General features: G+C 41.1%; 1 protein-coding gene across 2 annotated transcripts; it reads left to right on the top strand.

Moving 5' to 3' along the window:
* Positions 1 to 10,660: 10,660 nt before the first annotated feature.
* TSNAX (translin associated factor X) lies at positions 10,661 to 36,815 on the top strand. 2 transcript variants are annotated; one of them, XM_066383192.1, is made up of 6 exons: positions 10,661 to 10,814; positions 11,264 to 11,368; positions 14,698 to 14,812; positions 15,956 to 16,086; positions 32,526 to 32,653; positions 35,171 to 36,815. In XM_066383192.1, exons 1-6 carry the CDS (start codon positions 10,799 to 10,801, stop codon positions 35,546 to 35,548), a joined length of 873 nt encoding a protein of 290 aa, XP_066239289.1. In that variant the 5' UTR covers positions 10,661 to 10,798; the 3' UTR covers positions 35,549 to 36,815. The 2 variants fall into 2 exon arrangements, with proteins under 2 accessions (XP_066239289.1, XP_066239296.1); XM_066383199.1 differs by lacking the exon at positions 11,264 to 11,368 and having other exon boundaries at positions 10,670 to 10,814.
* The last annotated feature ends 35,274 nt before the right edge of the window (positions 36,816 to 72,089 follow it).

The raw sequence follows: 72,089 nt of genomic DNA on the forward strand, positions 1-72,089 counted from the left end.
ATGATTGCCAATGCAAACAAATGTTCACCTTCCCCATGACATGCTCAATTTGCGTTCAGCCTTAAATTGTTTCAAAAGCAGATGATTGCCAATGCAAACAAATGTTCACCTTCCCCCTGACCCGCTCAATTTGCGTTCAGCCATGGCAACTTCACCCCATTGGCTAGTACAGTTATGCAAGCAACCAATAAGCTATCAGCGACAAACAGACACTTAAGCCGCATATAATAAAGAAGCAGAACTAACTATTCTTACTAAGTTTATATTCCTTCCACAAAAAATGTTGAATAGCCTGACATTATATAAATCAACCTTTAGAAAAATTCATCATAAATATCCTCAATCTTTGATAATCCACTATATAGATAACATATTAATAGCTTATAAGAATAATACTGAACTTTCAGTCATCCTTAAAGATACTTCTGAAACCTTGAATCAATATAGTTTAATCATAGCTGAAGACAAAATTTAAACATCTTGTCCTTTTAAGTATTTAGGGCATATTATTGAAAATCAAAGAATTATTCCTCAAAAAGTCAATTTACAATTTGTTAAAAAACCTTAAATGACTTTCAAAAATTATTAGGTGATATTAATTGGTTAAGACCCTCCTTAGGAATCCCTATTTATGCACTAACAAATTTATTTAATATCCTTCAAGGAGATTCTGATTTAAACAGTCCTAGACAGTTAACAAAAATAGCAGAACAAGAGCTATCACTTATCAAAAAAATTATGCATACTGCTTATTTAGATCAAATTAATACACATTAACCTATTCAACTAATTACTTTTCCCTCAGAACATTCTCCTTTTGGCATCATATGGTAAGAAAACAAGATATTAGAATGGTAATTTCTGCTACATAAGACTCAAAAGAAATTATGTACCTACTGTAAGGTATTTTTCCCCGCCGAGGAAGAAGGAAGGGGCATAGCCACGAAGTGTGGATAAGCAAAAGCTTTATTGAGTACAGAGCACTTCCCAGATGATGTTCCCTGGTCCAGGGACACAGGCCAGGGAAATTGCATGGGGTGATCCATGTGGGAGATATTTAAAGTGTCTGTAGGGTGGTTGAGCTAATATGACGTGGTGAAATCTCACTGGCTGGCAGACAGTCGCTCTTTTCCAAAGGATTCCTGGGAAGTTTCTTTTGGCGCACATGAGTGTGGGTGGTTCTAGCCAAAGTTCCTGGGTCTGGTTTCTCACGTGACCTTCCCTCATTGCCCACCACCTTACATTCTGATCTTTTGTGTTAAATAGGGGCATGTTATTCGTCTGACTACTTCCTGCTGGTTAGGGGTGTCATGGGGAGGGGAGATCGGAAGGTGGTGGTTTTGAGGGGAGTGCGAGGAACATCTGTTCCAACTGCCAGCGGTCCTGCATGGGGGCAAGCTTGAGGTGAGAGATATGGTTAGAAATGAAGGTAGCATTGATTATGGGGGAGCCCTTGGTAGTAAGGAAGATGTTGTCAGTTGGATAATGGCTTCGAGATTTTGTAGTGTTTCAGTGTAGGAGGGGTACAGGGTATGATGGCATAACTAAGAAGGAGTGCAAAAAGGGGATTCCGTCCAAACTGCATGTCAGAGGTGGTGTGTGAAGGGAAAAAAAAAGGGTCCCACTTAGTCCCATAACAGAGACCCGTGAGGGAACTAGAAGTCCAGAGTGTGATGGCAAAACAGAGAAGGCAGCTCCCATGTCCACAAGAAATGAGATGGACTTACTCGCTACATGCAGCATTACCTGTGGTTTGGTGAGGGTGATGTGGGTCTCCGAGTCTGGGCCACTTCAGTCATCCGTTCATGAGGTCTAGGAGTTCAAGCAGTGGGCCCATGTGGCTGGCTTGGCTTCCAATTTGGGTGGCTTGTCCCCCATGTAGAGGCACTGAGGATGAGCCTGTTGCCCAAAGGGGGCAACTGCTCTGCCAGTGACCAGGCTGCTTGCAGCTAGGGCAGGGCTCAGTGGGAAGCCACGGGCAGGGGCCCTGCTGGGATCAGTGACCCTGCTTGCCACACTTAAGGAAGTTCCTGGTGGGCATTTTCTTTGAGGCCTGGACTTGGGTCAGGCACTTCCTGTGCCTTGCCCCTGTTGCTCTGCCAGCCTCAGGGCTGCCACAAGAGCCTGGGTTTGGAGAGTTACCTTCTGCTGCATGTGAGGCTGGCAAACAGCCTTGGCCTTTTTCTACTAGTTGTGACTATTAAAAACTTTAAATGCCATGTTCACAGGTCCCGGATAGGAGTTTAGGGGTTGAGAATAAGAGTAGGGCAGCTCCTGGGGAGCCCAGCACCCAGATCCAGCTGGAAACGCTGGAGCCAGAGGCAGGACAAGGCAAGGCATTCCTGCAAGAAGATCAGGGTAGGGCCATGGGGTCAGGATCCCTGCAAACCTGCATGAGAGCCAATGTCCCAGCGGAGAATGACCTGGCGGAGGAGGGGCTTAAGAACACAGTGGAGAAGGGAGGGACTCCTGGCCAGCAGGGGAGGAGAAAGAGAGACTGGTATTTGCAGGTGAATGAGAAACAGGATCCTGCGAAGGGAGAGCAGGGGGCTCCTGAAGGGAAAAGACCCGAGTGAAAGAAGTCCGCAGCTGGACCAGAGAGGGGGTCCGGAGAGAGGGGTACCCCCGGGGGTCAGGCAGGAGAGGGAGAGAGTTGGGGGTTGGGCAAAGGAGGAAAGATCAGGAGCAGAGGGTTTAGGTGAGGTTTCTCTGGCCAAAAAGGGTCTGGGCCCTAGAGCAGGCGGAACAGAGATTAGGACGGGAGTGCAAATACTAGAAGCCCTGGATATAAGGGATCTCCAACCAGTTCACAGTTCTTTTGGCAATAAATTGGTGAGGGTATTAAAACCAAAAATCCCTTCAGGAGGTCTCCTGGTTCGATTATCCAGTGGGTTCTGTGGCCTGACCACAACAGAGAAGAACAGTTTCTTCTTCTTTAGGGAGGTAGAGATTTCGGATAAGGCACTCCAGGAGTGTTTTTGGATTAGGTTTAGACTCCTGTGACCCCACGGCCACACTCAGTCCTCAGAGTGGTCAGAGATGAGCATTGGCGACCTGCAACTCAGGCTCTGGCCACCAGATGGATACGTAAAGTGGGAGTGACTGGGACATCTCCACAGGCACACACGCACTCAGAATGGAATGGAAAAGAGGTCCCTGATGCAGCTGCGGGGTTTCGGACATGGAGTCTCAGCAGAAAGAACTGAGGGGAGGCTGGAGGCAGGGGACTTACCATATCGTGTGCCCAAGTGGGTGGAAAGTCGGTAATTCTGGTTCTTTCTCAGAGGGGAAGGGGAGAGAAGCAGCCCCAGTGGGCTTCTTACTCCTCTCGGGTTTCGGCATCAAATGTAAGGTATTTTTTCCTCGTGGAGGAAGAAGTAGGGGGCATAGCCATGAAGTGTGGATAAGCAAAAGCTTTATTGAGTACAGAGCGCTTCCCGGACGATGTTCCCTGGTCCAGGGACACAGGCCAGGGAAGTCGCATGGGGTGATCCGTGTGGGAGATATTTAAAGGATCTGTAGGGTGGTCGAGCTAATATGACGTGGTGAAATCTCACTGGCTGGCAGACAGTTGCTCTTTTCCAAAGGATTCCTGGGAAGTTTCTTTTGGCGCACATGAGTGTGGGTGGTTCTAGCCAAAGTTCCTGGGTCTTGTTTCTCACATGACCTTTGCTCGCAACCTTACACCTACTTAGAGAAAATCTGTACTGTAATTACTAAGAGTAGACTTAGGATAAGACAACTGACTAGAAATGATCCGAATAAAATTACTGTACACTTAACATGTAACTACATTTCAGATAACTGGAAATTAAATACTGATTGGCAAATTGCGTTAGCTGATTATTTTGGTACCGTAAACAATCAGTATCCTACAGATAAAAGAATTCAATTTTTTAAAAAAGAACACAATGGATTTTGCTGACTAAAGTATTGGCTCAGCCAATTAAAAAGGCTTCTATTTTTTTTTAAAAGGCTTCTATTTTTTAAACTGATGCAAATAAATTAAGTATAGCTAGGTATACTAGACCAGTGACAAAAATAATAAAAACTCCATATACATCAGTTCAAAAAGCAGAGTTATCTGCTGTATTATTACTTTTTAATAATTTTCCTTGTCCTATTAACATTGTTACTGATTGTGTGTATTCACAATATGTAGAACACACAGTTAAACTTATAGAAACTGTTTACATTTCAAATGACAGTTCCGAATTACACAAATTATCTCAAGAGTTACAAATTTTATTGTAGGAATGAAATTCACCTATCTATATAACTCACATTTGTTCTCATACAGCTTTACCAGGTCCTATGTCTAATACAAATAATAAAATTGATCAATTACTTATTAGATCTGTAGAAACAGCCATTAAATTTCATGCAGAGACTCAAAATATTGTTAGAAAATGTCCTCAGTGCAGTATTATAAATGCTCCTCCATTACCAGGAGGAACAAATCCTAGAGGACAGCACAGTAATGACCTGTGGCAAATGGATGTAACTCATATTTCTTCTTTTAGAAAACTATCTTATGTACACTGTTCTATTGTTACCTATTCTTCCTTTTGATGGGCCATACCGTTGCCTGGATAAAGGGATAATTCTGTCACTCAACATCTTATAGAAGCTTTTAATGCTATGGGCATTCCTAAAGCAATTAAAACTAACAATGGTCCTGCCTATACCTCTGCTAAATTTCAAAAATTCTTAGCATTTTGGAATATTAAATATACTACCGGAATTCCATATAATCCACAAGGACAGGTGTAAAGCCAGTAGTCAGGGCTGCCACTATCACAGCAGCCTGGCTCATGCAGGTTCGCATTGGATTCGGACAGTCGGTAAAGAAACAACAGAGCCAAAAACTGGTGGGCCATAGTCTTTAATCCTAGCTTGCACCCAGTGGGCAAGTAAAAAACACACACTGGGCTCCAAAACCCACTCACATTCAGTGCTCACAAAGCTACTGATTTATCCAAGTTTCCTAGAATCAAAGGTTTCTAGCTCACCAGACTTATTCACCTCTGTTCCCCATCTCCTTCCTTCTCCCTGCCCAAACTCTGCCCAAACTGGCTTCTCTCTCAGCACTCCGCCATCTTGGCTGCTTCTCCTGGCCTCCTCCACATGGCCTTTCTCTGCTCTGCTCTCTAATGCTAATCCCAGGAACCAAGAGAGAGCAAGCTCCCATTCTGCCCCCATTTTATAGTGTAGAAATCCAAACCTTTAATCCAATATACAAAATAGGGAAGTCTCTAATACAAAGTCACTTATCTGGGGCATGATGGGATTGTACCACCCCACATCAAAAAGGGTGGGAAAGGCTTAATCCCAAAACCAAGCACCAGGCTACAAGGATTCTGCCTGCCTTTAGCCCACCCCCAACACACATTAATATCACGTGGGCAACGGCCTCCTCGTGGGCAGTGCCATCTTTAAGAAAGTGAGCATAATATATTTTATCTGCCCAACAACAGGCAATTATTGAATGCAGTAATCTCACTCTGAAAAATATGTTACTTAAACAAAAGGGGGGAGAAGGAAGGGGATTATCTCCTAGAATTGTGTTACATAAAGCTTTATTTACTTTAACTTTCTTAAATACAGGAGAGGATAATTTGCTGCAGACAGACATTGGACAAAAAATAATAGTTATAACATTAATCAACCTGTGCATTATAAAAATAAACTGGATCAATGGGTACCTGGTGTAGTGCAACATTGGGGAAGAGGGTTTGCTTGTGTCATTTCAGAATCCGGTAAAGTCCTTTGGATCCCTGTCTGCAGAATTAAACTAACAACATGAGTAAGAGAAATATTCAATATATTCTTTCCATATCTGCCCATTGCTGAGATAGAAGCATTGAACTTCAGAAGAAGTACCTTAAAGGTGCTGATGCTTAGTACTAAAAAGGCTAAAATACCAAGTTAGGGTTAACTTAAAAAGCTGACCTTCGAGGGTGTTGGTCAAATAAGTTTGTAAATATGATATATAGGTTTGCTTGCTTATAGTTTGCATTGGGTGTGGGGGACAGGCTATAAGCAGGCAGGGTTGTTATACCCTAAGGCTTAGTTTTAAGACTAAGACTTTCCCACCCTAAATGACTTTGTATCAGAGACTTCTTTGTTTGTATATTGGATTAAAGGTTTTGATTTCTACACTATAAAATGGGGCAGACCGGGAGCTTGCTCTCTCTCAGTTCCTGAGATTAGCATTAGAGGGGAAAGCAGAGAGAGGCCACGTGGAGGAGCCCAGGAGAGGCAGCCAAGATGGTGGAGTGCTGAAGGAGAAGCCAGTTAGTGCAGAGTTTGTGCAGGGAGGAGGAGATGGGGAATAAGACTGGTGAGGTAGAAACTTTTGATTCTAGGAAACTCAGATAAGTCAGTGGCTTTGGGAGCCCTGAATGGAAAGGGAAGTGTTTTCCTACTGCGTGTATTTCTTGCCCGCTGAGTGCAAGCTAGGATTAAAGATAATGGCCCACCAGTTCTTGGCTCCATTGTTTCATTACCATCTGTGTGAATCAAATGTGAACCTGCACGGGCCAGATGGTTGTGATGGTGGCTGCGGCTACTGGCTTTACAGAGGGTAAAAAGATGCTACAAGCTACTAGAAAAGAACAAAATGCTACTGATCTGTTCTTAGCAATGATTGCCTTGGTAAATGTAAAGCCAGTAGCCACAGCCACCATCACAGCCACCTGGCCCATGCAGGTTCACATTTGATTCGGACAGATGGTAATGAAACAACGGAGCCAAGAACTGGTGGGCCATTAGCTTTAATCCTAGCTTGCACCCAGCAGGCAAGTAAAAACACACACTGGGCTCCAAAACCCACTCATTCAGTGCTCACAAAGCTACTCACTTACCCGAGTTTCCTAGAATCAAAGGTTTCTAGCTCACTAGCCTTATTCATCTCTGTTCCCCATACCCTTCTCTCTGCACAAACTGGCTTCTCCTTCAGCACTCTGCCATCTTGGCTGCTTCTCCTCTCCTCCACGTGGCCTTTATCTGCTCTCCTCTAGCTTGGGCTTCTCCTAGAACTTAATCACTCTTCTTCCGGAACAATGTGATCTCTCTTCCGTTTAAAACCTTTTGGCGCCTGACCTGTGGTGGCGCAGTGGATAAAGCGTCGACCTGGAACGCTGAGGTGCCGGTTCAAAACCCTGAGCTTGCCTGGTCAAGGCACATATGGGAGTTGATGCTTCCTACTCCTTCCCCCTTCTCTCTCTTCTCTCTCTCTAAAAATGAATAAATAAAAAAAATAAATAAAACCTTTTGGCGTGAAAGCCCTCCCCCAACACATATTAACATAATCACGCCCATCCCAAGCAAGAAGGGCAACTAATATTATCACCTGGGCGACGGGCTTCAACGTGGGCAGTGCCATCTTTAACAAAGTGAGCATAATATATTTTATCTGTCCAACAGTAACAATTTTGTCAAAGTCTATACATTTTAAGAGCAGAACAGGAGTATGAATTCCAGTACAAATGTATCAGATATGGCAAAATTCTCCTATGACACTGTTATATCTTTTTTACTTTTATTTTTTATTTTTTTTACAGAGACACAGAGAGAGTCAGACAGGAACAGAGAGATGAGAAGCATCAATCATTAGTTTTTCATCGCGCATTGCCACACTTTAATTGTTCATTGATTGCCTTCTCATACGTGCCTTGACTGTGGGCCTTCAGCAGACCGAGTAACCCCTTGCTTGAGCCAGCGACCTTGGGCTCAAGCTGGTGAGTTTTTGCTCAAACCAGATGAGCCCTCGCTCAAGCTGGCAACCTCGGGGTCTCGAACCTGGGTCTTCCGCATCCCAGTCCGACGCTCTATCCACTGAGCCACCACCCAGTCAGGCTGTTATATCTTATTAAATCTTTGAAGCGAGCCTGACCAGGCGGTGGCGCGGTGGATAGAGCGTCGGACTGGGACGTGGAGGACCCAGGTTCGAGACCCCACGGTCACCAGCTTGAGCGTGGACTTATCTGGTTTGAGCAAAGCTCACCAGCTTGGACACAAGGTCGATGGCTCGAGCAAGGGGTTACTCGGTCTGCTGAAGGCCCACTGTCAAGGCACGTATGAGAAAGCAATCAATGAACAACTAAGGTGTCGCAACAAAAAAACTGATGATTGATGCTTCTCATCTCTCTCCGTTCCTGTCTGTCCCTATCTATCCCTCTCTCTGACTCTCTGTCTCTGTAAAAAAATAAAATAAAATAAAAATTGGCAGCTTGCTGAGAAAGCAGGGAACTCATGTTCAAAAGAACTGCCTTAACATTCTTGTGGTGCTGGCTGCTAAAAAAAACCAAACTTTGAAGCAAACCAAGAGACTAGTTGGATTGATCATCGCCATCCTTATAGGACTAATAGCTGTAACCACCATGGCTGCTGTATCTGGAGTTGCATTACATCACAGTATACAGACTGTGGACTTTGTACAAATAAGGCATGAAGATTCTGAACAACTGTAGACTTCTCGACGACGTATAGATAGCAAAATTAGTGCTAAGGTTAATGATTTAGACTGTGATTATGTTAGGAGATCAAATTGCTATCTCTTATGCTACATAAAGTGCAAGCTAAAAAAAAAAAAAAAGGAATATGAAGGGAAAGACCCTGCACAAATACAAACAGTAGTTAACTTTAGAGCAGGGGTTACTTGGAGATGGAAGATCTCAGAGTGTGTTAACCATAACAGTAGACTTGAATACAAGTACGTAGGATTCTTGAAGGAATGCTCTCAAGAACCAGATTTCCTTTATGATTGATAAGCTCTAAGACTCTTGACTCTTTTCGTGTCTTTGATCATGAAGGGAACAGTAGACATGCAGGATTGGGGATGGTACAGTTGGGAAAAAAGGCTTTTGTAGCTTTCTAGTTTTAACTGCTGAGCTGTGGCTTTTGGAACTCAATAAATATGCAGTGGTGCAGTTTCTCAGGGCTGATTCCGCCTTATGAGTTTCAGTCGTCTGCTTATACTACTTTCACCTGACGTGTCTTATTCCTTGCGAGTCCGAACCATAAAAGAAATCATAACACTATGACACTTGTGTCAGGGGCTTGAAATTACTGCCAAAGTCTAGCCAAACTGTTTCATTTATGGATCCTTTGTTCTTAAAATAATGAGGAATATTAGGAGTATATAATAGGTGCCTACAATATGGAAGTTATTTAGACAAAGGGTGATGAAATATACTTGTGTTTTCCCTACTTAGCCCAGGTCACCCCTTACACATTAGCCTGAACTTGTATTGAGAGGATGCTGGACTGCCACTTAGGACCCATCTTAATGATGGGAATGTCATTCAATGACCACTTATGGAGGCTTACAAGGGTGCTGTGCTCAGACAGTACTGGGGTGGGGTGGACACGAAGTCTAGTAAGTCTGATAAGACATGGCAGTACCTGCCCATAATAAAAAAAACTCACACTTTAGTGGTGCACACCTATTACTATTACTCACCCTTCTGGGTTTTATTTTTTAAAGAAAGTTATCAAGGATAGTATTTAATTGAGCATTTACTATGTGAAAGACACTCTTCTATGGGCCTTAGTAGTAACTCCTTTAGTCTTCAAATAACCTCCGAGGCTGGTACTATTCTATCTCTATTTTCCAGATAAAGAAACTGAGGTTCGGTGATTATTTCTTCAAGGTGGAACATCCACTGGGTGTCGGGAACGAATCTGAACGCAGGCAGTGTGGCTCCAGAGAAACAGGAAAAAGCAGTAAAACGAGAGGGCCGAGGGGGGAGCAAGTGCAAGAAGGGCATAGGGCTGAGAAGGAGGGGAACAGAAGAGCGGCTTTTACCTTCTCAGAGAAAATGCTAGTTATGCCACCCACTTACTGATTTGCCTATTTCCATCACTTTGGCTTTTGGACTAACTCGGTAAGGTTCTGCCTGCATTCTAAGAAGATGTCCCCATAGGTACACAGGGGAACCCTGACAGAGACAGGGAGAGAAAGACACAGAGAGGGACAGATAGGGACAGACAGATAAGACGGGAGAGAGTTGAGAAGCATCAATTCTTCATTGCAGCTCCTTAGCTGTTCATTGATTGTTTTCTCATATGTGCCATGACGGGGTAGGGGGGCTACAGCAGACCTAGTGACCCTTTGCTCAAGCTAGCGAACTTAGACTCAAGCTTGGGCGCCTTGCTAAACCAGATGAGCCCGCGATCAGGCTGGTGACCTCGGGGTCTCCGCATCCGGTCACACACTCCAACCTCTGCGCCACCACCTTGTAAGGCAGGACGAACCTGTCCTTTAACCCCAGCCTGGCTCGAGCCTGGAGGACGGGCTGCGTGGGCGAACTACAATCCCCACTATGCACCGCGTGGGAGGAGGGGTCCACATTGAAGGAAGGTGAGGGTAATCCAAAGGCGCCTTAAGCAAAAGATCACGTATATTTTCCGCCGCCTTCCCACCTTCACACAGATCTCACCTCCAGGAGGACAGGTGGTCTTATATATTAGCAGCGCATGCCGTGAAACGCGAGGAAGCTCTTCTGTCGTCAAGCACACAAACGGCAGGCATGAGGACGACACGCAGGCGAGAGGTCCCTCAGGCCACGCGCGGGGGCGGAGCCAGTGGTGGCTAGTCTGGGACGCAGAACGGAAGTGTGCGGGGGCGAAAGCAGAGGCTTGAGTGGCTGCGGCCGCGCGCTTCCGGCCCGTGCGTCGACGACGTCGGCCGGATGTAGAGAGCTCCTGGACAGCCTCTCCCGCCGCCTCTTGACGCACTCCGCCGGTGTGAAGGCCCTCGGTCTGTGCGCATCTCACCGTGGGCCGTGGCGACATGAGCAACAAAGAAGGTGGAGTCCTCAACAGCACCGGGCGTTATTTACCCAAAGGGGGAGGATCTCCAGGCTTTCTGTCGGACTTTCCCCTTCTCTCCCGACGGGTGCCCTCGCTTCCTGCACGCTGGGGGGCGGCGGCCCTGGTGACTTGCCCGGCCACACTGGCCTTCTGACCTCTCATTTTCTTAAATGCAAGAGCTGTTTTTAAAATCTTAGTTGGGTAATGACTCCACCTTGTGTTATATTGAGGAACCTATTGGTGGTGGCCTGGCTGATGAGCTTAAGGTTTGGGGGAGAGAGCCAAGGCTGCTTCGCCGCCAGAACGCTAGGAAAAGCCCGTGAGGCGAGGGGCCTGTGGGCATCTGGTCTTAGAGGAAGGAAGGGGTTTGCCTGCCCACGTTATGTTTTGTCACCTCTTGGTGATGGAAGAGCCTGTCCAACCTTTTTTTCCTTTTCTACGTAAGGATCAGGAGGGTTCAGGAAAAGGAAGTATGACAATTTTCCACATAACCAGAGAAGAGAAGGGAAGGATGTTAATTCATCTTCACCCGTGATGTTGGCCTTCAAATGTAAGTTCTCTGTAACGTAGGTTGGCGAAGGAAGAGAACTAAAGAGGTTGTAACAAGGCTTGTTTAGCCACGTGCCCAAGAAAACAGCTTCTAAGAACTGAAGATGTGCACATGTGTCTGTTTTACTTTTCCTGGAGTTTTTGGATGGTGCGAGTTCTGGCATGAGAGTCAGGATTACAAAAGTCTTGCCCCCCCCCCCCCCCATTACCCTTCTACAGGTAAACATTGGTCAGCTGACATGAGACATGCCATATAACCAAAAATTACTCTGTGTTTAAAATGTAAATATATCAGATATACACACACATTAACCTGTGCTGCATGATGAATAATGACCAGGAGAAATCCATCCCCAAGTGCCTGGTGGTACTGCCTCCAGGGGTCTCCAAACTTTTTACACAGGGGGCCAGTTCACTGTCCTTCAGACCATTGGAGGGCTGCCAAATACAGTGGTCCTCTCACTGACCACCAATGAAAGAGGTGCCCCTTCCAGAAGTGCTGTGGGGGCTGGATAAATGGCTTCAGGGGGCCGCATTGCGGCCCGTGGGCCGTAGTTTGGGGACGCCTGGGCCCTATACCGTTATTGTATGTGTTTTACTTTTGTAGGACTAACAGCACAGTAGCTGTGTTGACACCAACATCACAAACACTGAGTAATGTGTTGCATTACAAAGTTACAATGGCTGTGACCTCAGTGGTAGGAAGTTTCTTCTCTTAGTACAGTCTTATGGGACCACACTTGAGGTCCGTAGTTGACCAGAATGTCATTATGTGGCACTGTGTATGAGGTGTGGTGTGTGTGTGTACCAGGTATATATGTGTATATATACATAGATTTAATTCCTTTTTTAAATGTGTTTTGTTTCCTCAACTAGATGCTTGAATGTGGACTGTACTTTTGCTTTGACTGTAGCACTGAGCAGAGTGGGAACTCCTATCTATTTCTAAATCTTGGATGGATGCATAGATAGATAGATATGTATTCAGTTTCCCTTTTTTCAGTATATTAACTTGGTCAAGTCATTTCAAAACAGAACAAAATTCACCTTGTGTTCTAGCCAGTGTCCTGTATCTTAATTTCTGTTTTTCAGGAAACTGAGAGGGACTTAGCCATTGATTGTAACTTGCAGTCATCTGAAGGCTTGATTGGGATTGGAGGGTCCACAGCTATAGACCAGTTAGGACTCCTCTTGGAGCCTTTCTTGGTAGACCCCTACATGTTGCTGCTTGAGTATCCTCATGTTGTGGCAGCTGGCTTACTCCAGGCAGACAGCAAGGAGGAAACCACAACTCCCTTATTTTCCAATTTTAAACATCTTACACTGGCTCTTTTGCTACAATTTTCTTTGTTTGAGATGAGGCAGTTAAAAATCTGCCTTATATTTAAGGGACAGGGGATTAGGTTCCACTTTTTGAAGGGAGGAGTCACATCATTTATGGCTGTGTTTTGAAAGGACCATTCTACAGTTATCTTCAGAGATCTAAGTTGTAATTGAGTGAAGAGCATGTTAATCACAGCTGCTTTCTCTGGAAAACTTCAGTGTGCCAAAGATTCCCCACCCTCATACTCTGACACACCCTCTACAGAGCTGTTTGTGTTCATGCATATTTTGCTGTTTTATGTTTTTGCCTGCCTTTCATCCATAGTTTTTTTTAATTGAACTTATTGGATTGACACTGGTTAATAAAATTGTGTAGGTTTCAAGGGTACAATTCTATGATACATCTTCTGTATTTTGTGTGCTCACCACCCCAAGTCAAGTGTTCTTTCATCACCATTTCTCCTCTCTTTGCTTACATGTGGAATCTAATAAAATAAACTAACATAGTAACAGACTCATAGATAGACAACAGACTGGACAGCTGTCAGAGGGGAGAGGGTGGGGGGACAGGGTGAAGAAGTGAAGGGATTAAGCAAAACAAAAAAGACAACAGTATCACACGTGTTTTAAATTTGGAATTGCTTCTAATGTGCATTCATTCATCAGTGAGCTATATGGTTTTGTTCAATACCTAGCTTAAATAGCTTCTTCCCTTTGAAACCTTTCTGATTTTTCTCTCAAGCAAAGTTGGTAACAGATATTACGTTCATTCATTCGCCGTCCATCCATTCAGTCATGAAGTATTTACTGAATTTTACTATGGTGTAGCATGTGTTAGTGCTTTACTGAACATTTTACATATACTCTAGGGTGATCACACTTTATTTGACTTTATTTCATATTGTGCTAATAAGGTAATAAGCTCCTGAGGATAGGAAGTTTTCTTTAACTTTGTATTCACTGTATCTAGTTCACAGTGGCTATTAATGTACTCATAATAAATAAAAATACATTTGAATGTCTTGAAATATTAGAGAAAATCCTAGCCTAATTATTATCTCAATAGTAAAAGACCAGATGTTTTTAGGTCCTTGCCAACTATGAATTTGGTTGATAGTTCAGTCATGTTCTGGATTTTTTTAATTCATGCAAAATATACTCTTTGGGAGCTCCTTATGAGGTAGGCATTTGACTAGGTCCTTGGAGTGACAGAGCTTCTGAAATAAAGTAGTTATGAAGAGTTAGGTGGTTACAGGTATTTCAATGGTGAGGGCTTAAAAATTCAGTAAGTTGATGTTATTAAAAGTTAGAAACTTAAAAAATTCCAATTTCTTTTTTTTTTCTATTCTTGAGTCAGTTTTGGTAGTTTGTGTACTATGATCTATTTCTATATATAACACCTTTTTTTTTTTTTTAACAGGGACAGAGAGAGAGTCAGAGAAAGGGATAGATAGGGACAGACAGGCAGGAATGGAGAGAGATGAGAAGCATCAATCATCAGATTTTTGTTGCGACACCTTAGTTGTTCATTGACTGCTTTCTCATATGTGCCTTGACCGTGGGGCTACAGCAGACCGAGGAACCCCTTGCTCGAGCCAGTGACCTTGGGTCCAAGCTGGTGAGCTTTTTGCTCAAACCAGATGAGCCCACGCTCAAGCTGGAGACCTTGGAGTCTTGAACCTGGGTCCTCCACATCCCAGTCCAATGCTCTATCCACTGCGCCACCGCCTGGTCAGGCCGATAATCTCACTTTTACTAGACCAGATATTTTTTACAATATAAACATCTCATTATAAGGCTCTGAATGGTGAAATCCAGTTACGGTATACATCTACTTAAAGAAGGAGTATTACTAGCAGAGCTTTGATTTCCAAGAACTTTAAAGATAAATAAGACGATTTTGCCCTCTGTAGAGTAAATAATAGTAACTTTATCATTCATAATAACAATATCGTTTGATAGGCTTTAGTTAGAGAATATGCATGCTTATGGTCATAATATTCTTAGCATTTCAGCAGGAACTTGATGCAAGACATGACAAGTATGAGCGACTTGTAAAACTTAGTCGGGATATAACCGTAGAAAGTAAAAGGACAATTTTTCTGCTCCATAGGATTACAAGGTGAGTAAATATCTAAATTTTATTACAATTGGATACAGTTTGATATTACATGTATTTTAATACTTTAAACCTCACTGGAATGGAACTAGCTGTTAGAATATTCTGTGACTTATTTTGTCAAGTTGGGATCAGGATGTTAGCAGGCAGATTTTAAGAATAAACATTTTCTTTAATAGATAATAGGTAGATTTTTTTCTTCATCAGTGAGCTTTGGTAGTTGGTATATTTTAAGGAATTTTTACATCTCATAATATTTTATTCTTTTATTTCCATAGGATCTGTAGTGACATCTCCTCTCTCATTCCTCATGTTGGTAATTTGTGTTCTCTCTTTTTCTTGATCTTTTTGACTCAATTTTATTGATCTATCTTATTAAAGGACCAATGCTGGTTTTATTGATATTGTCTATTTTCCTATTTTATGTTACATTAATGTGCTTTTTCCATTTGTATGCTTGCTTTGGGTTTATTTGCTTCTCTTTTTCTAGTTTCTTAAAAGGGAAGTTGAGATCAAAGAAGAAACTTCTTTTTAATATAGACATTTAGCGCTATCAGTTTCTCTTTTAAGTCTCTTAAGTCTGCTTTAGATGCATCCACGAATTTTGATAATGTTGTTTCTTTCATTTTCATTCAGTTTAAAATATTTTCTCAGGGAGACTCATAGGCTCCGTGTAGGTTCCTCATTCCTGCACTGTCACTTGGAAAATTTCCAGGCAATAAGATGGGATAGTCCGTCCTTTTTTCCCCACCTGTCTCTCAGGGATTACTGTTGCTGCCTATTGTTCAATGTCTGTAAACCATAGTTGTGTGTGTCCTTTTTCTTTTTAGTTTTTTGTGGTGGGAGGATAATCTCTGTCCACATTACTCTGTCCTGACTTAAAGCAGATATCTCTAGAGGTCATGTTTTTATGAGCATTTTTCTTATAGTTATGATTATAATATACATGCAACTTTGTATACTTTTTTCACTTGGTAGTGTGTTATAGTATTTTCCATAGTTTTAATGAAATCAGTTGTGGGTTTGAGTTAGTATCAGTGTACAAACAAAGTTTATTTAGAACTATATTAATTGATAGATTATTTCATTATTTCACTGGAAAGCCTCTGACTGATGTTTGAAAAGTTCCCAATATCTTGATTATAGTGCTCCTGATACAGAAGAAATATTGATGGAATCAGAAATTAAGTTGGATGGTGTCAGACAGAAGATCCTGCAGATGGCCCAGGAGCTGTCAGGAGAAGACATGCATCAGTTCCATAGAGCCATTACTGCAGGTAAGTTAGATATAGATTCTCTTCAGTGCTAACATTTTAGAAATAGTATGTTACATGGTTATGTGTGAGTTGCATGAATTTTGATTGATACTTGGGGAAATATTGGCTTTAAAAAATCGGAACTGCTGAACAGTGATGTAGCGGTGATCCAAAAACATTTAATTGGCTGTATTTTTCTAACTGTGCAGTCATTGATAAGTTTTAATAAAGTCTGTTTCCTAGTGACTGTTTTCTCAATTACTTTATTCTTGAGTGTGTAGGGTGAATTCAGACAAGGTACCTCTCATTTTCCAACATGGGTATATCTCACTGGTGGCTCTAAGTTTCAGCTTTTGTGGATAGATTGATACCACCTAGCCAGAGGGACCCAAACATCTCATAGTGTGACTCCATACTGGGAATTTTAGGATAGCACTGAGTGTTGGATCGTGGTGATTAATATCATTTATAAATTATAGTTGATCTTTTTAAAAATTTATTTTTATTGATTTTAGAGGGATGGAAGAAGGGGAAGGGAGAAACATTGATTTGTTGTTGCACTTATACATTCATTGGTTGACTCTTGTGTTTGCAATTGGGGATTGAACCCACTACCTTGGTATATCAGGATGATGCTCTAAGCAGCTGAGCTAACCAGCCAGGGTCCATAGTTGATCCTTGAACAACATAGAAGTGAGGAGCTCCAGCCAACACCACCAGCCCTGGCAGTCAGAAACCCAAATATAACTTTCCCAAAACCTAACTACTCACTGCCCACTGTCCAGCGGAAGCTTTTCTGGTGACAGTTGATGAACACGTTTTTTTTTTGTTTGTTTGTTTTTTGTATTTTTCTGAAGCTAGAGACGGGGAGAGACAGTCAGACAGACTCCCGCATGCGCCCCACCGGGATCCACCTGGCACGCCCACCAGGGGCGACGCTCTGCTCTGCCCACCAGGGGGCGATGCTCTGCCCCTCCCAGGCGTCGCTCTGCCGCGACCAGAGCCACTCTAGCGCCTGGGGCAGAGGCCAAGGAGCCATCCCCTGCGCCTGGGCCATCTTTGCTCCAATGGAGCCTTGGCTGCGGGAGGGGAAGAGAGAGACAGAGAGGAAGGAGGGGGGGGGGGGGAGAAGCAGATGGGCGCTTCTCCTATGTGCCCTGGCCGGGAATCGAACCTGGGTCCCCCGCACGCCAGGCCGACGCTCTACCGCTGAGCCAACCAGCCAGGGCTGATGAACACGTTTTTATATTCTATGTATTATATACTATATTTCTACAATAAGGTAAGCTAGAAGACTGTTAATAAGAAAATCATAAAGAAAAGAAATAACATTTACAGTACTGTACATATTTACTGAAAAAAAATTCACATACAAGTGGGCCTACAGAGTTCAGACTTGTGTCATTCAAGGGTCAACTGCAGTTGCATAAATGTTTGAAATGCTTGATTCTTTCCTCTTTTTTTCTTCAGAGACAGAGAGAGTCAGAGAGAGGGATAGATAGGGACAGACAGACAGGAATGGAGAGAGATGAGAAGCATCAATCATCAGTTTTTCGTTGCAACACCTTAGTTGTTTATTGATTGCTTTCTCATATGTGTCTTGACTGTGGGTCTTCAGCAGACCGAGTAACCCCTTGCTTGAGCCAGCGATCTTGGGTCCAAGCTGGTGAGCTTTTTGCTCAAACCAGATGAGCCCATGCTCAAGCTGGAGACCTCAGGGTCTCAAACCTGGTTCTTTTACATCCCAGTCCGATGCTCTACCCACTGCGCCACCGCCTGGTCAGGCCTCTTCATTTTTTTTTTTTTAATTTTTTTTTGTATTTTTCTGAAGCTGGAAACGGGGAGAGACAGTCAGACAGACTCCCGCATGCACCCGACCGGGATCCACCCGGCACGCCCACCAGGGGGCGACGCTCTACCCACAAGGGAGCGATGCTGTGCCCCTCCGGGGCGTTGCTCTGTTGCGACCAGAGCCACTCTAGCGCCTGGGGCAGAGGCCAAGGAGCCATCCCCAATGCCCAGGCCATCTTTGCTCCAGTGGAACCTCGCTGCAGGAGGGGAAGAGAGAGACAGAGAGGAAGGAGAGGGGCAGGGGTGGAGAAGCAGATGGGCGCTTCTCCTGTGTGCCCTGGCCGGGAATCGAACCCGGGACTTCTGCACACCAGGCCGACACTCTACCACTGAGCCAACCGGCCAGGGTGATCTTCATTTTTTTTAATGTGAGTTCATTAAGAGAGGTACTATGGTAAGACATACTCCAAAATTTACAAAGTCAAAGGTCAAGTGATATTTACAGAAGTGTGTGGAAGTTCTGTTTCTATCAAATGCTGATTCCACTGAGCTCAGGTCAGTTTCCACTGAAGACAGGTGGGAAATAACTTCATTTCATATTTGCTCGGTGTGTGTCCAATTTTAGTCTAGACGTTTATAACTTCAGCACTTCTTTTTCTTAAATGTCGACTTGTACGTTAAAATTAAAATGTCTTTTACTGTCTTTCAGTAGTTATATATTTTTTATTGAGGTAATACAACATTGTATTAGTTCCAGGTGTATAATGTAATGATTTGATATTTGTATATATTGTGAAATAATCCCCACCATAAGTCTAGTTAACATCCATTCCCATACATAGTGATGGAATTTCTTTTTCTTGTGATGAACTTTTAAGATCTACTCTCTTAGTAACATTCCAATATACAATACAGTATCATTACCTATAGTGCTGTGCTTTACATTACATCCTCATGAAGTAATTTATAACTGGGAGCTTATACCTTTTAAATCCCTTAACCCGTTTTGACCACTTCCTGCCATCTGCCTCTGGCAACCACTTGAGATGTCTTTTAGTATCAGTAAGGGAGTACCTGTATGCTTCATTTAAAGCTGTGGGGCTCTGGGTGCTATTAGAAACTGAAGTGATAGCTCAGTGCTGTGAGGTGACAGTGTAATATATTCCCAAAGGAGATACAGTTTCGTCGTCATAATTTATAATTTACTAATGGGTTTATTTAAGTATTTTATTTATTGATTTTGGAAAGAGGAGAGAGAGAAAGGGGGGTTAGAGTGGGATGCATCAACTCGTAGTTGCTTGTTGTATGTGCCTTGACCAACAACCTCAGCATTCCAGGTCAATGCTTTCTCCATGGCACCACCACAGGTCAGGCTTTATTTGGTTTTTAAAGTAATAGTACATATAATAAGAGAAATTGAATGTATTCAGTTTGTGTTGGCAGATGGTGCCACCTTGAATGTGACACATTTGGCAGGATTGGGAGAGGAGATCAGAGGCATTGGTGGGAAGATAGGTAAAGTGAAAGCTCCGGTAAGCCTCTATAAGAAAATACGCTGTCTTCATGACCTTCTGATAGGAAAGATTTTTTTTAAATGACACAAATAAGCATTAACTACTAAAAGAAATATGATCAGTTGAGTTTCATTAAAATTAAGAAATGCTCTTTATTGAAAGAGATCATCAAGAAAGTGAAGAGCAACGTGAAGTTTGAGAGAAGATATTTAAATATATATACATACATAGGATAAAGGACTCATGTACAAATATGTGAAGAATTCCTACAAATCAAAAAGAGTATAATTTAAAAATGGACAAAAATTTGAATAGAGGCCTCAAAAAAGTAAATATTCAGATGGCTAGTCAGCATATGAAAAGGTTCTCAGCATATAAAAAGGTTCCAGAGTAATTCACAGTGAAGTACCCTTCATTCACCAGTAGGACTAAATTATAAATACCACTTCAAAAAACTTTGGCAGTATCTAGTTACAAATATGTGCCTACTTTCTGGGTACTGTACCCGAGAGATATGAAGCTATGTTACCAAAAGATGTGCAAGAAAGCTCATAACAGCTATAGTTGCAATATTGTAAATCTGAAACAGGAGCCAGATGCCAATCAAAAGGAGAATGGATAAATTGTATAGTTGCCCAAGGTAATAGTGTACAGCAATAAAATGACAAATGTATGCAGCAGTGAATATGAATCTCACCTTTTGTTGGGTCAAGTTAGTAGACATAAAAGAGTATCTGCTGTACAATTTCATTTCTCTTAAGTTCAAAAAGAGGCAAAGTTAATCTAGGAAGATAAAAGGCCAGGACAGTGGTTACCTTGGGGTGGAGGTTGGAGAAGGTGTTTCTTGTTTTTTGGGGTTTTTTTGCTTTTGCACTGACTAGAGGAGACTGCTTTTATTGGCTACTTGATCATTATGAGCAGGAGGAGTGGGCAGCCTCCATGCCAGGCTGGCCTGCTTCACCAGCTTGTAGGTGATGGTGAATTCGCTCAGGTGGTGGCCAGTCATCTCATGCTTGATTTCCGCCTGGTTGAAGGTCATGCGTTCTACACGCTCACCATGCTGCCCACCATCTCCCACAGGATGATGAACTGCAGGTGTGTCTTTAGCATCTAGGGCTTCTCCATGGACGGCGCTTCCTTCTTGGCCTTGCACAGGCTTCCGTAGTGAGTGCTGCTTCCTCTGCAGGCCCTGGTTCAGGTGCTGGTCAGCGCTGTACTGCTGCGTCAGCTGCTTGGTCCAGATGAGCACTCTGTGGGGGAACTTGGGAAAGGTCTGCTGCTTCTTTTGCTCCATTTCTTCCATCTTGTGGTTCTTGGGAAAGGACCCAGGTGTTATTGATTAGAGACATGAGGGAACTTTCTAGAGTGATAGAAATGTTTTATATATTTATCTGGGTGGAGTTACATAGGTGTACACAAATGAAATAATTCATTGAGTTAGATCAGGGGTAGTCAACCTTTTTATACCTACCGCCCACCGGTATCTCTGTTAGTAGTAAAATTTTCTAACCACCCACCGGTTCCACAGTAATGGTGATTTATAAAGTAGGGAAGTAACTTTACTTTATAAAATTTATAAAGCAGAGTTACAGCAAGTTAAAGCGTATAATAGTAATTACTTACCAAGTACTTTATGTCGGATTTTCGCTAAGTTTGGCAGAATAAATCTTTATAAAACAACTTACTATAGTTAAATATCTTTTTATTTATACTTTGGTTGCTCCACTACCGCCCACCATGAAAGCTGGAACGCCCACTAGTGGGTGGTAGGGATCAGGTTGACTACCACTTAGTTAGATATTGAATATTTATACACTTTATGTTTGTAATTTTTAACTCATTTTTTTAAAACAAAAGTCACTACAGTATTGACTGAGTTCTTAGCTCCTTTTCCAGAGCAGTTCTTCTATCGGGAAAGTCCATCAATAATAATTCTCGTGATGGCAGTCTTATATCAGGAAGGAGGAGCTGCACTCTTGGGGAGAGTTTCCATAGGTCATTAATAAGAGGGGAGCAATTGCCTGGCCTGTGGTGGCGCAGTGGATAAAGCGTCGACCTGGAACGCTGAGGTCGCCGGTTCAAAACCCTGGGCTTGCCTGCTCAAGGCACATATGGGAGTTAATGCTTCCTGCTCCTCCCTACCCCTTCTCTCTCTCCCACTCTCTCTCCTCTCTAAAAAAAAAAAAAAAAAAAAAGAGGGGAGCAATCTTCAGATTTTCCCACTTTACTGTACCATTGAAGTAACCATATTCTGTTTTAAACCTTTGTGATTTGTAAATTTTCTTTGAAGATTACCTACTCATGGTTTAAAAATGTAAAGATTCCATATATCTCACTTTTCCATAAGAAATCTTTAAAATAAAACAAGGTTCTTTAAATGGAAGCAATACGGATGTTTTTTCCTTAATGTTAAGGAATAAATCAATCAAATGAAGAGGTATCTGGGACTTAAAAACTGGCCAACAGATATTTTATTTGATAAAATATAGTTATTTATAATTAGAGTAGCATTAACAATATGATGCTTATGAATAGCTTGATGTTTGTAATTGTTACGTGCTTGTTTTGGTGTTACTCCAAATAGCTGTTCTTTTGACTTGAAGATAAAACAATTCTGGCACTGAACTAAAGGAGTTCTGTGCTTTTCCTCATTAAGAATAGTGCTAATGGCACGCAGAGCATTTCCCCCAGGGATACTTTTGTGCACTCAAACATTGAGTATCCTACTAATTATTGAACAACAACAAAAAATTAGGTTTGTTTTCTACCCATTTCTTATCAGAGTAGATTATAGATTGTCCCAAGGGATGGTTAAACAAATGAAGGAATCATTAGTTGCTTGAAATAAGTCACTCAGAAAGTATTTGTGCCCTCTCATGTTTTTGTTTTGTTTTTCTCTCATTGAAAAATTAACAAGTTGGGGAGAAATGTCCTCCATGTCAAAAAAAAATGAAAAAAATATGTATATATATTGCTTGTGAGAATGATAAAAATTGTTAATTTTGAGACATTTTGGTGTACAAAACTTAAGTTCAGACCCTAACTGAATTTTATTTATTTATTTTTTATATTGATTTAAATTTATTGTGTTTACATAGATTCAAGTGTCTCACTGAATACATAGCACCCACCTCCGTGTTCCCCTCAACATCCTCCTTGCCCTCCTCTCCCCAATGCCCTCCCCTCTTCTCTCCAGGATTTGCTTTTCTGCTCTCTATAACGGTGTGTTATATATATAGTATAATTTCACCAATCTCTTTCTTTCCCTTCTCTGATATCCTCCTCTCATTCCTTTTCCCTCTGTCTGCTTTCCCTCTGGTCCCTTTGATCCCGCCTCTGCTCCATTCCTCAGTTCACATTGTTCATTGTATTCCTCAAATGAGTGAGGTCATATGATATTTTTCTTTCTCTTCCTGGCTTATTTCACTTGACATAATAGTTTCCAGGTCCATCCATGTTGCAGAAGGTAAGATTTCCTTCTTTTTCATGGGCCCATAGTATTTCATGGCCCCATGTGTATATGTACCACAGATTTTTAATCCACTCATCCACTAATGGACACTTGGGCTGTTTCCAGATCTTGGCTATTGTAAATAATGCTGCCATAAACATAGGGGTGCATTTCTCCTTTTGGAACAGTGCTATGGTGTTCTTAGGATATATTCCTAAAAGTGGTATAACTGGGTCAAAAGGCAGTTTGATTTTTAATTTTTTGAGGAATCTCCATACTGGTTTCCACAGAGGCTGCACCAGTCTGCATTCCCACCAGCAGTGCAGGAGGATTCCCTTTTCTCCACACCCTCGCCAACACTTACTGTGTATTGTTTTGTTAATGAGCGCCATTCTGACTGGTGTGAGGTGATATCTCATTGTGGTTTTAATTTGCATTTCTCTGATGGTTAGTAATGTTGAGCATTTTTTCATCTGCCTTTTGGCCATCTGTATGTCCTCTTTGGAGAAGTCAGACCCTAACTGATATTTTAATTATCTTACCCACGAATGTGACTGATGAGTTTCGTGAGTGTTTTGGGCCAGTTAGAGATACTTTTAAGCCATCATTCTTTATATTCATGACCTTCATAATATTCCTAAGACGTAGATATTATTTTTACCACTTTATAAGTGGGGGAGGTGAGGCTTATAGGAGTAAAATAACTTGTCCAAGGTCATAAGCTAATAAGTGGTACCAATGATTTTTTTTACCACATGGATTTTATTTACCTGTTGACTTTAGATTCTAACCCCTAATAAAGGCTGGATTTTGCTTAAACACTCCTTCCCTACATACTAAGGTTTTCCTTATAAGCCCAGCCCACATCATGGCTCTTATGTTACTCTGTTTTTTCATGGTACTTAACATTTGACATATTATGTAATTATTTTTTTTTAAGAGAGAGACAGACAGGAAGGGAGAGAGATAGAGAGAAGCATCAGCTTGTAGTTGCATCAACTTTGTTGATTGCTTCTCATACATGCCTTGACTGTGCGGGGGGGGTGGGGTGGGGGGGGGATGGCTCAAGTTGAGCCAGCAACCCTTGGGTCATGTTGATAATCCCATGCTCAAGCCGATGACCCTGTGCTAAAGCTGACGAACCTGCCTCAAGCTGAATGAGCCCTTGCTCATTCCAGGGACCTCGGTTTTTGGAACCTGGGACCTCAGTGTTCCAGGTCAATACTCTGTCCAATGTGCCACCACTGGTCAGGCCATACTATAGAATTTTATGCAGTATAATTCTTTATTGCCTCTCTCTCCTACTAGAAGTCTCTACTAAAGGGTTTTTTGGGTTTTTTTGTATGTTTTTTTAAGGGAGGGGGAGGGAGAGGGACAGACATGACAGGAGAGAGATGTGAAGCATCAACTCATAGCTGTAACACCTTAGTTGTTCATTGATTACTTCTCATATCTGCCTTGACCAGGGGCTATAGATGAGCCAGTGACCCTTTGTTTAAGCCAGCAACACTGATCTTCAAGCCAGCCACCTTTGGGCTTATGCCAGCGACCATGGGGTCATGTCTGTGATCCCATACTCAGGCTGGTGATCCTGTGCTCAAGTTGGTGAGCCCTCGCTCAAGCTGGCAACCTCCAGGTTTCAAACGTGGGTCCTCAGCATCCCAGGCCCATGCTGTATCCCTGGCACCACCACCTGGTCAGGCTTATATTAATATTTTTAAAAACAGCTACTTAAAATTTTACTTTTAGTGATTTTAGAGAGAGAGGAAGAGAAAGAGAGAGACAGAGAGACAGGACCATCGAGCTGTTCCTGTTTGTGCCCTGACTGGGGATTGAATTGGCAACCTCTGTGCTTTGAGATGAAGCTCTAACCAACCCAGCTATCTGGCCAGGACAAGACTGAATTAGCTTTTTTTTTTTTTTACAGAGACAGTGAGTCAGAGAGAGGGATAGACAGGCACAGACAGACAGGAACAGAGAGAGATGAGAAGCATCAATCATTAGTTTTCCATTGCACGTTGCAACACCTTAGTTGTTCATGGATTGCTTCCTCATATGTGCCTTGACCACGGGCCTTCAGCAGACCGAGTAACCCCTTGCTGGAGCCAGCAACCTTGGGTCCAAGCTGGTGAGCCTTTTGCTCAAGCCAGATGAGCCCATGCTCAAGTTGGCGACCTTGGGGGTCTTGAACCTGGGTCCTCCACATCCCAGTCCGACTCTCCATCCACTGCGCCACCGCCTGGTCAGGCTGAATTAGCTTTTGAGTCTAAGACATCCTAATTTTTAAGTCTGTTCTTACTGTTATGCCATTATCATACTTGGAGGAAGGCTAGAGGTAGGGAGGTGGGGGGAAAGGCTGTGGTAGTCATTCATGTTATGGAATGAATAGGACTCCAGTTTGGTGTTAGCAGTCAGATGGAGAAGAAAGGACATGCTTTTAGGATATGGGGGGGGGGGTATTTTTTAAGCACAGGGGAAAAAGATTAATCTAGGAAAACCTTTAGGTTTCTGGTTTGGCCAACTGGTTGAATGGGGCTGTTACTTGTTAAGAGGAGAAAATAGGAAGACAGAATGGGTTTGGGTATGATTAATTGGAAGTTATGAGACATGCAAGTAACTGATTAATAGGCAATTGGATATGTGGGTCTAGAGAACTTAGGATACAGAACTAATCTGCAGGTATAACCTTGGAGTTATAGCTTGACCACTGTAGTTGGATTTATGTTTTTATTTTTAAAAATTTTTATTAATTTTGGGGAGAGAAAGACAGGAACATCTGTTTATTTCTATGTATTCCTTGACTGGGCCTTGAACCAGCAACCTTTACATATCAGAGTTATACTCTAACCAACTGAACCATCCCACCAGGGTAGCTGTAGTTGGATTTATAGAGGTGGATGAAATTGTCCAAGGAGAGTGTAGAGTGAGAAAAAGTCCAAGACTGGGTCCTGTGGAACCTTAACTAAAGGAAGGGGAATAGAATATTTGGTGGAAAAGGATACCTGAAGGATTTTGAGAGGATGGGATGCAGAGCTTAGGTAGATTGACAAGCCTTGTATGAGAAGAGAGCCACCTCTTCTGCACTGGGCAGTTAAGGGTGGGTATAGAGATAGGCAGTTGAGGAAATTCTTGCTCAATAACTTTTATTGTCCATGTGCTGAGGAGGGATGGGTGGTGGGGTGTGGTTTGGAATTGGTGGGAGACTGGAGATAGAAGAGTGGTTCTGAGGGTGATGAGGGGGGGAACTTCACCAGGGATATTTAATAATTATTGTTAATCACTTTTGAAAGTTTAACCTGATCGATAAATGTGATTCTTTCTGTGTAGAAATATGAATGAATGTGGTAGAAAGATTAGTTGGTGGTTAGGATTTTGCTAGTTGTCCCAGGATGATAATTGGAGAAGTAGGGCAATATTAAGTTTGGTACACTATTGTGGTTGTTCAAATAAAAACCTACTTCAGTGTCTGTCGGTAAGGAGCATGTTATTAACCACGATGAGCAGCAAAGTTAATTAATAATATACATTTCAGCGTATCTGGTTTATCTCAGAAGTCAAACAGGCCCTGTGATTCCAAGATACTGTTTTAGTTTGGTAGCCCTGTCATAATACAATAAAATGCCACAGAATGGTGGCTTAAGCAGCAGATTACTCCCCCATAGTTCTGGAGGCCTGAAGATCAAAGTGGTGGCAGGGTTTGTTTTTTCTTTGGCTTAATAATGGCCGCCCTCTGTTCTCCACATGGTCTTTCCCTCTGTGCCTGGGCACCTCTGTTGTCTATCGGTATGTCCTAATCTCCTCTTACAAGACACCAGTCAGGGTGGATTAGGGATCCCTCCCTAATGGCCTCAACTTTAATTTAATCACTCTTTAAATGCCCTGTTTCCGAATATAGTCATATATTGAGGTGCTAGAGGTTAGGGCTTCAACACGAATTTGTGGGAGGGACATAATTCAGCCCATAACATATTTTTGGTTTGTGCGCTGCAGCTAGAGGGCAGGCTGCAGAAACTTGTTTTTGGTGGAGGAAAGCAGGGAGTTGCTTTCAGATAGGTCCAGGGACGGAGCAGGGACTTGTGTTGTGCAGCTGAGCTGTGGCCCTCTTTTGTAAACCTCCAAAAGAAGTGCCCTAAGGGGAGAAGCACTTAGTATTTGGGAAGTGTACTGCCGTCCAGATAAAAAACAGGTATTTCATTGAACTCATTGATACAGAGAAGAAATTGATGGTTACCACATAGAGGGGGTTGGGATGGGTAGAAAAGTTGAAAGGGATTGAGAAGTACAAATTGGTAGTTACAAAATAGTCATAGGGATGTAAACCACAGCATAGGGAACATAGACATTAATCTGGTGTCACATGAGTACTAGGTTTATGAGGATGGTCACCTTAAGGTATATAAATGTCTAATCACTATGTTGTACACCTGAAACATAAAATACCGTGTGACAACTATTGTTCAAAAATAAAACAAAAATAATCAGGTGTTTCATGCAGGGCATGTTCCCTCAAGTAGTGCAGTAATAAACTTTGAGGTGGGTTCAGGGAGCTTTGCCTTATTTGAGACATACCCGCTGGTGGAGCGGGGAGCATCTGTCTCTGCAGATAGGGAAGATGTCTGGGGGTAGGGAATTTAATTTGTTCTGGGTCTTATTGAACAACTGAAGGACAGCATACACCTCAACAAGTGACATCACAAACGTTTCTTTTCTCCTTCTACTCCCTTTGTATCCCAGAGGTTCTAGGAGAGAGGATGAGAGAAGAAAAGAGAATTGATGAAAGGTGGCAAGAGTTGGAAGCTGCAGTGGAGGCAGGCCTGTGAATACCAACACGGGCAGGATTCCTGCACTTGCCTGTTGTTTTAGCGAAGGAAGTTTGATGATGTTCCCAGAATCAAGTCATGGTTCAGACAGCACATCATTTAGCTGGAGAAACACAAACAAAAGATATTTCCAGCAGATTTCTGAAAATTACTAAATGATTTGAGTTGTCAGAATGAGTTGAAGAATTTATGCTGTACTTTATGTCACTTGGTAAACAGTAGTACTAATGTGCTCAACGTCTACTTTTTAGTGCTGAAGTAAAAGCCCTACTCAGGTAGACAAAATCCAAATTAGACAAAGCCCAAATTAGTGGAATTGAATTTAAGTTTTGTTCTTGTAGTTTGCGCATATTTTACAAGACTAAGGCTTATAGATATGCCTTATTTTTTATGGCATTTGAGGATAGATTTTTCGTAGAGGGGCCTGTGAATCAAACTTAGATCTTATTTTACTTTAGCATTTCAGTGATCTAATAAAGCTAAGTTTTGAAAAATAGGTGTTATTCTTACAAGTCATTATAAATGCAGTTTTAAAAGTTGAAATAATTTACATAACATTAAAATGACCATTTTAAATTATGTAATTCAGTGGTTTTTAGTATAACCAAAAGGCTGTTATCCTTGATATCCAGCTAACACCACTCTAATTCCAGAATATTTTCATCACCCCAAAAGAAACCCCCTACACATTAGTAGTCCTTATCTTCCATCCCGAACCCTGATACTTCTAGCCCAAGGCAACCACTAATGTACTTTCTGTCTCCATGGTGTTCCCTATTCTGGATATCTCATATAAATAGAAACATGTTGTGCCTGGCATCTTTCACTTTACAAAATATTTTCAACCTTCATCTATGTCAGGGGTCGGGAACCTTTTTGACTGAGAGAGCCATGAACGCCACATATTTTAAAATGTAATTCCATGAGAGCCATACAATGACCCGTGTACGTTAAGCATTATCCAATAAAAATTTGGTGTTGTCCCGGAGGACAGCTGTGATTGGCTCCAGCCACCCGCAACCGTGAACATGAGCAGTAGGAAATGGATTATAATACATGAGAATGTTTTATATTTTTAACATTTTTTTTATTAAAGATTTGTCTGTGAGCCAGATGCAGCCATCAAAAGAGCCACATAGCATATATCAGTATGTCATAGCATATATCAGTACTTTATTCCTTTTATATTGCTGAATACTATTCCATTGTACATATATATCATGTTTTGTTTATACATTCATCAGTTGATGGACATTTGGGTTGTTTCTACTTTCTGACTATAGTGATTAATGCTACTGTGAACTAACATTTGCTGACAGTTTTTGAGCATATATTGTTTGTACTTTCAGTTCTTTTGCTGGAACATAGGACGAACAATTTTTTAAAAATTGGAAAGAAAGCGGAGACATGAAATTCAAATTTACAATGAAACCTCATCTTGTTTGTTCACCTTTATATGTAGTTTTTGATGGAGATTTGGACTGGATGTGTGTTGCTTAAGTATTATAAGTTTAAATAAAAATAATCAGAAGCCTTTAATTAGGTTTTCTTGAATATGTTCTAATAGATGAGTGAGAAGAAAAATAACAGATTACACAAAAGCATACTACAAACTTCTCTCTTATTGGCAGCTGTTTCTGTAAATAATTCTAATTGGATTTTATCCAAGGCAAAAGAAGAAGGGGAAGGCATTGTTTGATGGGATATGGCAGTAGGTTGAAATTTTTCACCTTGGGGATTATTCACTGAAAATAGCGGATGTCCTTTTCATCAAATTGAAACATAACTTGTTTAAACATCCTTTTACCTAAATGTGACCAAAAATGCTTTTCAGTGTTTGGGACCAGATGTCCTTGAACTTTTTCTGTGGTATACCATGAAACCTAATTTCTGTGGAGTAGAAATGGCCATCTCATCTCTGAAGTAACCAATCAAACATATGCCAAGGGCAGCTTAAAAAATGACTTCAGATGTGCTTGAAAATGTAATAGTTGGTAGCCACCAGCATAAATGGAGATTGATACCACAGATAAATTTTGAGGGCTCTTGTTCCGTATCCTCTTTTCTTACCCTATTATAAACAAATCATATAACCCTTAAGACCTCTAATTCTGAACTTCACTTTGATAATCTTCTGAGAATATTTCTTTCATAGTGGACTTAAATCGAGAGCACTATAAATTTAGTACAGTGAGATAGTTCTGAACATTTGAACACCAGATTTTAAAATATTTTTGTTAAAGCACTTATAGTTTCATAAAATTAGTGAGGAGTAACACGGAGGGGTGATTATAAGCAGTTTACTAAATATTTGAATCTTTTCTATGTATGATTTGCTGTCTTTGAGGATGGGAAAGGCATGTCTAAAGGCATGGTCTGGGTCCTCACAGTTCTAGATGCAAAATAGGTGACCATACAGTAGTTTATAATGCGAAGCCAACTGAAACATGTAATTGAAGTGTAGTGGGTATGAATGAGTGATGCCTTAATTGGGGTTTATTAAAACATTTAAACTTTTTTACTGATAGAAAAAGATTTGAGAGAGGGCAACTTAGGCACATAGGGAAGTATACTGTGTGGTCGGTCACCTATTCATAAAACTAAAATTTCAAATATTATTATTGTAAATATGAAAGTGTTATGTGTCTTGTTAAACTCACCTTTATTGTTTCATTTCTCAGCATGTTGTGGTTTATTAAACAAGGTCCTTTTCCATCATGTCAGCTGAAGGCACCTGTTTTCTGACGTTTATCATCATTTGCAGCTCAAAATGAGTCAGGATTTTTTCATTTAGTTTCCTCTAGTGCTATCAAAACCAGGTAATCCATTTCCCTTTTGCCTTTGATCCTGAGTGGCACTGGTTGTGTTGATACCACAGTGGCCAGCGTCCTCAACACATTGCTATCCAGCTGGATTTTTAGTGTCAGTTGCTAAGAGATTGTGTGAGCAGCTGGATTCTCATAAAAAGTGTTACTGAGACAAATACTGATGATTCTAAGTGAAGTTCTCAGTGTTCTTTCCATGATCAGATTTCATTCTCTTCTTCAAAGAGACTAAGGTAGTTTCTTAACCTGACAAAAATGATAATCATTTAAAAAGACTCTTTCCTTGAACATAAGAAAATAATTGAAATTGAAAATTTTGGCTATAGAATTTAGGTTTTAAAACCCTTGAGAAGGTATATATAGTACTACTTTTTGCCTTGGGCAAGTTTATTTTTTTAATTGTCTTGCCTTTGTTTATTTAAAAAATTTTAAATTGAATTTATTGGGGTGACACTGGTTACCAAATTTATTTTTAATTCAGTGTGAATTTTTTAGAATTTTCTTTTTCTTTTTAAATTTTTATTGAATTTATTGGGGTGACTGGTTAATAAAATAATGAGTTTCAGGTATATAGTTCTATCATCAGTCTATTGTATTGAGTGTTCAATACCCAAATAGAATTTTCTTGTACAAAATTGTATTGCTTGTTAGCTGTTTTTTAAACTTAAATTAGTAAAGCAGAAAGGAATGATCTATTCTTAGTTCCATTTTGAAGTATGAGGAGAAAAACAGTATTTTGTATTTTCACACTTTAATTTGCATTATGCAGTTTTTTTTTTACTTAACAGAATTTTAAGAAAAAATGATCTTTAATATTGTCTCATTTGGTTGTGTATTTGACTACTTAATAGTTCCTATTAAAACCTATTGGAATTTTTATAAAGCCCCCTTTTTAAAAAAAATTAATTAATTATTTTTTTTTACCGAGACAGAGAGAGAATCAGAGAGAGGGATAGACTGGGACAGACAGACAGGAATAGAGAGATGAGAAGCATCAATCATAGTTTTTTGTTGTGCGTTGCAACACCTTAGTTGTTCATTGATTGCTTTCTCATATGTGCCTTGACCGCAGGCCTTAAGCAGACCGAGTAACCCCTTGCTCGAGACAACAACCTTGGGTCCAAGCTGATGAGCTTTGCTCAAACCAGATGAGCCTGCACTCAAGCTGGCGACCTCAGGGTCTCGAACCTGGGTCCTCGGCATCCCAGTCTGATGCTCTATCCATTGCGCCACTGCTTGGTCAGGCTAAAGCCCTTTTTTAACATTCTTTTTTTAAATATTTATTTATGATTTTAATTTATTGTGTTTACATAGATTCAAATGTCCCACCGACTATATCTCCCCCTTTTTAACATTCTTAAAAAGTTTTTTTTTCTAAAAATCTTCAACATTTCTCTCTAGGATAGAGAGTAGGTTTTTTACACTAATGACTCATGAACTAGAAAGAAGGAATTGAATACATTTATATTTGAGCTGTCTGCATATACTCAGTCACTGAAATGTTACTCTGTTCAACGCTAGTCCCCACCATTCATTCCCAGGCTATTCTTTGTGTTTTGATTTCAAATCCAGTGCTGGCGTTGAGTAGGCATTCACTGAGCTTTTGTTTAGGGCAGGAGTAGTCAACCTTTTTATACCTACTGTCCACTTTTGTATCTCTGTTAGTAGTAAAATTTTCTAATTGCCCACTGGTTCCACAGTAATGGTGGTTTATAAAGTAGGGAAGTCACTTTACTTTATAAAATTTATAAAGCAGAGTTACAGCAAGTTAAAGCATATAATAATAATTACTTACCAAGTACTTTATGTTGGATTTTTTGCTGTTTGGCAGAATAAATCTTTATAAAACAACTTACTATAGTTAAATCTATCTTTTTATTTATACTTTGTTTGCTCCGCTACCGCCCACCATGAAATCTGGAACACCCACTAGTGGGCGGTAGAGACCAGGTTGACTACCACTGGTTTAGTGGGTGGTGCTCCATTGGAAGTTTTGTATTAGGATATTCTTATTAATTTAATGGTCATTTCTTAGTAATTTTCTTGGTTGGTTTTTTAGGACTACAGGAATATGTGGAGGCCGTCTCTTTTCAACACTTTATCAAAACACGATCACTTATCAGTATGGATGAAATTAATAAACAGTTGGTGTTTACAAGAGAAGACAATGGGAAAGAAAATAAGACCGTAAGAATTTAAAGCCGTATTCCACATTTATTACTTCATTTATATAACAGTATAATGAATGTATGAGATTTACTGGCATGCAGTGCTAGAAATATTGAGATGGCAATTGTTCCTTTGGAAGTGTGGTTTCATACATAGATACCCAACTAGGGAAATGGCCTTTTTGAATATTTTAGTTAGTAGGTAGAAAAGGACAACTGGGTATGTGGAGGGAGAGTAATACTCTGTCTAGATGAAGCATTACTGAATGATTACTGTAAGTTCACTTGGTTTTACTGTATATTACTAGGTACCCTTCATAAGCACTATTGCATTTCATCCTGTTATTAACCTTATGAGGTAAGAATTTTCTTCTTCATTTTATGGAGAAGGAAACAAGCTTTTAGAGAGTTGGAGTAATTTATCAAAAGCCACACAACTAATAAGGGTGACAGCTAATCTTTGAAACCAGGTGTCTTGAATCCAAACCAGCTCCCTTGTCGGTCTGTGTTTCTCAGAGTGTACCTCAAGGACCCCTGTGCCAGGTATCGACCTCAAGGGAGTGTTTTGAAGGATTTGATGTAAAAGTTTTAAGTTAGGTAGTGTGTAGCACAACACATAAGTCCTCAGGAGTTGTCATTATAAAAGTTATTATATAACTTCTTAGTTATAGGGAACTCCTGTCTAATGATAGAAATAACATCAACATTTTCTTAAGCAAAAGTTATTTTTATAAATGACCTATGAAATGCAACCTCCTGCCCCTACTCCAATCTACCTACCTTTTCTGAAAAGATGCCAGTTCTCTAACAGTTCATAGAAACAAAACATAGCTGGTACTTTTGTGTTAGGTACTTTCAAAGGCATCAGAATAGTTGGGAAGCTGACTTTGGATTTATCCAGTTCTGGCATTAACTAGCTGTATCACCTCTGGTGTTTCTTGGACCTCTTCTCTTTACATTGGGAGGATTGGACCAGATGGTCTCTGAAGAGTAGTCCTAAATATTGAGGGATCTTAATACCTAAATTTGACTTTCATTTCCTTGCATAATTCTCAGTGATTATTATCTATAGATAAAATTCAAGTTCCTTAATGTAACTTTATACTCCTGACTATCTTTGTAGACTCATCCTGTACTACTTCTTACTTTAAACTTTATTTGAAAGAAATACCTTACTAGTTTCTCAACTAACTGTACAACACAGTTCTTACCTGTGTGCCTTTGTGGCTAGATCCCTCTGCCTAAAATGGCCTCCAGTGTAATTGTGACTTTACCTAAATCTCATAGACTTTTAGTAACAATTTAAGCATTGCCCCTTCTAGAAGGAATCAATATATACATATAGAAATTGATGTGGAGAGAGGAGATTTACATGATGATGGTAATGGTGATTGATAGCAGCTAACATTTATTGAGTATTTACTTTGTGTTGGGCATGATGCCAAGAACTTGGTAAATGTTATCCTTGAAATAAACCTCTGAGGTAGGTACTGTTATCCCATTTTACAGATGAGGAAACTGAGGTTTAGAGAGATGAAATAACTTGCCCAAGGGCATACACCTTATGAAGCAAGGTCCTGGAAGAGGTGGGAGGAGATGGGTCAAGGTCATATGGAAGAGTTAACCTCAAACAAGAGGAGGGACAACTCATCATCTGAGACTGGAGGATAGAAGGTAAAGATGGATGTGGACATAAGTGATTATTATTTTTTTTTTTGTAGGATAAGGTAATTGAGAGAGCTTGTGCCAAATCATCTGGCAAATGATTAGGCCATTGAACATAGGCAAGATTGTCTACTGAGTGAAAAGGTTTGGGATTGAGTAGGAGGCTGAGGAGCGTGATGGTTTGGAATAGTGTTTAATGAGACTGGAGAGAGAACCATTTAAGAATAAATAAAAGAATTGGTAATTTGTAGAGGTACATACTGTATGTAGATATATTTAGTATTTTTCAGCTCAGTGGGACTCAAAAGGACTAACACAAGTAGGGTTTAATATTGATTCAGGGTTATGTATTTGCTGGGTGCAGTAGAAAAATAGGTGTCTAAGTGACTGAGGGGATGTAGCAAGAAAAGTAATACATGAGGATGGTCAGTGCTGAGTAGAGATAGGAGAGAGGCCAGAAAGGAACTGAATGGATTAGGAAAACATGTATAGATCACAAACTTGGAGGGTTTTAAGATTTGTCATTTAAATGTCAGTGATTGTCATGAAATAAAGTAATTGGGCCTTATTTAAGAATGTTTTAGTTTTATTTTGTATGTGAAGTGAAGTTGGAAATAGTTGACTTTATAATGATACAGTATTAGATTTTAAAATTATCTTGAACTAATTTAATTTAACTTCTACCCAAGGCATGAATTCTTCTTGTGACATCACAAGATGGTCATTAAACAAAATACATGGTTTTATTTAGTGATTAGTATGGCTAATCTGCTATTGATTTTGTACTTTATAATACATGTGATATGTGCATATTCACTCTTTTTCACAGTATATTTTCTTTGTGTGTGTGTGTGTGTTTTTTTTTTACCAGCCCTCTTCTGATGCTCAGGAGAAACAGTTTGGTACTTGGAGACTGAAAATCACACCTGTTGATTACCTCCTGGGAGTGGCTGATTTAACTGGAGAGTTGATGAGGATGTGCATTAACAGTGTGGGGAATGGGGACATTGACACTCCCTTTGAAGTGAGCCAGTTTTTACGTCAGGTTTATGATGGGTTTTCATTCATTGGCAATACTGGACCCTATGAGGTTTCTAAGAAGTTGTATACCTTGAAACAAAGTCTGGCCAAAGTGGAGAATGCATGTTATGCCTTAAAAGTCAGAGGTTCGGAAATTCCAAAACATATGCTGGCAGATGTCTTTTCAGTTAAAACAGAAATGATTGACCAAGAAGAGGGCATTTCTTAGAATAATATTACTCATTATTCTGTTGAGAGAGACCAGTTTGTAAGACTGTTATTTAGTATTTTATTTTACTTTGTGGCTTTTACATAGAAAGTTTTCAGTTTTACTTGTTTTAAATTATATACAAGTTGTACATAAAATTATTGAAGTGAATCATTTTGTATATCTTACTCATGAAAGTTTGCAGACAAATCTTTGCATATATACCTATTTGAATTTTTGCTGGCTCAGTGTCATCATTTAAGTTTGTAACATGAACATGCTTTTAGAGTGTACTTGTTGCCACACCTGTTTTGATTTACTCTGTGTGAATTTTTGAGTGGTAATAATTAGTGGAAGCCATTTATAATTTAAGTTGGTGATTTTGTTATAGAAAAAAAAAGAATTCTTAGTTATACATCGGGACTTAAGCTTATTGCTTAAATTTGTTGATAGTATTGTGTCAAGCCTCCAAAACAGGCTTATTTCATAGAAAAGACAAAAAATATGAAGTTATCAATATACTTTAGTATTATGTGGCATTGTGGAAAGAATTCACATTATATTCTGGCTAATTAGGCCATTTTGAATCCATATGAAACAACCTTCCAGGAAAATGGACAAATATCCACATTGTTACTTTCTGTATTGAACTTTTGTCCTTTATCATAGCAAGTCTGATAGGGAATTGGAGCTAATACTGTAATATTTTCACTAGTGTTCGAGTTGACTTGTATACTTGTACATACAACTGAAAAGCTTTTAGTAATGATCGTTTAGGAACATTTTTTGTTGTCTGTTATATTAACATTAGGCATGTTTGGAGGCTTTCCTATTCTAGCATCTATAAGAAATTACATTTAAGTAATTATAATAAAGTTTTGAAATTTTTGAAATGCTAAGTTAATCCAAACCTTTATAGTTTTCCAGTTGTACTCATTGATAGTATAAAAAGTTGCCAAAGAAAATTTATCCTGTACAATTCAGCAATAAGACAATTGTCAGTAGTGTTGGCAATAACAATGATGGTCTCTAGTCACATTTAGAATGGGAATTTGCCTACTGAAAGTAATTCTAGCTTATTCCTCGTGATGTGAAACTGATGTGCGCATGATGCTGTTGGCTAACAGCCAGACATTTCCATTTGGTTTTGTGGGTTTTGAGACTCTAGATACTGAATTTCATTTTTCAAAAGATTAGCTGCTCTGTAAGGGTTGATTCTTTGAAAGTGTAATTTCCCCCAAAAAGTTACCTAAAGGAAAATAAAACCATAGGCATGCCTAATAAATTAGATTTGTTTGCTTGTTTGTTTGTTTGTTCTGATGGTAGTGAGTTTTTTGGTTTCCCTACTCAAAGATGTATTGCTGAAATGTCTCATTATATATTTTTGTTCCTTCTGCCACTTGAAGTTATATTTGTTTAAAGTAAAATAATATTGGATTGATGAATATCTTACAGATGTTTAAAACTGAAATCTTTGAATAAAATATTAAAACATATAAAGTTAATCTTAGTTTTTTTCATTAGATTGAGAAATACTTAGTCAAACAGTTGTATAATTTTTGGCCCAAGCAGGAAACCTAATAGAGACTAACTTAATTCAAAGATATATTATTTCTTAAATTAGGTCTAGAGGTAGGGAGAGTTTTAGGAAAGACATTTTCTTCACATCTCATTTGCACACACTGGGTCATCTTCTCATTTTTTTAAACCAGTTAATGGAAAGGAGAATTAGTTCACTTTGATTGACCAAGGTACAATTTATCCAAGAGGAGCAGGGCAAACACAAGAAATCAGTTTAGGGTGTTGCTGTCACTGGAGAAGGGAAAATGACCTTTGAGTGGGCAGTTAACAGTAACAGTACAGGTGGCTTGGTGCCATTGTTGATATATTTCCACATTGCATGTTACACTAATACTCTATTACGGATGATAGAGGACCCCTAAATATATTCTGAATGTCTCTCAGTTTTAAAGTTGTTCTTATAGCACTATTTGTTATAGTGTTTTTCACCTTTATTAAAATAAGAGTGTTTCTAGGTCATATGGCAAATTGCTAACAGAATTCTGAAATAAAATTGGGTTATTTTGCTCATAAGTAACTCTTGGATGTATTAAATTTGTGGTTTTTCAAAATATGCATTAAAAAACCTTAGGACTTTGAAGGTGCAACAGAGAAAGATGCTGTTTAAATAAGATTGGCAGAATGGATTTAAAAACTTGGTCCAGCCCTGGCTGGTGGCGCAGTGGATAGACCGTCATCCCAGAGCCAGTCAGGACATATTTGAGAAGCAATCAATAGGTGCACAACTAAGTGGAACAATGAGTTGATGCTTCTCTCTTCCTCTCTATCTCTCTAAAAAAAAAAGCAAAACTGCCTAACCTGTGGTGGCACAGTGGATAAAGCATTGACCTGGAATACTGAGGTCACAGGTTCAAAACCTTGAGCTTGCCTGGTCAAGGCACGTATGGGAAGCAACCTGTGAGTTGATGCTACGCACTTCTCCCCTCCCTTTCTCTCTCTCTCTCTCTCTAAAAAAAAAAAAAGAAAAAGAAAAAAGCAAACAAACAAAACTTTGTCCAGACTCTTTGCTGTCTACAAAAACTTTACTTGAGATTCAAGACACAAATAGATTAAAAATAAAACAGTGAAAAATATATTCCATGCAAACAGTAATCAAAAGACAGCTAGATCGAAGAGACTTGTAGGACTAACTTTTGGCCCTGGCCAGTTGGCTCATTGGCTAGAGCGTTGGCCTGGCATGTGTGGATGTCCTGGGTTCGATCCCTGGTTAGCACGTGTGAGAAGCGACCATCTGCTTCTTTCCCCTCCTGCTCCCCTTTCTCTCTTCTCACAGCCAGTGGCTTGATTGGTTTGAGTATCAGCCCCAGATGGGGGTTGCTAGGTGAATCCCGCTCGGAGTGCATGTGGGAATCTGTTTCACTATTCCCCCCTTTCACTTAAAAAAAATAACTTCTTTTTGAGAAAAAGGACAAACCTATAAAAGTAAAAGGTTTGTCCTTTGTTGAGAATGTCTACTAACAATAGAGCCCCAAAATATGTGAAATAAAATCTGACAGAATTGAAGGGAGAAATAGACACTTCAACAGTAAGAGCTGGAGACTTCAGTACCCCACTTCTAATAATGGGCAGAAGAACAAGACAGATTAGTGGGAAAATAGGACTTGAGCAAGATTATAGACCAATTGTATCTAATATATGTATAGAGAACCCTCTACCCAATAACAACAGAAGACACATTTTCCTCAAGTATACTTGGGACATTATCCACAAATGTCAGGCCACAAAACAAGTCAAAGGACATTTTAAAAGATTGAAATCATACAAATATGTTCTCTGACCACAAAAGGGTTGAAATTAGAAATTAATAACAGAACTAAATTATAAAATTCACAAATACATGGAAACTAAGCAACATACTTAAATAACCAGAGGGCCAAAGATGAAATCACATGGAAATTAGAAAATATGGATGCAATGGAAGTGTGCTCAGAGGGAACTTCATAGCTTTAAATCCCCTTTAAAAAGAATTTCAAATTAATGACTTAAAGTTCTCCCTTAAGAAACTAGAAAAATAATAGCAAACTAAACCACAAAGCAAGCAGAAGAAAGGAAATAAGATTAGAGTAGAAATAAATGAAGTAGAGAATAGAAAAACAATAGAGAATATTGGACCAAGAGTTGCTTTTTTTTTTTTGAAAAGATGATCAAAATTAACAAACCCTTTTGGCTAAACTGACAAAAAAAAAAAAAAAAAAGACATTACTAAGATCAGGACCTGGCTGAATAGCTGTTGGTTTCGTCTGGATATATAGTGGTTGCCGGTTCAATCCCTGGTCAGGGCACATAGAGAAACAGATTGATGTTTTGGTTTCTCCTCTCTCTTTTCTCTCTCTTTCTCAAAAAAAGTCAATAAATTAAAAAAGAAAGCAGACATTCCTGTCTTGTTTCTGATATTAAGAGAAATGCTTTAAAAAATCACTAAGATTAGGAGTGGATTGTACCAACCTAGCAGAAATAAAAAGTTTTTTTAAAAACTGTGAACAATTGTATTTACTAACACATTTCAAAACCATCGTGAGATGGACAAATTTTTACGCATTCATGGACTACCAAAACTGAGTCAAGAAAACACTGAAAGTTTAAGTAGAACTATAACAAAGGTATTAAGTTACTAATCAAAAACCCCCAATGAATGGCCCTGGCCGGTTGGCTCAGTGGTAGAGCGTTGGCCTGGCGTGCAGAGGTCCCGGGTTCGATTCCCGGCCAGGGCACACAGGAGAAGCGCCCATTTGCTTCTCCACCCCCCGCCTCCTTCCTCTCTCTCTCTCTTCCCCTCCTGCAGCCGAGGCTCCACTGGAGCAAAGATGGCCCTGGCGCTGGGGATGGCTCCTTGGCCTCTGCCCCAGGCGCTAGAGTGGCTCTGGTCGCGACAGAGCGATGCCCCCTGGTGGGCAGAGCGTCGCCCCCTGGTGGGCGTGCCGGGTGGATCCCGGTCGGGCGCATGCAGGAGTCTGTCTGACTATCTCTCCCCGTTTCAAGCTTCAGAAAAATACAAAACAAACAAACAAAAACCCAATGAAGAAAGCCCAGGACTAGATGGCTTCACTGTTGGATTCTATCAAACATTTAAAGGATTAACACTAGTCTTCCTATTTTTGAAAAAAAATTGGAGAGAACATGTTCTAACTCATTCTTTGAGGCTACTCTTAGCCTCATACCAAACCAAAGAAGAAAAGCTGTAGACTGGTATCCCTCATGAATACAGATGTAAAAATCAAGTCACAAAAAAGATTGCACACAATGACCAAATGTAGTCCCACGTCAGGAATGCATGTTGGTTTTTTAAAATTAATTTTAATAGGGTGACATTGATAAATCAGAATACATATGTTCAGAGAAAACATCTCCAGGTTATTATGACATTTGATTAAGCTGCATTCCCATCACCCAAAGTCCAATTGTCTTCCGTCACCTGTTTTTCTTTGTGCCCCTACCCTCCCCAGCCCCCTCCTTCTTCTCATAACCCCTGCACTCTTGTCCCTATCTCTTTTTTTTTTTTTTGTATTTTTCTGAAGCTGGAAATGGGGAGGCAGTCAGACAGACTCCCGCACGCGCCTGACCGGGATCCACCCGGCACGCCCACCAGGGGGCGATGTTCTGCCCACTCGGGGCATCACTCTGTTGCGACCAGAGCCACTCTAGCACCTGGGGCAGAGGCCAAGGAGCCATCCCCAGCGCCCGGGCCATCCTTTGCTCCAATGGAGCTTCAGCTGCGGGAGGTGAAGAGAGAGACAGAGAGGAAGGAGAGGGGGAAGGGTGGAGAAGCAAATGGGCGCTTCTCCTGTGTGCCCTGGCTGGGAATCGAACCCGGGACTTCCGCACGCCAGGCCGACGCTCTACCACTGAGCCATCCGGCCAGGGCCATCCCTGTCTTCTCAGTCTCATTTTTTTGTTGTTGCGACACCTTAGTTGTTCATTGATTGCTCTCTCATATGTGCCCGGACCACGGGCCTTCAGCAGACCAAGCAACCCCCCGCCCGAGCCAGTGACCTTGGGTCCAAGCTGGTGAGCCTTGCTCAAACCAGATGAGCCTGTGCTCAAGCTGGCGACCCAGGGTCTCGAACCTGGGTCCTTCACATCCCATTCTGACACTCCACCCACTGCTCCACCACCTGGTCAGGCTCTGAGTCTCATTTTTATGTCCCACCTATCTATGGAATCATATAGTTCTTAGTTTTTTCTGATTTACTTATTTCGCTCAGTATAATGTTATCAAGGTCCATTCATGTTGTTGTAAATGATCCGATGTCATCATTTCTTATGGCTGAGTAGTAGTCCATAGTATATATGTACCGAAGCTTTTTAATCCACTCGTCCTCTGACAGACACTTGGCCTGTTTCCAGATCTTCGCTATTGTGAACAATGCTGCCATAAACATGGAGGCGCATTTCTTCTTTTCAAACAGTGCTATGGTGTTCTTGGGGTATATTCCTAAAAATGGTATAGCTGGGTCAAAAGGCAGTTTGATTTTTATTTATTTTTATTTTTTATTTTTTTTGCATTTTTCTGAAGCTGGAAACAGGGAGGCAGCCAGACAGACTCCCGCGTATGCCCAACCGGGATCCACCCGGCATGCCCACCAGGGGGCGATGCTCTGCCCCTCTGGGCTATTGCTCTGTTGCATCCAGAGCCATCCTAGCGCCTGAGGCAGAGGCCACAGAGCCATCCTTAGCACCTGGGCCATCTTTGCTCCAGTGGAGCCTTAGCTGCGGGAGGGGAAGAGAGAGACAGAGAGGAAGGAGAGGGGGAGGGGTGGAGAAGAAGATGGGCACTTCTTCTGTGTGCCCTGGCCGGAAATCGAACCCTGAACTCGTGCACGCCAGGCCAACGCTCTACCACTGAGCAAACCGGCCAGGGCCTGATTTTTAATTTTTTGAGGAATCTCCTTACTGTTTTCCACAGTGGCTGCACCAGTCTGCATTCCCACCAGCAGTGCAGGAGGGTTCCCTTTTCTCCACATCCTCACCAGCATTTATTCTGTGTTGTTTTGTTGATGAGCGCCATTTTGACTGGTATGAGATGATATGTCATTGTGGTTTTAACTTGCATTTCTCTAATGATTAGTGATGTTGAGCATTTTTTCATATGCCTATTGACCATCTGTATGTCCTCTCTGGAGAAGTGTCTATTCAATTCTTTTGCTCATTTTTTCATTGGATTGTTTGTCTTCCTGGTATTGAGTTTTACAAATTCTTTATAAATTTTGGTTATTAACCCTTTATCAGACGTATTGTCAAATATGTTCTCCATTGTGAAGTTTGTCTTTTTATTCTGTTCTTATTGTCTTTAGCTGTGCAAAACCTTTTTAGTTTGATATAGTCCCATTTGTTTATTCTGTCTTTTATTTCACTTGCCCGTGGAGATAAATCAGCAAATATATTGCTGCGAGAGATGTCAGAGAGCTTACTGCCTATATTTTCATCTAAGAAGTTTATGGTTTTACAGCTTACATTTAAGTCTTATCCATTTGGAGTTTATTTTTGTGAGTGGTGTGAGTTGGTGGTCTAGTTTCATTCTTTTGCAAGTAGCTGTCCAATTTTCCCAACACCATTTGTTGAAGAGGCTGTCTTTACTCCAATGTATGCTATTACCTCCTTTGTCAAATATCAGTTGTCCATAAAAGTGTGGGTTTATTTCTAGGTTCTCAGTTCTGTTTCATTGATCTATATGCCTGTTCTTATGCCAGTACCAGGCTGTTTTGAGTACAGTGGCCTTGTAGTATAACTTGATATCCGGAAGTGTGATACTTCCCACTTTATTCTTCCTTTTCAAGATTACTGAGGCTATTCATGTTCTCTTTTGGTTCCATATAAATTTTTGGAATATTTGTTTTATATCTTTGAAGTAAGTCATTGGTATTTTAATTGGTATTGCATTGAATTTATATATTGCTTTAGGTAATATGGACATTTTAATGATGTTTATTCTTCCTAACCATGAGCACGGTATATGCTTCCACTTGTTTGTATCTTTCCTGATTTCTTTTATCAATGTTTTATAATTTTCCGAGTATAAGTCTTTAATCTCCTTGGTTAAATTTACTCCTAGGTACTTTATTTTTTTGGTTGCAATGGTGAAGGGGAGTGCTTCCTTACTTTCTTTTTCAGACAGTTCATTGTTAGTGTATAAAAATGTCTCTGATTTCTGAGTATTAATTTTATATCCTGCCACATTGCTAAATTTCTTTATCAGGTCCAGTAGTTTCTTGACTGAGACTTTAGGGTTTTCTATATACAATATTGTATCATCTGCAAATAATGATAGTTTTACTTCTTTTTTTTCAATTTGGATGCCTTTTATTTCTTTTTCTTGTCTGATTGCTGTGGCTAGGATTTCCAGATCTATGTTGAATAAGAGTGGTGAGAGGGGGCACCCCTGCCTTGTTCCTGATCTTAAGTGGATTGCTTTTAATTTTTGCCCATTGAGTATGATGTTGGCTGTGGGTCTGTCATAGATGGCCTTTATAATGTTGAGGTATGTTCCCTATATTCCCACTTTGCTGAGAGTTTTGATCATGAATGGGTGCTGTATTTTATCAAATGCTTTTTCTACATCTATTGAAATTATCATGTAGTTTTTGTCCTTCCTTTTGTTTATGTGATGAATCAGATTGATTGATTTGCGAATATTGTACCAGCCTTGCCTCCCAAGAATAAATCCCACTTGATCATGATTTTTTCCATATATTGCTGGATCCAGTTTGCTAATATTTTGTTGAGGATTTTAACATCTAAATTCATCAGGGATATTGGCCTATAATTTTCTTTCTTTGTGTTGTCTTTGCCTGGTTTTGGAATCAGAATTATACTTGCCTCATAAAAGGAGCTTGGAAGTCTTCTTTCCTCTTGAATTTTTTGAAATAGCTTAAGAAGGATAGGAGTTAGTTCTTCTTTGAATATTTGGTAGAATTCTCTTGTGAAGCCATCAGGCTCAGGACTTTTCTTTTTTGGGAGTTTTTTGATAACTGTTTCAATCTCGTTGTAATCGTCTGCTTAGGTTTTCTGATTCTTCCAGATTAATTTCTGGAAGATTATATGTTTCAAGGAATTTGTCCATTTCATCTAGGTTGTCTAGTTTTTTGGCATACAGTTCTTCATAGTATTTTTTTAAAACATTTTGTATTTCTGTTGTATCAGGTGTTATTTCTCCACTCTCATTTCTAATTTTATTTATTTGAGTCCTCTCTCTTTTTTTCTTGGTGAGTTTGGTTAAAGGTTCATCAATATTGTTTACCTTTTCAAAGAACCAGCTCCTGGTTTCATTGATCCTCTGTATTGTTTCTTTAGCCTCTATGTCATTTATTTCTGCTCTGGTCTTTATTATTTCCTTCCTTCTACTAACTCTGGGCTTTACTTGCTGTTCTTTTTTTAGTTCTTTTAGTTGCAGGGTCAAGTTGTTTATTTGAGCTTTTTCTAGCTTCTTAAGGTATGATTGTAATTCCATGAACTTCCCTCTCAGGACTGCATTTGCTGTGTTCCATAAATCTTGAGTTGATGTATGCTCGTTATTGTTCCTTTCTAGGAATTTTTTAAATTTCTTCTTTGATCTCATTGTTAACCCATTCGTTATTTAATAACATGCTATGTAGTTTCCAAGTGTTTGAGTATTTTTGAGTTTTTCTGTTGTGGTTGATTTCTACTTTCATGACATTGTGATCAGAGAAAGTGCTCGATATGATTTCAATCTTTTTAAATTTGTTGAGATTCCTTTTGTGCCCTAACATGTGGTCTTTCCTAGAGAATGTACCATGAGCACTTGAAAAGAATGTATTTTCTGCTGCTTTAGGGTGAAAGGTTCTGAAGATATCTATTAAATCGAGTTGATCTAGTATGTCCTTTAAGTCTGCTGTTTCTTTGTTAATTTTCTTTCATGAGGATCTATCTAGTGATGTTAATGGGGTATTGAAATCCCCTACTGTTATAGTATTGCTGTTGATCTCGCCCTTTAAATCCATCAAAGTCTGCTTTATATATTTAGGTGCTCCTATATTAGGTGCATAGATATTTATAACGGTTATATCTTCTTCTTGTTGGATTTATTCCTTTATCATTATGTAGTGACCTTCTTTATTCCTTACTATAGCCTTTGTTTTAATGTCCATTTTGTCTGATATAAGTATTGCTACCCCAGCTTTTTTTTTTCATTTTCATTTGCATGAAATATTTTTTTCCATCCTTTTATCTTCAGTCTATGTGCATGTCTTGTTTTAAGGTGTGTCTCTTGTAGACAGCATATGTATGGGTCCTGTTTTCTTATCCACGCAGCTACCCTATGTCTCTTGATCGGATCATTTAATCCATTTACATTTAAGGTTATTATTGATATGTAGTTGTTTATTGCCATTTTATTCTTTAAAACTGTATTTCTCTTTTGCTATATTCTTTTTCTCTTTTGATCTGTTTACAACAGGCCCTTTAGCATTTCTTGCAGCCTTGGTTTGGTTGTAGTGACTTCCCTGAGGTTTTTTTTTTTTTTGTCTGGAAAGCTTTTTATTTCTCCTTCAATTTTAAATGGTAGCCTTGTTGGATAAAGTAGTCTTGGTTGTAGGCTCTTGTTCTCCATTACTTTGAATATTTCTTACCATTCCCTTCTGGCCTCAAGTGTTTCTGTTGAGAAGTCAGAAGTCATCCTTATGGGGGCTTTTTTGTAGGTGATAGTCTTTTTTTCTCTTGCAGCTTTTAATATTTTCTCTTTATCACTTAGCTTTGGTATTTTAATTATGATGTGTCTTGGTGTAGATTTCTTAGGGTTTCTCTTTAATGGAGTTCTCTGTGCTTCTTGAACTTGTGAGATGTTTTTCTGTCTTAATTGACGAAAGTTTTCAGCTATGATATGTTTGAACAAAGTCTCTATCCCTTGTTCTTTCTTTTCTTCTTCAGGAACCCCTATGATGCGGATGTTATTTCTCTTCATGTTGTCACAGAGCTCTCTTAGAGTTTCCTCAGACTTTTTGAGTCTCTTTTCTTTTTTCTGCTCTGCTTCCATGCCTTCATTTATCTTGTCCTCTAACTCTCTGATTTGATTCTCAGCTTCATCCATTCTGCTTTTAATTCCTTCCATTGTGTTATTCATTTCTGATATTGTATTTGTCATTTCTGACTGATTCTTTTTTATTATTTCAATGTCCTTTTTTATATTTGCTATGTTTTTATTTAGGTGTTTGTAAGGACCCTCTATTGTTTTTCTAATATCTTTGAACATCCTAATAATCGTTATTTTAAACTCTGCATCTGTTAATTTGGTTATATCTGACTCATTCAGGTCCTTTTCTGAGTATTTCTTTGGATTCATTTGTGTTGCATTTCTCTGCCTTCTCATTTTGTCTGTGTAAAAGAAGGTTATGGCCACTGGAGTCCACTGGGTGTGGCTTCTGTGTTCTCTAGGTGTGGTCTGTCTGCAGGCCCGCCACCCCCTCTGCTGTTGCTGCCTAGGGCTTTTGCCTATGGGCGTTTTTGGTGCCTGCCCACTGGGGCTGTTGCTGTGGCTTCTGCCTCTCCTTCACAGGAGTGGCTGTGATCACGTGCTCGGGTGTATGGTGGCCTTGGCCTTTGCACTGCTCCCATAGGTGGCATTATGCTTGGCCCTGAGGGCAGGGGTAAGCACCGTTGCTCAGTTGCGGGTCTCCGTTTGATTCTGGGCTTTTGCCCTCCTCCTGCAGGAGGAGCCCGCTTATTGGATGGCCGCAAGCCTTGGCTCCAGAGGCCAGGTGGGACTGGATGCTCATGTTCAGTAGCGGGACTCCGCCTGCTCTGGGCTTTTGGCTTCACCCCCGTAGGAGTTGCCGGCTCCCAAGTCAGGCCACAAGCCTCGGTTCTGTGGGTGGGGCAAGGCTGTGCTCCTGCGCCCTTGCTCAATGGTGGGTCTCCGCCCCTTCTGGAGTTCCCGCCCATCCCCCTGCAGGCTGTATTGCAGGTGTCTCACAGCTGGGCTTGACCACCTTTGCATGTCCCCTCCTCCCCAGCTGGCAAGACTGAGCTCACACCTGGGCCTCAGTGGTGGCCAGCCGGCTTCCGGCCTTGCTGACAAAGTGCGCTTCTGCATCCTGCTGCCACCTGCCCTCGGGCGAGCCCTCAGCTGTGTGGGTGGGGGTGTTGCAGCTCAGTCCCTAACACTCACTACTGTAGTCCCAAAAGCTCCCTCCTTCTAACTGACTCTGCTCTGAGTGCCTCAGGAGAGCTTGTTTGGCTGGTGTCCTTCTTCTCTTTGCTGGTATTGCTGTTTCCAGATGAAATATTCACTTCAGATTTGGGGAGTGACTCGTCCCAGAGGTTATGGTGGCTGTCTCTCAAAATGTTTCTCCCTGTGCCTCCTAGATTACACTCTCTTCCCGCTACTCTGGTCCTCTCCTCTCTCCCTGTCCCCCAGAGTCCCAGGTGAGTGGTTGTGAGAGAGGTTTTCTGCACAGTCCCTGTAAGAAGAATCGTGGGTCTGAGAAATCAGTCTCTTTCTCACAAACAGTATCCTGTCTTGTTTCCAGCTAAACATTGTGCATACGCCTCTTCTAGGCTCTGGGGCTGCAGACTAGGGCTTTGTTTCTGGGACTCAGGACCGTCCCCTCTTTGCTAAACTCACTTCCCGCCAAGCGAGTCTCTTCCAGCTGCCATTTGCTCCGGGGAGCTCGGCAGCCCTCTCCACGTTTCCACTTTTCCTACCAGTCTCAATATGTCTTCTTCAGTGTTCCTTGGTTGAAGAGTCCTCTTAGTTTAGTCCAAAGTTGGTTTTTCCAGATGATGGTTCTTAAAATTAGTTTGTAATCCACTTTGGTTCTGGGAGGTGGAAGTTGGTATGTCCGCCTACTCCATCGCCATCTTATCTTCTCCAGGAATGCATATTTGGTTTAAGATACATTAAGTGAAAGAAAGTTGATAAAGAAGACCACATTTATAGGATTTCATTGGTATAAAATATCTAGAACTCAGGGGGAGGATGACTCCCAACTATTATGAGTTTTATTGTTGAGTGATGGAAATGTCTGGAATTAACAGGAATAATTGTACAACCTTATGAAAATACTAAAAACCACTGAATTGTGCACTTATGGATGGTGAACTTTATGTTACGGGAATTATATCTGTATAATCATTAAAAAAATTTTTTTCAAAAGTGGATTGATTTGTTCCTTGAAATTTTGCTAGAAATTGCCTGTGAAATTATTTGGGTGTATTTTGCTTGTGGGGAGATTTTTTCTTTTTTAAAATTATCTGTTCATTTTTTGTGTGTAGGACTGTTCAAGCTTTCCATCATTTTTTTTTTTCTTTTTACAGAGACAGAGAGTCAGAGAGAGGGATAGAGAGGGACAGATAGGAACAGAGAGAGATGAGAAGAATCAATCATCAGTTTTTTGTTGCAACACCTTAGGTGTTCATTGATTGCTTTCTCATATGTGCCTTGACCGTGGGCTTTCAGCAGACCTAGTAACGCCTTGCTCAAGCCAGCAACCTTGGGTCCAAGCTGGTGAGCTTTTGCTTAAACCAGATGAGCCTGTGCTCAAGCTGACGACCTTGGGGTCTTGAACCTGGGTCTTCCACATCCCAGTCTGATGCTCTATCCACTGTACCTCCACCTGGTCAGGCTCCATTACTTTTTATTTTTAACATGAAATTTATTTTAATTTATTGTGGTTACATAGATTCTAGTGTTTCCCCGAATATATCCACTCCTCCCCCCACCCCGTGTTCCCCAGTATATCCCCCTCTCCACCTCCCTGTAACGCCCTCCCCCATTCCCTCCAGGAATTGCTTTTCTGCTCTCATTTCATCCTATCATTCTATCATCCGCTTTTCCTCTTTCTGCTTTTCCTCTGATCCCTTTGATCCCGCCTCTGTCTCTGTTCTCCTCAGTTCATATTGTTCGTCAAATTCCTCAAATGAATGAGGTCATATGATTTTTTTCTTTCTCTGCCTGGCTTATTTCACTTAACATAATATTTTCCAGGTCCATCCATGTTGTCGCAAAAGGTAAGATTTCCTTCTTTTTCATGGCCCCATAGTATTCCATTGTGTATATGTACCATAGCTTTTTTTTTAATTTATTTTTTTTTACAGTGATAGTCAGAGAGAGGGACAGATAGGGACAGACAGATAGGAATGAAGAGAGATGAGAAGCATCAATCATCAGTTTTTGTTGCGACACCTTAGTTGTTCATTGATTGCTTTCTCATATGTGCCTTGACCGCGGTCCTTCAGCAGACCAAGTAACCCCTTGCCTGAGCCAGCGACCTTGGGTCCAAGCTAATGAGCTTTGATCAAACCAGATGAGCCCACGCTCAAGCTGGTGACCTCGGGATCTCGAACCTGGTTCCTCCACATCCCAGTTCGACGCCCTGTCCACTGCGCCACCCACTGGTCAGGCTGTCATTGGTATTTTAATAGGAGTTGCATTGAATCTATAAATTGTTTTGGGTAATATGGCCATTTTAATGATGTTTATTCTTTCTAACCATGAACACTGTGTATGCTTTCACTTGTTTGTATCTTCCTTGATTTCTTTTATCAATGTTTTATAATTTTCTGAGTACAAGTGTTTAGCCTCCTTGGTTAAATTTACTCCTAGGTACTTTATTTTTTTGTTGCAATAGTGAAGGGGATTGTTTTCTTAATTTTTCTTTCTAACGGTTCATTGTTGGTGTATAAAAATGCCTCTGATTTCTGAGTATTAACTTTTTTTTAAAAAAAAAGGGCTTAAAAAAATTTTTTTTACAGTGACAGAGAGAGAGTCAGAGAGAGGGATAGATAGGGATAGACAGACAGGAATAGAGAGAGATGAGAAGCATCAATCATTAGTTTCTCGTTGTGACACCTTAGTTGTTCATTGATTGCTTTCTCATATATGCGTTGACCATAGGCCTTCAGCAGACTGAGAACCCCTTGCTCAAGCCAGCGACCTTTGGTCCAAGCTGGTGAACTTTTGCTCAAACCAGATAAGCCTGTGCTCAAGCTGGCGACCTCGGGTTCTCAAACCTGGTTCTTCCGCATCCCAGTTTGACACTCTACCCACTATCCCACCGCCTGGTCAGGCCTGAGTATTAATTTTATATCCTGCCACCTTGGTGAATTCATTTATCAGGTCCAGTAGTTTTTTGACTGCTACTTCAGGGTTTTCGTGTCATCAGCAAATAATGATAGTTTTACTTTTTCTTTTCCAATTTGGATGCCTTTTATTTCTTCTTGTCTGATTACTGTGGCTAGGACTTCCAGAACTATGTTGGATAAGATTGGTGAAAGGGGGCACCCCTGCCTTGTTACTGATCTTAAGGGGATTGCTTTTTACTTTTGCTCATTGAGTATGGTTTTGGCTGTGGGTCTGTCATAGATGGCTTTTATCATGTTGAGGTATGTTCCCTGTATTCCCACTTTGCTGAGAGTTTTGATCATGAATGGGTGCTGGATTGTATCAAATGCTTTTTCTGCATCTACTGAAATTATGTGGTTTTTGTCCTTCCTTTTGTTTATGTGATGAATCACATTGATTGATTTTCTGATATTGTACCAGCCTTGCCTCCTCAGAATAAATCTCACTTGATCATGATGTATTTTTTTTTTTTTTTATGTATTGCTGGATATGGCTTGCTAATATTTTGTTGAGGATTTTAGCATCTAAATTCATATAGTTTTTTTCTTTGTGTTGTCTTTCCCTGGTTTTGGAATCAGAATCATGCTCGCCTCATAGAAGGAGCTTGAAAGTTTTCCCTCCCCTTGAATTTTTTGAAGGATAGGAGTTAGTTTTTCTTTGAATGTTTGGTAGAATTCACCTGTGAAGCCATCTAGCCTAGGGCTTTTGTTTGTTGGGAGTTTTTTGATAACTCTTTCAATCTCATTTGTTGTAATCGGTCTGTTTATGTTTTCTGATTCTTCCAGATTGACTTTTGAAAGATTATATTTTTCAAGGTATTTGTCCATTTCACCTAGGTTGTCTTAATTTTTTGGCATACAGTTCTTCATAGTATTTTCTTACAATCCTTTGTATTTCTGCTGTGTCTGTTGTTTCTTCTTCACCCTCATTTCTAATTTTATTATTTGAGTTCTTTCTCTTATTTTCTTGGTGAGTGTTGCTAATGGTTCGTCGATATTGTTTACCTTTTCAAAGAACCAGCTCTTGGTTTCATTGATCCTCTGTATTGTTTTTTTAGTCTCTATGTGTCATTTGTTTCTTCTCTGATCTTTATTATTTCCTTACTTCTACTTACTCTAGACTTTACTTGCTGTTTTTTTTCTACTTATTTTGTTGCAGGGTTACGCTGTTTATTTGAGCTATTTCTAGTTTCCCACGGTATGCCTGTAATGCTATGAACTTTCCTTTTGGGACTGCTTTTGCTGTGTTCCACAGATTTTGAGTTGTTGTATGCTCATTTTTATTTGTTTCAAGGAAATTTTTTATTTCTTCCTTGATTTCATTGTTGACCCATTCATTATTTAATAACATGGTGTTTATTTTCCAAGTATTTGAGTGTTTTTCAGGGTTTTTTTTATTGTAGTTGACTTCCAGTTTCATGCCGTTTTGGTCAGAGAAGATGCTTGATATGGTTTCAGTCTTCTTAAATTTGTTGAAACTCATTTTATGCCCTAATATTTGATCTATTCTAGAGAATGTTCTATGCACTCTTGAAAAGAATGTATATTCTGCTGTTTTAGGGTGAAAGGTTCTGAAGATATCTATTAAATCCAGTTGATCTAGTGTGTTCCTTAATTCTGCTGTTTCTTTTTAATTTTCTTTCTTGACGATCTATCCAGTGATGTTAGTGGGGTATTGAAATCCCTTGTAGTATTGCTGTTGATCTTGCTCTCAATTTCCATCAAAGTCTGCTTTATATATTTATGTGCTCCTATATTATGTGCATAGATATTTATAATGGTTATCTCTTCCTGTTGGATTGCTCCCTTTATTATGTAGTGACCTTCTTTATCCCTTACTATAGTCTTTGTTTTAAAGTCTTTTTTTTTTTTCAGATATTGCTACATCAGCTTTGTTTTTTCATTTCCATTTGCATGAAATATATTTTTTCATCCTTTTACTTTCAGTCTATGTGTATCTTTTGTTTTGAGGTGGGTCTTTTGTGGACAGCATATGTACGGGTTGTTTTCTCATCCATTCAGCTACCTTATGTGTTTTGATTGGAGCATTTAATCCATTTATATTTAAAGTTATTATTGATATGTAGTTGTTTATTGCCATTTTATTCTTTAAAGCTATATTCCTCTTTTACTATATTCTTTCCCCCCTTTATTCTGTCTACAGCAGGCCCTTAACATTTTTTGCAGCATTGGTTTGGTTGTGATGAATTCCTTGAGGGTTTTTTTTTGGTCTGGGAAGCTTTTTAAATGATAGTCTTGCTTGATAAAGTAGTCTTAGTTGTAGGTTCTTGTTCTGCATTACTTTGAATATTTCTTGCCATTCCTTTCTGGCGTCAAGTGTTTCTGTTGAAAAGTCAGATGTTATCCTTATGGGGGTTCCTTTGTAGGTGATTGACTGTTTTCCTCTTACAGGTTTTAGTATTTTTTTTATTTCTTAGCTTTGGTATTTTGATTATGATTTGTCTTGGTGTGGTTCTGTTTGGGTTCTTTTCAAATGGGGTTCTCTCTGCTTCTTGAACCTGTGTGACTCTTTCCTGCATCAATTTAGGGATATTTTCAGGTATAATTTCTTCAAACAGGTTCTCTATTCCTTGTTCTTTCTCTTCTCCTTCAGGAACCCCTATTATGTGGATGTTATTTCTCTTCATGTTTTCACAGAGCTCTCTTAGAGTTTCCTCAGATTTTTTGATCCTCTTTTCCTTTTGCTGTTTCGCTTTCGTGCTTTTGCTTATCTTATCCTCTTAAGTTGCTGCTTCGATCCTCTGCTTCATCCAGCCTGCTTTTAATTCCTTCTAGTGTAGTCTTCATTTCTGATACTGTGTTTGTCATTTCTGTCTGGTTCTTCTTTATGATTTCTGTGTCTTTTTTGATGCTTACAATTTCTTTATTGAAGTGTTTTTAAGTCCATTTATTGTAGCTTTGAGATCCTTAAGTATCCTAACAATCATTATTTTATACTCTGCATTTGGTAATTTGATTACTTCTGTTTCATGCACGTCTTTTTCTGAGGATTTGTCTTGTTGAACCTCATGACTTATGTTTATCTGTCTTCCCATTGTTTCTGTGTATGGCTTGCAGGCTTGTTCCAGTTGTGGTCTCCTTACATAGTAGAGCGGTTTAAAGTCTTGATTTTTTTTTTCAGTTTACTTAATTTAGTGCTGGGCTTGTTTCCTGATCTCAGCAGGGGGCTTATTTGAAACTTTATCCAGGAATGCAGTGGTGTGACCTCTTAGAAGCTGAAGGTGAGTTCTACCAGCTGCTCTCTGGGGGAGGGGTGCTTTCTCAGTTTCAGTAGGGGGAGGTGCATCTCAGATCTCCCTGGAGACCTGAGTTACTGCCCCTCCACCCCACTTCCTGCTTTCACCTGTGTCTTTTGCGCTTATTGGAGCTGGAGTGCTTTCTGGAGGTGGGTCACCAGGAACCACTTTAGACTTGTGCTGTGTGGAGGGAGCAACCCCTCCACCAGCTATGGCTTCCTCTGCACTGGATGAGTCAGCTTCTCAGGTCATCTCTGGCATTCCTCTGTCCACTTTCCTTTTGGAAGACAAGCTAGTCAACCGTCCTCACCCCCAGGGCCCCAGGCAAGTGGCTGTGAGTGATATTTTCTGCTCTGTCTCTTTAAGGCACCCCTGCCACTTCCCACACACAGAACTTTACTCTTCTCCCCTCTCAATGTTTTCCATCTGTCTCCTTCAGTACCTGGATTTCTAGGCTGGGTCTTCAGTTCTGAGACTGAGGCCCTCATCACTCAGGGTCTCTCTCCTTGTAATGAGAGCCCTTCTGGGCTCTCAGCCTCCCCTCGCTCCTAGAAGCAGGGGAGCCCCCATGGTGTCCCCGCTCTCACTACCAGGATCGATGTGGCTTCCTTTTTGCTCCTTGGTTTTTGAGACTTGTTCTTTTAGTCCAAAGTTGGTTTTTCATGATGATTGTTCCTAAATTAATTTGTAATCCAGTTTGGTGGTGTGAGCTGGGAATCTGTGCATCTGCCTACTCTGCTGCCATCTTCTCTTCTCCTCCATCATTTCTTAATGATAAATTTTTACTTTTTAGGATTAGTTTATTTTGCCCTCATTTTCAAAATTTTTGATAGGTGTATTATTTTATTATATTTATATCCTGACTGTATCTGTTTCCATACAAATATATATTTTTGTGTCCTTTGTGTATCTTTTTTTGTCAGTTTTACCAGATATTTTGTCATTATGTTAATCTTTTTAAAGAATTAATCTTTGCTTTATTTTGTTTTTAATAGTATGTGTTCTGTTCCATTGACTTATACTGTTTCTTATTATTTTTTTTACTTTCCTTAGGTTTGTTCTAATATTTTTATGATATATAATTTTTTAACATTTTTTTTATTATTGAGAGGCAGGAGTCAAACAGACTCCCGCATGGGCCCTGACCAAGATCCAGCAGGCATCCACCTGGAAAAACCCGCACAGGATTGTGCTCTGCCCATCTGGGGCCGCTGCTCTGTTGCTTGACATCTGAGCTATTTCCATGCCTGAGGTGAGGCCATGGTGCCATTTTCAGCGCCTGGGGCCAACTTGCTCAAACCATTTGAGCCATGGCTGTGGGAGAGGAAGGAGAAGTTGAGTGAGGGGCGGAGAAGTAGGTGATCACTTCTCCTGTGTGCCCTGACCGGGAATTGAACCTAGACATCCACATACTGGGTTGACACTCTACTGCTATGCCAACTGCCAGGGCTGTTTTTTTTGTTTGTTTTTTTTTTTTTTTGTTTGTTTGTTTTTTAACAGAGAGTCAGAGAGAGGGATAGACAAGGACAGACAGACAGGAACAGAGAGAGATGAGAAGCATCAATCATCAGTTTTTTGTTTCGAAACCTTAGTTGTTCATTGATTGCTTTCTCATATGTGCCTTGACCAGAGGCTACAGCAGACAGAGTAACCCCTTGCTCAAGCCAGCGACCTTGAGTCCAAGCTGGTGAGCTTTGCTCAAACCAGATGAGCCTGCGCTCAAGCTGGCAACCTCAGGGTCTCGAACCTGGGTCCTCTGCATCCCAGTCTGATGCTCTATCCACTGTGCCACCACCTGGTCAGGCTCGATATTTTTTGTTTAGTTCTTTTTAGACTTTTTCCACTGGGTGTTTCTAATTACTTTCAATAAATGTTTATGCAGTGCTTACTAAGTCATATGTCGACTAGTTTACTTTTATAGCCCTGGATCCACCTGATCTCTTACTTTAGAGATCTGAGGATCCCCCTACCTCCATCTCTATTTGTGAATTAGTAGGTTCCTCATTAGCTTCTGTTGGCTTACCAATATGCATGTCTTGTCTTTTTGGTGTTAGCCATTCTAACAGATGTGAGGTGATGTCTGTGGTTTTGATTTGCATCTCTCTGGTAATTAGTGATGTTGAGCATCTTTTCATATGTCTATTGGCCATCTGTATGTTTTCTTTGGAAAACTGCTCTGTTCCTTTAAAATGAGATTGGTTATTAGAGACTCTGGCCGAGTAGCTCAGTTGGTTAAAGCATTGTCACAATTCGCCAAGATTGTGGGCTTGATCCCTAGTCAGGGTGCTGATAAGAGAATCAACTAATGAATGTATAAATGAGTGGAACAACAAATCAATCTCTTTCCCTCCCCCTGCCTTCCTCTTTCTCTCAAAAAATCAATTTAAACAAATTAAAAAAAAAAAAGAAAAACCCTGCCTGAGATGAGCAAACATTAACTTTCCCCTCTTTAAAAAAAATTAAAACTAGGTTGTTAGGTTTCTTTTGCTATTGAGTTGTATGAGTTCTTTGTGTATTTTGGGTATTAGGCCCTTACTGGTTATGTATTTTCTAAATATCGCCTCCCATTCCTATGTTGGTATGTTGTGTTTTCATTTTCTTGATGGTTTCTTTTGCTGTTCAGGATCTTACTAGTTTGATGTAGTCTCATTGTTTTTGCTTTTGTAAATTGTGCTTTTGCTATCAAAAATATTTGTTTTTTACTGGTCTAATTTTTTTTGTGAAAAAAAATCTTGTTTAAAACCTGTCTCAGTGCCCTTTTGAATAGGTGAAGCAATTACGTTCACTAAGTGTGGCTTTAAGAAACATGACAGGGCCTGACCTGTGGTGGTGCAGTGGATAAAGCGTCGACCTGGAATGCTGAGGTTGCCAGTTCAAAACCCTGGCCTTGCCCGGTCAAGGCACATATGGAAGTTGAAGCTTCCTGCTCCTCCCCCCCCTCCTCTCTCCCCTCTAAAATGAATAAATAAATAAAAATAATAATAAAAAAAAGAAACATGGCAGGCCTGCACAGGTTGTGGCACAATGCATAGAGCATTGAACTGGGATGCAGAGGACCCAGGTTTGAGACCCTGAGGTTGCTGGCTTAAGCGCGGGCTCATCTGACTTGAGCATGGGCTTACCAGCTTGAGCATGGTGTCACTGGCTTGAGCGTAGGATCATAGTGATGACCTTATGATCACTAGCTTGAGCCCAACGTTGCTGGCTTGAGCAAGGGGTCACTAGCTCTGCTGTCATCCCCCTCCCCCAGTCAAGGCACTTATGAGAAAGCAATCAATGAACAACTAAGGAGACAAAAGAGCTGCAGTGAAGAATTGATACTTCTTATCTCTCTCCCTTCCTGTCTGTCTGTCCCTCTCTCTGTCTCTGTCACAAAAAGAAAGAAACGTTGCAGAACAGTATTCACACAATACAAGAACACAGGACTCAAAGTCCAGAGCCTTTTTTTTTTTGGTATTTTTTTGAAGTTAGAAATGGGGAGGTGCCTGACCTGTGGTGGTGCAGTGGATAAAGTGTCGACCTGGAAATGCTGAGGTCGCCGGTTCAAAACCCTGGGCTTGCCTGGTCAAGGCACATATGGGAGTTGATGCTTCCAGCTCCTCCCACCCTTCTCTCTCTCTGTCTCTCCTCTCTTTCTCTCTCTCTGTCTGTCTCTCCCTCTCCTCTGTAAAATGAATAAATAAAAAAATTAAAAAAAAAAAAGAAATGGGGAGGCAGTCAGACTCCCACATGAACCTGTCCAGGATCCACCCAGTATGCCCACCAGGGGGTGATGCTCTACCCATCTGTGGCCTTGTACTGTTGCAACCAGAGCCATTCTAGCGCCTGAGGTGGAGGCCATGGAGCCGTCCTCAGTGCCTGGGCCAACTTTGCTCCAATGAAGCAAATGAGTGCTTTTCCTGTGTGCCCTGGCCGGGAATCAAACCCGGGACTTTCACATGCCGGACCAAGGTTCTACCGCTGAGCCAACTGGCCAGGGCTCTTTTTCCATATTCTTAATGCAAATAGAAGACTCTAAAATTGTCTTGTTTACCTAATATGATGCACGCATGCATTTGCATGCACATGTGCACATGTATGCCCACAGTCATGTCTCTGGAACACCTCTTATTAGTGCTTCTATATATGGAGGTAAAAATGGATGGAAGGCTAAAACCACATGGAACAGGCAGAATCCTAATGCACTGACATTTTAGGAATAAAAATTTGGGCCACCTACCCAGTAAAGAATCACAGTTAACTGAGGTTTTGGCTGCAGGCAAAGGGAACAGAATGAGTAGAAGGAAAAAATGACAGATATCACTTACCACCTCAGCAGCAGTGGCAGGAATAAGGACTTTTAATAACAATGCATATTTTCTCCTTGATTTTTAAATAAATATTTTTTATTTATTCATTAGAGAGAGAGACCGAGAGAGAGAGAAGGGGGAGGAGCAGGAAGCATCAACTTCCATATGTGCCTTGACCAGGCAAGCCCAGGGTTTCAAACTGGTGACCTCAGCGTTCCAGGTCAATGCTTTATCCACTGCGCCACCACAGGTCAGGCTCTCCTTGCTTTGTCATTGTTTATTCTATATATTAATTAGCTCTCTGTTTTTTTCTCCCTCTGCTTTTACTTTGTTATTCTATATAGGGTGTTGTGGTTAACCTTTTAATTTAGTCTTCAAGTGATAGGATGGCAAAGACAAGCTATGTTGAACTAAAGAAGAATGGACATCAGCAACAGATGGTGACTGATGGGACTTCATCTCTCCTCTTTAGGAAGGTGAGCTGCCTCAGTTGTATGAAGGATAGTTGTTGCATCATGTTCCATAGAAGCGTGATGTTGTTTGGAAGTTTAAACCTAGCAGAGAGGGTGTTGGCAGGTGCTGAGTACTCGGGGCATTTTATTTTTTAATATTTGTCCTTTTAAAAAATGTTTATATAGAGAGAAGATGGGAGAGAGAGATACATGGATTTGCTGTTCCACTTAGTTACACACTCACTGATTGATTCTGTCTGTGCCCCAACCAGGGATGGAACTCACAACCTCGGTGCATCGGGATGACCCTCCAACCAACCGAGCTCCCCGGCCAGGGTCTTGGGCATTGCTTGTTGATACTTAATACTATACCTGCCTTCTCAACCCTCTCTATTGTAGGAAGCTTGGGTGCCACATTTTCTTGTCTCTCTCTCTCTCTCTCTCTCTCTCTCTTTTTTTAGAGAGTCAGAGAGAGGGATAGATAGGGACAGACAGACAGGAATGGAGAGAGATGAGAAGCATCAATCATCAGTTTTTCGCTGCGACACCTTAGTTGTTCACTGATTGCTCTCTCATATGTGCCTTGACCGGGGGCCTTTAGCAGACCGAGTAACTCCTTGCTGGAGCCAGCGACCTTGGGTCCAAGCTGGTGAGCTTTTACTCAAGCCAGATAGATGAGCCCGCGCTCAAGCTGGCGACCTCGGGGGTCTCGAACCTGGGTCCTTCCGCATCCCAGTCCGACGCTCTATCCACTGCGCCACCGCCTGGTCAGGCTTTCTTGTCTCTCTTGCTAAGCAAGTTTTATTTGGAATCCACGAATGAGAGGAACATGTAATATTTGAAAAACAAGGAACAGAGGCCATCACTGTTCCTTCAGCACCAGAGGCAGATGTAAGGGCTTGTTCAGATGGCATACATGCTGTTCTACAGGGACTTCTGCGCTCGGCTAATCACCTGCTTCAGTGTAGCAAGCAGTTGAGATCATCAGCTGTGGTTTCCTGTAATTCCTGTGCCTTCTTGATTCCCTGAATTCACTGGCAGCCTTCCCTGACCTTCCTCTCACCCAGCCCTCCAAGGTTCTGGAAGCACCTGTATTAAATCCTTTCCTGAGTTTGATACCTGGAATGCTTTCTGTTTTCCTGGCTGGATGCTAATACAGACAGCTTTCAGATAGCAAATGCAACTGATTTCTAACATATGAAGAGATGCCTAGTCTCTCTCATAAGAACAGACATACATATTTAAACTATAAGTTATCACTTTTTACTTCTGAAATGGGCTAAGATTTGAAGATTGGCAACACTGTTGATGTGGAGGAAATGGGCACTCATGCTGCTGTGACAGTGGGAATTGATATTGATCTATGAAATTATTGATCTCTGTGGGGGCATTTTGGCAATATCTCAAGTTCATTCATATATTTGTGAAATTACATGTTCAAAATACTAACAATATTGTTTTGACTATAAAAAAACTTTGAAACGAGTCCTTCCATGGAAGATAGATAAATAAATTATGGTGTAACCATACTGTCAAATGCTATAAAGCCATTAAGAAGAATGAGACAGTTCTGCACATAGTGTACAAGAAGCTATCCAAGTTATTTTAAAAATAGCAAAATGTGGTCCTGGCCAGTGGCCCAGTGAATAGAGCATCAGCCTGGCACATGGACATTCCAAGTTCTATCTCTGGTCAGAACACACAGGAGAAACGACCATCTGCTTCTTCCCATCTCTCTCCCCCTTCTCTCCCTCTTCCCCTCCTGCAGCCAGTGGCTCGATTGATTTGAGCATCAGCCCTGGGTGTTGAGGATGGCTTGGTTGGTCTGAGCATGTCAGCCTCAGGTGCTAAAAATAACTTGATTGATTCAAGCATTGGCCCCAGACAGGGGTTGCCGAGTGGACCTGTCAGGATGCATGCAGGAATCTGCCTCACTATCCTCCTCTCACATAAGACCAAAAAACAAACAAACAAATAAACAAAAAAACAATGCAAATATGCTACTACTGTGTGAAGAAGTTAAAAAGATATGCCTGTGTGTTTTTGTTAATGCCCAGCATGGCTCAGCAACAGCCATGTGCCATGTGCCCCCTTTTCAGGTATGAGTCAGTGAGCACACTGAGGGAATGGAAGGCACGCCTGTAGGCTTCTGTGATGTAAGGAGTCAAGACCAAGGGCAATCTTGGGACCACCATTGTTTTCGTTAACATCATTTCAGTCTTCTCTAAGATTTGAGGTGTAAAATGATGTGGGTTTGCGGGTAGTAGACCAGAAAAGCCAGAAACTTTATTTTTAGTAAACAGTGAGAACAACTGCTAGAATCATGCTTTTATTTTTCATATCTTAAAAAACCCTTAATCCCCATTTTCTGAAGTATATATATAATTTTTTTTCTGACTCCAACTCCTTTTATTCATTTCTCTTTTGAACCCACTCAGACTTTTGTCTCTAACATTTCATTGGAAGTGCACTTCCCCGATGTCTGTCCTCACCTTACTTGACCCACATCCTTGGTACACTTTTCTCCACTTGCTTCCAGACGTGACTCTTTTGGTCTTGCTCCTCTTTCAGCAGCTGCTCTTCAGTCTTCTTTGTTGGTTCCTTCTTATCACCTAAACCTCCAACATTGAAGGGCCAAAGGCTCGGTCCTTGAGCCTCTTAGTGGCCTTGTGCTGTCACATGGGTTTATATCCTGTCTGCATGCTGCCAGTTCCAGCCCGGACCTCTCTTCTGCACTCCAGATGCCTGTGTCCAACTCCAGTCCACCATCTCCACTTGTCTAATACACACGTCCAAGGTCACATGCCCTTGTCCACTCCCCTCAAACCTCCCCATGTTCTCTGCTGCTGTGCAGTTAACAGCAATATCATCCTGCTGGGTGCTCGGGCACAGTAATAGTCATTCTTGACTCCTCTCATCCTACATTCCACATCCAATCTGTTAGGAAGTCTGTAGGCTCTGTATTTTAAGTATGTCCAGAATCCAACATTTTTTATTTTCCCTGTATGTACAAGGTCTGTTTCTTCTGCCTGGTTTGCTCTTTTCCCCAGATAGTTGCACATCAATTCCCTTAGCTCTTTTAAGTTTGTGCTAATATGCCATGTTCCTAATGAGGCCTCCCCGATCTCATTTGAATTACCACTTGCCACCTACTCTCAATCCCAGACTGCTGCCTTGCACGTTTCCAGAGGGTGGCATTTCATGGAATACAATGTGAGTGGTATTCTTGAAATTGTGGAAGGTAGCATTCATGTATATCTTCCCATGTATTATGCTTATTATTTGTCTCTGTCAACTCAGAGATGAGCTCCCCAGTGAGAGGGGTGTTCGTCTCTTTTACTTGCTGATGAATCTCAAACATATTGACCTACTTGTGGCACACAGTGGGTACTTAGTAAATATTTGTAGAATAGATCAACAATGACATTATTTTCAAGTGTTGATATTACAAATAGTCTGTAATGTATTCTGTGACGGTTAATTGTGTATGTCACCTTCATCGGGAATGCCCAGACATTTGAGGGCGGTTTTGGGTGGGGATGACATTTGGATCGATATAATGAGCAAAATGGGTTGCTCTCCCTCCGTGGGTGGGCTGCCCCCAATCAATCGAGGACAGGAGCAGAGTACAACAAAAAGACAATAGGGAAATTCTCCTGTCTGACTGCTTGGGACCTCAGTGTTCTCTGGTCATGGACTCAGTCTGAAATGCCAGTTTCCTTGGTTCTTGAGCCTGCTGGTTCTTCTGGGTCTTCAGCTTCCTGACTCCATATTTCTGATTGTTCAGCTTCCATGATTGCCTGAGCCTGTTCCTTATAATAAATCTCTTTATATACACAAACACAAACACTGCCCCCACCCATACACCCTGTCAGTCCTGTTTCTCTGTGAAACCCTAATATAATATTCATAGCTTATCTCCTTGTGAGTGTGTATGAGAATTTAGGTAGACTATGTAGGAATGAAATTGCTTGATTTTAGAGTATGTGCATGTTCAATTTTATATTACATATTACCAAAGTGCTTTACCAATCTAGGCTTCCTTTTGCAATTGCATAAGAGTTTGCGTTTCTAAGTAATTTTGCCAATCTGATGGGTTTTAAATGGCATTTCTTTTTGTATTTATATCCCTTAGTGCTACTAGTTTTACCTGTATGAAATTGCATGTTTATTTTTGCTTGAAATATACCTTTCATCAGGGGGAAAATATCTTTAGCTCTGTTCCTTTTATGCCGATTGACTTAGATGTGCTATGTGAAATCCTAATTATCGCCAAAGTTGGCATGGAAACATCAACCTCCTGTGATAAATAAAGGTGACAACTTTAAGTGATCCACTTTCTAAGCAAACATTGTAACTTTCCTATAAGTAGCATGTTTCAAGCAGAATTACAAATCAATAGCTCCTGGAACAGTTAAATATGATCATTACAGGAAAATTTGGGGTGACTTTCTGGTGTCAAAGTTCTAGAGTATAAATTTTTTTTTATCACAAGCCTGCAAATTTTTATTAACCTTTTCTTTATCTGCATAACAAAAGGTCAGGGCTGGCCCTGGCCGGTTGGCTCAGTGGTAGAGCGTCGGCCTGGCATGCAGATGTCCCGGGTTCGATTCCCAGCCAGGGCACACAGGAGAAGCACCCATCTGCTTCTCCACCCCTCCCCCTCTCCTTCCTCTCTGTCTCTCTCTTCCCCTCCCACAGCGAGGCTCCATTGGAACAAAGATGGCCCGGGCGCTGGGGATGACTCCTTGGCCTCTGCCCCAGGCGCTAGAGTGGCTCTGGTTGCAACAGAGCGACCCCCCCCCCCCGAGGGGCAGAGTATCGCCACCTTGTGGGCAGAGCATAGCCCCCTGGTGGGCGTACCAGGTGGATCCCAGTTGGGCACATGCAGGAGTCTGTCTGACTGTCTCTCCCTGTTTCCAGCTTCAGAAAAATACAAAAAAAAAAAAGGTCAGGGCTGATTCAGGATTTGTCTTCTCAAAGCACTTTTGTCAACACTACCCTAGCAGCGACTTTTTAATGGCTAGAAAGTTTCCCATCATGGTGCTATAATGAATTTACTCAACCAATTTTATTGTTGAATATTTAAGGATTATTTTTAAATGCTTGTGATTACAAAAAAAATACAAAAACAAAAACCCATCTGACATAAAGTGACCTAATAACTGCATGTTTGCCCACATCTCTGTTTATTTCTTTAAGATAAATTGGGTAATATGAACATTTTTTATTATTTACTGACAAATTGAGTTATTTTCTTCTAGAACAGTTATTAATGAAGCTCCGTTCTTAAAGTTTTGTTCTCTAGGTTTTTAAGATCTAAATGACATGGATATATATTTATATGCCCCTTCCCAGAGCTGTAGGCACCACACTCTAGTCTCCTCCCAAGGTTACTAAGAGGTAGAGTCTGGCATGACTTCCCTGCCTCACTCCACCGTCACAGCTAATGGGAACCCCATGTGTCACACGTGCTCTGAAGTATCAGTACATGCGCCGAAGGAGAAAGGTTTCTATGATTACTTTCCAACATGAAAAAGAAAGTGTATATGCCTCACATTTATCTGCCTCATTTACCAGCACGCAGCCCCATCCTGCATCATCGGTCTTAATGAGATTAGCAGATGTTATTTCTTTAATCTTCATTAGGGTGCTGTCGTTCCTCAGACTGAAGCACAGGACAGTCATGAAATGGTCTACAATTTACGGGGAAATATTCCCCAGGTCTTTAACTTCTGCCTGTGCTTTTCTAAAGCTATTTGTCTAGCAGAATGGTATGTCAGCAACCTCCAAAGTGGAATAGGTTTATTATTCAAGTATTTTGTTACACTGTAAAGTATATAAAATATTAGCATTATTCTTGCTTCAAACATTGGAAAGAGACATGATCTGATTCTGAGAAATTATCACTGATTTTGTTACGTTTCATAATGGCATTATGACTATGTAAGAATAAGCATACATTTTTTTAGATATGCATATCAAATTATACAGGGTTTTATATAATTAAACAGCACTATGTCTGGGGTTTGCTTTAGAATTCAGTAGTGAGGGAGTCAAGGGAAGAAGAAATGGATGGGTAGATCATTGAAGAAACTATGGTAAAACTTTTTGAATTTGTGTGATGGGCTTTGTGGGGCTCATTGTACTATTTTCATTTTGTGAACATTTGACATTTTCATAATTTAATGACAAGGTGGTTTCTTTAAGTTAGAAGAATGGGGGGGGGAGAGATAGAGAGAGAGGAGAGAGAGACTGAGAGAGACTGAGAAGCCTGTCGAGTCTCTGAATTAAGAAAAGCCAAGCCTGACTAGGCAGTGGCACAGTGGATAGAGCAGGCACGGCCAACATATGGCCCGTGGGCCAGATCTGGCCTGCATAATGAGTTTATGTGGCTTGCTATTAAATTTTTAATATTTTCCACACGACACACTGTGGAAATAAGTGGTACTTTTAAATTGTTATACATAAACTACGATATCTAACCATTGTACAACAATGAAAGTTAAAATCTCAGCTACTCAGAAGCGGAAGTGTCTTTGATTATTGAAAATCAAGATATTTGAGAAGATAGTGATATGTGGAAAAGAATTCCACGTGTGACTAATCTAGGGTTAACTTCCAATAATTGGTCGAATGGATTCACGATACTTATTTTTTTTAAAAATTCTATTATAAAGATTTACAACTTTTGTACTTGTCTGTGCAATTTTTATAAGCAACTGAATAATGGAAAATATGGAAATTTAAAATAACTTTCCAAGGAATATTTAGTAATCTTTAGCTCAACTTATATTTGTGAAGAAACTTTTTTTTAATGAATCTAAATAAAAGTACAAGATCAAGATTGAATGATTTACATTTGGAGGCTGTGTTAAGAATAGCTACTACAAGTATAGAGCCAGATATTAAAAAAATAATAGGCCATGCAAACTGCCTCAACACGTCACATTAGGTTTTTTGTTAATTTGTTGTACTAAATTACTTACATTTATTCATAAACAAATTACATAATAAAATTTTGTTTACTTAAATGAATCGTTTTTGTATTTAACATTTTTTAATTTTAATATTTTGTCCAGCCTGTGAAAAAAAGTTTTCTTTCTGATCTGTCCTGGGGGAAAAAACTATTGGCCATGCCTGGGATAGAGCATCGGACCAGAACACGGAGGACCCAGGTTCAAAACCCCGAGGTCGCTGGCTGGAGCATAGGCTCATCTGGCTTGAGCACAAGCTCACCAGCTTGAGCAAGGTGTCACTGACTTGAGCATGGGATCATAGACATTACCCCATGGTCGCTGGCTTGAGCCTGAGGTCACTGACTTGAGCAAGGGGTCACTCACTCTGCTGTAGCCCTCTGGTCAAGGCACTTATGAGAAAGCAATCACTGAACAACTAAGGAGCTGCAACAAAGACTTGATGCTTCTCATCTCTCTCCCTTCCTGTCCGTCTATGCCTCTCTGACTCTCTCTCTGTCTCTGTCAAAAAAAAGAAAAGAGCCAAGAAAAACCTGTCTTCCTTCTGACAAAGGAAGAAAGTCAGCTGAGCCTAATGACTTTGCTTCCTGCTGCCACGTGGTGGACAAACACAGGTCTGGGTATGTACACAGACACCACATACACAAACACACACATGTGAGTATGTGTGCACATATAGGCATACACACATACAACTTCTATTGTTGTAAGCCTGTGTTTGAGTTTCAATTCTTTTAATTTCATTGGTTAGGATATTAATTCTGGAAGCGGTAATAGAGATCATCTGGTCTATGTTCTCAATTAGTACACAGTGGAGTAAATATACACGTGTGTATTTCCCTGCATAGCGTCTTTTTATCTCACCCCATTTACCATCACCACATTTGTGAGAGATTCAACAGTGGAAATGCTGGTCTATTTATACATGTGAAACTGACACACACTGGGGTGGGAGCAAGTCACTTTGCCACTTTAAAAAAGATGGATTGAAGTGACCTCTTTCCTTGAATACAGGCCACTGACATTCATCCCAGACCTGCACCTGCTCCGTTTTCTAGCGTCAATCCTGAACGCAGCATGAAACATTATTAATATCACTGAAATATGAGTAGGGAAACTGTTCTGAAACCATCTCATTAAAAAAAAATTTTTAGTCCCTGGCTAGTTGGCTCAGTGGTAGAGCGTTGGCCCTGTGTGTGGAAGTCCCAGGTTCGATTCCAGGCCAGGGCACACAGGAGAAGTACCCAACTGCTTCTCCACCCTTCCCCCTCTCCTTTCTCTCTCTCTCTTCCCCTCCCACAGCCAAGTCTCCATTGGAGCAAAGTTTGACTCCTGGTGGACATGCCGGGTGGATCTCGATTGGACGCATGTGGGAGTCTGTCTCTCTGCCTCCCCGCTTCTCACTTCAGAAAGAAAAAAAAAATTTTTTTAGGCCTATGTTTTAATTCTGACATCACAGATTTCACTCAGTGGCTGTAAAATTGTGAATGTTCAAGTTTAAAATTCAGTAGTAAAATGTTTAAAGCTGGGTTCAGCAGTTGTGTTACAATCTGCATAAGAAATGAGAGCTGGGTGCCTTATGTCTAGAATTATAGAAATAATTTCATAATTCAAAAGATAGATTTTCAAACCTGGTATACTCATCCCCAACAAATGACTTTTGCCCTAGCTCTGATATTTTTTCTCTGCCTGTTCCCCTTGACTCTCTCTGGTTCTAAGCTCATCTGAGTTTCCCACATACTCTCAATTCTTTTTCTGCCTTCTGTTTTTCCTACTGCTCTTTCCTTCACTTTAAGGTTCTTTCAGTGAGGCTGAGCTTGAATTTTTTTTTCCATTTTTAGTGAAATCTTTCTAAATAGTCTACAAAGGAAGTCTCCCTGTTTCCTATGGATTCCTTAAAATACCACAAAGTGAGAGGCTTAAACAACTGAAATGTATAGTCTCATAGTCCTGGAGGCTAGAAGTTCAAGATCAAGGTGTGGGCAGGGCTGGTTCTTTCTGAGGCTGTGAGGAAGGATCCACTTAGTCCCTTGTGTTTCTTGGCTTGTAGAAGTATCACCTCAATCCCTGCCTTCCACCTTCATAGGGCCTTCTCCTTGCATGTGTGTCTGTCTCCAGATTCCTCCTCTTTATAAGGACACCAGTCATTGGATTGGAGCCCCACCCTGCTCCAGTATGACCTCATCCATTACATCTGCAAGGACACTTTCCAAATAAGGTCACATTCTGAGGTAGTAAGGGTTAGAATTTCAACGTATGATTCTCAATGGGAGAACCACGATTCAACCCATAAAATTCTTTCTTTTGCATTTTCACACTGTAAGCTTCATTTGTATTTTGTTTATAGAATGTATCAAAATCTATATATGAATATCTGTCTTGCCTCTCTGTCTAGATGTTAAGATCTTTGAGGTCTGTGTCATCTTTATATAACGTATAGTGCCAAGCACAGAGGATGGATAAATGTTTGTCAGGGGCCTTGCATATTTTTCTCATGGCTACTCCTGGCCCCCAGGTTAGGCTCGACTTCGACATGGCAAGAGGCAGGATTTTACTAAAAGGGAGGCAGATACAGGTTTTTTCTATGTGCCTGTCTGCATGCAGTTGAGTTTGTGTATCAGTGCTGGAGTCAGAACAAAGTGACTGGGATTTGAAAGTCAGATTGAGAACTCAGGGCCAAGAAAGTCCACTTCATGGACTCCTGGAACAGCCAGGAGTGAGGAATGGAACTGAAAGAGGGAGAGAGAATGAGAGAGAGAGAGAGAGACAGAGAACATGCAGTGTGGCTATCAGAAAGTTGGGAAGACTCTCAGTAGCATGATGTCAGAGAATCAGAAAGTTACCCCAGAAGAAATGAATTACGATTACAGAGCATCCCAGAACATATTGCTAGTGTTCAGGGGACAGAGATCCTGCAGGAGCTGAGGGGAGGCAGTGAGCATGAACATGAATGAGACCAAGCACCATGTGTAGGATGTACAGCAAAGGGGCAAACTGTGCAAGGGTCTGTGCCTTGGCCAAGGTCTGGGCAACACAGCACAGGGGGCAAAACAGACTAATCTGAAGATGAGTCAGGCCGTTGCTTTGTACCTGGGAGCTTGCCTCATTGTTAAGGCCAGGACTAGGCCCATAAGTCCAGAGATATAGGCCTTGGGTGGGAAGAGAAGGGAAAGGAGGGGCTGGAGCAGGGGACTGTGAGCTTGACAGCCACTCTGACACTGAAGCATGCATGCCTGTCTCATAGACGGCCGACTTCATATGCTGTTCTTTCAGTCCAAATACCAAACTGGACAACTAGGAAAGAAAAATAAGTCATTTTCTTTGCTCTCAAGATGCTTACAGGTTCATGGGGAAATAAAACTCATTTAAGACAAAGGGAGCAATCCAGGTCCCTGGTAAGTGTTGAGAAGGTCCAAAGGGAGTGGCAGGATGCCTCTTGGGATCGGGGTGGGGGATTGTGTCTCTGCTGCAGTGCCCCTCAAAGTGGGGTCCTCAGACAGGCAGAATGGTGTTCCTAGGAGCTTGTTGGAAGCGCAGGTTCTCAGGCCCCACTGCAGACTGACCAGACCAGCTTCTCCAGAAGTGGGACCATGGCATCTGTTTAAGAATCTTTCCAGCCCTGGCCAGACAGCATAGCTTGTTAGAGCATCATCTCAAAGTGCAGAGGTTGCTGGTTCGATTCTTGGTCAGGGCACATACGGGAAGAGATCGATGTTCCTATCTCTCTCTCTCACTCTCCCTCTTTCCCAGGGGATTCTCACCTAGGTTGAGGGTCAGGAGTGGAGCATGGGAATCTTATCAGGAGGCAGGAAGGAGCAAGGAATGGCCTGTGAGTAGCGTCGGGAGGACTGTGGGGACCCATGATGAACTGGCACCTTTCAGTCTGCAGTTAGGAACATAGAGTCTGTGGGAGCAGAGAACAGGCCAAGCAGCGAAGCAGAGCATGCCCTGGATGTGACTCTGTCATTTAAACTAGCATTTCCCAAAACCTGGTCCTCAGAGATGCCCCATGAAGAAAGGATTCCAAGAGCAAATACTGAGAAAACAGTAGTTTCTGTTTACTCCCCTTGGAGATTCACTGTGCACGTGAACACATAAAAGGCATTCAGTTTCTTTTAAAAAATATGTCTGTTTTGCCTGTCCAGGAAGTGGCACAGTGGATAGAGTGTTGGACTGGGATGCAGAGGACCCAGGTTCAAAACCTGAAGTTGCCAGCTTTGAGCGTGGGCTCACCAGCTTGAGTGTGGGGGTTGCTGGCTTGAGCATGGGATCATAAACATGGCCTCATTATGGTTATGGTTGATGGCTTGAGCCCAAAGGTTGCTGGCTTGAGCAAGGGGTCACTTACTCTGCTGTAGCCACCTCCCCCCCCCCCCAGGTCAAGGCACATATGAGAAAGCAATCAATGAACAATTAGGAGTCTAAGGAGCCGCAAACGAAGAATTGATGCTTCTCATCTCTCTCTTTTCCTGTCTGTCCCTATCTGTCCCTTTCTGTGTCTCTCTCTCTGTGTCTGTCACACACACAATATACGTATATATATATTTAACAATTTAACAAGTTTGGATCGTTTGCTAAATCAGAGTGTGGTCTGTAGGCCAGCAGCTTGGTCACCACCAGCAGCTGGAGAGAAATGCAGACTCTCAGGCGCCACCCGGAACCAGAATCTTGGTGGAAGGTGGGTGCTATTCACATAAGGTGTGAGCAGGGCTGGGTTAGCCTGCGGGACCCCTTTCCACAGAACCTGATGCAGGCCTGTGGAGCTCTGGAAATGCTCTTCAGGCAATGGGAAGCCAGTGATTTCCAGTGCTGTAATACAGGTGGACCCCCTCGCCACACAAAGCACTCCCTCATGACCCCAACTCTTCATCATGCTCAGCCCAAGAAGAAACTTCCAGTCTTTCCTCTGCAGGGAGACTAGTAGATCTCTGAGCTTAGCAGGGAGACTATTCAGGCCCTCACAGCAAAAACCCGGAGAACGGGAACCACTGATGTCTGGTCTTCTGGAAATGCAACCACCTGTTGGTTAACAAGGGGACCCAGCCCCTGTTCACACTGATGATGGCATTCTAGGTTTTCACCCAAATGTTCGGTCGGGTACCTTTGACCTCCGTTCACTGAGGACCCATTCGCTTTAGGGTCTCCATCTCTGTGTAGTTTTTAGCTAAGATGTACTACAGTCGTCTTCTTTTCAAACATGCTTGTTCAATGATGACTTATTTTCTTTTAAAAATTACTCTAAAGTCATTGCCCTAAAATGTCATTCTGAATTGTTCTTTAGTTTTCCAAGTGCTAGCCTTTTTGAAAGCAAGACTCTTGCTAGTCTTGTTCTGAAAGCCCAGGGTACAAGAATTCAGAGGTTTGCTGACTAACAACGGATGTGTGTGTGTGGGGGGGGAGCTAGGATTTCCTGCAGCCCTGTGATACTGACGTGGCCCTCCAAAGAGGCTACTGTTTTATATCCCAAAGGTATGACTGAAAAGCTAGCCCTTTCTAAAGGGGGTCTACTGAGAAGGTGACAGTGAGGACAGACATGGCTGAGGCGGCGGCACAGTCGGGATTGGGGTCTCTGTGGATGGCACAGAGAAGAGCAGAGCCCAGGAGGTTGTTCTGCGAACACTGAGAAAGGTGACCTGGAGTTCAAACTGCAACCAGGAAGTTGGGCCTCAGGCCACCCCTCTGACCCCCTTTTGAGCACTGCCTTTGTGCCTTTAGAGGCGGAATGGGGTGCACACAGAAGAATGGGGACTCATTTCCTCTCTTTGTGCTCGGTTCCCCTCCTCTGACATACCTTCTGCCCCAGATAAGCTCCAGTTCTTGCCCGGAGGGGACAGCATTCATCCTGGGAAAAGCCAGTATTACTCAGAAGGGCAGAGGACAACCCCAGGCAGGCAATGAGGCCCAAGGGAACACTTGAGGATCAAGTTTATATAAATGGCTTGTGTAGTATTAGCCCCATGAGGACAAAATCAAATATAACAACTTCTTCTATTATAAGGCAGAACTTGGATAGAAGAGTAACTGGTGATATGGCTTCAGACACTTGAGCCAGGGTGGCTGCAGTTGAATGTACTTCCCAGTTTGGGTGTTGGTGAAGTTGGGGTGTGACTGTGCCCATTTCCTGGGAGCTTCTGCCATCTAGTGCCTGGCAGCAGAGGCCCGGACAGCCCCCGGTCTCCTTGCTTGCTTTGTAAAGTTCTGCTGTTGACTCAGTGTGAGAACATCAAAAACCCACAGGATGGAGCTGGGGATAGAGGATACAGGACAGATTCCATAATGATAAGTGAAAGAGAAATGGGCGAAAACAGCTAAGTAGACCCCAAATCACATACATGCTGACCCTTCACCTTTCTTTGCTGTTCCATGGCCTCCCCTCCTCCTCTCTGCCTGGCCCTTCCTCGCAAGGTGAAGCACTGCTTAGGTCACGTCACGTGTCCACTTCTGTTCTGTCCTGCAGAGAACGTCGGTTACACTGGCCGAGTTCCCTCTAGAATCCAGCAGACATCATGCCTTCATATAGAAGTCCTGTTTTCATGATTTATCTTTTAAAAACACTTTTTATTTATTCGTTGATTTGAGAGAGAGAGAGAGAGAGAGAGAAACATTGATGTGTTGTCCCACTTATTTATGCATTCATTGGTTGATTCTTATATGTGCCCTCACTGGGGATTGAACCTGTAACCTTGTTCTACAAAGACGACGCTCCAACTAACTGCACTACCCTGCCAGGGCCTAAACAGATTTTTACGATAGTGAAAAGAACACATGTTCACTGCAGAAACTTTGGAGTTTATAAAAAAACCCAAAAGGCCCCATTGGGATCATTGCTTATTTTAGGGGGTGCCCCTTGGAAATTGGTTTAGGTAAGAAATCTTGGCTCGAGAAAGAAAATTATTGGAAGAAAGGATAGAGGAGCTTGTTAAAGAGCTCAGGCA

Source organism: Saccopteryx leptura, chromosome 1 (genome assembly GCF_036850995.1).
Source record: "Saccopteryx leptura isolate mSacLep1 chromosome 1, mSacLep1_pri_phased_curated, whole genome shotgun sequence".
NCBI classification, from domain to species: domain Eukaryota; kingdom Metazoa; phylum Chordata; class Mammalia; order Chiroptera; family Emballonuridae; genus Saccopteryx; species Saccopteryx leptura.

Excerpts from the sequence above, each read along its gene's own strand:
- TSNAX (XM_066383192.1), top strand. Across the intron at positions 11,369-14,697 it reads CGTGATGTTGGCCTTCAAAT|CATTTCAGCAGGAACTTGAT; the intron begins GTAAGTTCTCTG and ends TAATATTCTTAG. Across the intron at positions 14,813-15,955 it reads CTGCTCCATAGGATTACAAG|TGCTCCTGATACAGAAGAAA; the intron begins GTGAGTAAATAT and ends TCTTGATTATAG.